This window comes from Pseudonaja textilis, chromosome 7, assembly GCF_049901715.1.
Source record: "Pseudonaja textilis isolate UNSWEBS1 chromosome 7, rPseTex1.2, whole genome shotgun sequence".
In the NCBI taxonomy this organism is placed as follows: domain Eukaryota; kingdom Metazoa; phylum Chordata; class Lepidosauria; order Squamata; family Elapidae; genus Pseudonaja; species Pseudonaja textilis.
Window position 1 is genome coordinate 56,009,553 of NC_141996.1, and position 58,983 is coordinate 56,068,535.

General features: G+C 38.9%; 1 protein-coding gene across 4 annotated transcripts; it reads left to right on the forward strand.

Moving 5' to 3' along the window:
- The first annotated feature begins 8,614 nt into the window (after positions 1-8,614).
- On the forward strand, positions 8,615-29,963 carry FUNDC1 (FUN14 domain containing 1). Of its 4 annotated transcripts, none has more exons than XM_087937695.1 (5): positions 8,615-8,955; positions 14,067-14,223; positions 15,638-15,713; positions 17,364-17,492; positions 23,971-24,985. In XM_087937695.1, the coding sequence occupies exons 1-5, from the start codon at positions 8,754-8,756 to the stop codon at positions 24,130-24,132; spliced, it is 726 nt and encodes a 241-aa protein (XP_087793821.1). In that variant the 5' UTR covers positions 8,615-8,753; the 3' UTR covers positions 24,133-24,985. The 4 variants fall into 4 exon arrangements, with proteins under 4 accessions (XP_087793821.1, XP_026569430.1, XP_087793822.1 ...); XM_026713645.2 differs by lacking the exon at positions 23,971-24,985 and adding an exon at positions 24,992-29,963 and having other exon boundaries at positions 8,777-8,955; XM_087937696.1 differs by lacking the exon at positions 8,615-8,955 and adding an exon at positions 13,207-13,683.
- The last annotated feature ends 29,020 nt before the right edge of the window (positions 29,964-58,983 follow it).

Below are 58,983 nucleotides of genomic sequence, written 5' to 3' on the forward strand. Positions count from 1 at the left end.
TTCTACAGAGGAATTATTGAGTCTATCATCTGCACCTCTATGACTGACTGGTTTGGTTCTGCAACCCAACAGGACAGACTTCAGAGGATAATTAGAACTGCAGAAAAAACAATTTCTACCATCCTGCCTTCAGTTAAGGACCTGTATACTGCACGAGTCAAAAAGAGGGCTGTGAAAATATTTACAGATTCCTCACATCCCGGACATAAACTGTTTCAACTCCTTCCCTCAAAACAACGCTATAGAGTACTGCACATCAGAACAACTAAGCACAAGAATAGTTTTTTCCCCTGAAAGCCATCATCACTCTGCTAAACAAATAATTCCCTCAACACTTTTTTACAAACTATTTACAAAGTCTGCATTACTATTACTGTTAATCTTGTCATCATTCCTTATCACCAATCCCCTCCCACTTATGACTGAATGACTGTAACTTTGTCACCTGTATCCTTACGATTTATATTGACTGTTTCCTAGTATGATTTGATTGCTTATTGTACCCTATGACTCATTAAGTGTTGTACCTTATGATTCTTGACCCTTGACAATGTATCTTTTCTTTTATGCATACTGAGAGCATTTACACCAAGACAAATTCCTTGTGTGTCCAATCACACTTGGCCAATAAAGAATTCTATTCTGTTCTTATTCCATTCCATACAAAATATTTGTTTTGCAAGAGCCAGCATGTGTAGGATGTGTAAAGAGTTGTATACAAATAGAAAATATTCCAGTTCAATTAGTTGCACAGACATAAAAGCAATTTAAACAATTTCAGTCCAAACACTCAACGAACTATGGTTACTGAGTAAATAATGATTACCTGATATTCATAACAATAAACCACTACAGTACATTGTATCAAAGTAACTGGGTTCAACAATTTGCATTATTACTTGGCCTGATAAAGGGTATTTTCCACTTAAAACCAGAATTGAGCTCAAAATTTAAGCGACAGTTAAATGAGTTTTGCCCCATTTTATGACCTTTTTTTGCCACAGTTATTAAACAAATTACTGCAGTTCCTAGTTATTAACATGGTTGTTAAGTGAATGAAAACAGTGATCATATGACTCCAGGAACCATTATGAGTCAATTGCCAAGCATCCAAATTTTGACATGTGGATGTGTGGATGCTGCGATGGACATGAGTATGAAAAATGGTCATCAATCAGTTTTTTCAGTGCCGTTGTAATTTCAAACAGTCACTAAATGAATTATTGTAAGGACTACCTGTATATAAATCAAGCTATCTCAGTTGAATCTATGGGCATCTAACCCATCATTCAGAGCTATTTTGTTATATAAAATAAGAAACCTCTCTTATAAGCTGTTCTGTGTTACTTGGAGATGAATGGTATACCACTGAAAAATATAAGAAAATAAATATTAAGCCAATTTAAAGATAATCGCAGAGGATTTTATAAAACAGATTTTATAAAACACAGTAGGGAACTTTTAATTCTCTTAACTTTGCTAAAATACAAGTTTCAGTATTCACCATTTGAAAGTGCTGACTGAGGCTCCTGACTGAGGAAATTTTCTCTACTTATTGTAAGTTCAAGAATCTACCTAGCTATTTCAGTAATGCATAAGTGAAAATACTGATTAGGCAGAAAAGAAACATTATTTAAAGAAAGCTATAGTAAACAGAGCAAAAAATAAATCAATATACATATTGGATCATAAGACTAACAAAAATGTATGTGAGAAAAAAACATTCCAGTCCATTCAGTACCAGAAGTTTAGATTTCCAGAGGATGATTATGTCATGATTCTGACCAAAATTAAGAGTCTTAAGGCATCTAGCAATAAAAATCCATTTGCACCATGTTGGCACCATCTAGATGAAGCCAGCTCTGACTTCACCCACTTTGCACCTTGCCTCTGACCCGGTTTCCCCCTCCCCCCAAAGTGTGTCATTAGTCACATTCCCCAACGAAGCAATTTCATGGGTAGAAGTCACTCCCTCCAGCCTTTGCGGATGTCCGTGGAGATAGCCTTGAATTTAGCTGGCAGACTGTGTTTAGTTTTGACTGAGCAGTAAATTTCTTGGTGCAGCTGTGAGGTGCGATTTTCCATACCCCTGCCTATGGCAACTTGGGAGCAGGTCAGGAAAACATCGTGAGTTGACAGACTACAGTAGTTGCAACGGTGCTTTTTCAAGAGACAATTGGACTTTCTTGTTTTTCTTGTTTTTCTTTTTTTGTCTTTGAAGACATTTTGCTTCTCATCCAAGAAGCTTCTTCAGCTCTAACGGGATGGTGAGGAATAGAAGGATTTATATTCCTTGCAGACAGAAGGTCATTTGCCTTCTTTTAGAGAATCACTCAGGCCACTTGGAAGTTTACTTGTGTCATCAGTAGTGCAAATCAATGTGCAGCCTTCTTGGAATTGCTGAAAGGACTATGTTGTAGAATGGAGATAGTCAAGTTGCCCAGTGGTGAGATTCAGCCAGTACTCACCACCTTTAGTTAATTGCTTATGCAGTTCGGAGAACTGGCTGAAAATAAAGTGCGAGAGAGGAGGGTTTTTTTTTCCCTTCTCTCTTTCAGTTAATAGCTCTGGGCAGACAGCCAAGAACCACTTAACAGTTGCAGCTGGAATGCAGCCAATACACCCCTTGAATAAAGTCAGTGAACAGAAACTGACAAAATTAGGGCAGGAAAACCTATCAATCACCCATCTAGAGATGGGATTAACCTCTTCCCTTCAGAAGGACAAGATTACAAACATTTTCATTATAAAGAGTATTAAGTAACACTTCTGTGATCAGCTGACACTCCCTGGAGTTCCCCAAGACTTTTATAGTGTTGCAGTGTTGGCTACTTCTTGTTTCTTCCTGTAGGAAAAGATACAGGAGGGGACAATGATGCAGCTTCATCAAACAGGCCCTGAATTTAATGCATGTGTGGTCCAGCCAGCTGTATTGCTTCTGCTGTGAAGCACTCAATTTAGAACATAGAGAACATAGAATAATACAGTTGGAAGGGTTAATGGCTTTTGAGAGCATGCCCAGGCTTTCAATTACCATAAGTGGCTGTTCTTAGTTTCCCTCTTGGCTGCTGTGTTTGCTTTAGGGTTGACTTTTTTTTGTTAAGGGGAATGGTTCTTTAAGTTTTCTGCATTGTTTTAGTGGTTCCTGGCACTGTCCTTTTGGGGTGTACTTCCCTCACTCTTTTTGAAAAGCCTCTAGTGGTGGAGCATCCACAACTTCTGAAGGCAAGCTGTTCCATTGGTTGATTGGTCTCACCCTTAGGAAATTTCTCCTTTTGCTTCTCCCTTTGGTTAGTTTCCATCCATTGTTTCTTATTGTGCCTTTTGATGCTTTGGAAAATAGATTGACTCCCTTATTTTTATAGGAGCTCCTTAAGTTTCCTGACAGTTAGAACAATTAATCAGTGGAACAACTTGCCTCCAGAAGTTGTAAATGCTCCAAACACTGGAAGTTTTGAAGAAGAGATTGGATAACCATTTGTCTGAAGTGATATAGGGTTTCCTGCCTAAGCGGGGTTTGGACTAGAACAGCCATTACCAACTGGTGGTCTGTGGACTACTGGTAGTCCGTGAGAAAATTTTGGTGGTCCACAGAAAAATTATTTGCATTTTTTATATTGCACTAAATCAGGGGTCCTCAAAACTATAATCTCTGGGCTGGATACATGTAATGAACGTTTGTGTTGCTGCAGAGTCTCCCCCTTCAGGGTCTAATTGTGTGGGGCAGAGGGGGGCAGAACATCTGCTTCAGCCTCCTGGTGCAGGGCTTTGGGGGAAGGCTGGAGAGAACTGCTGCTGGTAGCAAAAAGCCGGAGGGCCTTGTTCCGGTGGGACTGCATCATGGCCCGGAACTGGCTGACCATCTCAGCCCACTGAGCCTCCAAGCACTAGTACCTGTCCTTGCACTCCTGCAGGTCTTCCCTCTGCTTGGGAAACCTATGCTCATAGTTCTCAGTGAGGTGCTTCTGCTGAGCCTCCTTCTCAGTCAGATCCAATTTGAACTGAGCCAGCTGTTTTGCCAATTCTTTCTTGTGGTGGCTGCTTAGCTCCAACAACTGCTTCCTGTAGTGGGCAGGTGAGGAGTGGCAGGGAGGGGCGAGTAGATGCTGACAAGGTGCCCCTTAATGTGAGTGATATTGAGTTGGCCACTCCCACCCAGTCACATGACCCAGCTGGTCATTAGGCAGATTATATTAGTGGTCCGTGGGATTTAAAATTAAGAATTTAGTGGTCCCTGAGGTCCGAAGGGTTGGTGACCCCGGCCTAAGAAGACTTCCAAGATCCTTTCCAACTCTGTTGTTCTGTTCTATTCTATTCTATTCTACTCTACTCTACTCTACTCTACTCTACTCTACTCTACTCTACTCTACTCTACTCTACTCTACTCTACTCTACTCTAAATATTGGAAGAGTGCTATTTTATTGTGAGTTGGACTAAGGAGAAATTTCCTAAGGGTGAGACCAATCAAGTTGGCCATGCCCACCCAGTCATATGACCACCCAGCCACATCTACTCAGCCAGTCATTACAGCAGGATTTAAATTATTTAAAGCACCAGTATTTATATTTGCATATGCTGCTACAGTTAATCTTGGAGTTCCAGATACAATGTTATCTTACCATAGCTGCAAATTTATTACAAACTAATGCTAAGAATCCATCGATTGAATGCTTTATATTAACCAAAAATTATTTCACCAGATATCCATTTAAAACCAATCTCTTTCTTACCTTCCATTGTCTTTTGTGCCCTCAAAGACTTTTCATAGAGTTCTGGAGGGAAGGAATTTTTGAATCATACTCATTGTTGCACACATCTACAAAGGATCAATGATTTGCCCTAACTCAAGCAAAAGTAAGATTTTGCCCAGTTTTTGAAGATGTCCTTCAGGAACCAAAGGGGGCGGGGCACCAAGAGGAATTGCTGCTGCTGTACTATCCCCCACACAAGAACAATACAGTTGTTCTACCTTCCACCAGGATTCCAAACATGAAAACATCCACGTTAACATGCTATCCTCTGGTCTGAGTCAGCAGAAAAACATACTAGCACATATCACAATGTCCCCTACTGCTTCACCTTATTCCATCTCAGGAACTACTTCAGCAGGTGGTATTCTTCTTAGTTTTAATATGGAATATATTAAGAAAAACAATTTGGGAATTACCCTGGCTTAGGTTTTCCTCCCACTGAGCATCACTGGCAAAGGTAGAGCACCGACTACTCAGTCACCCTAACTTGCATTGGGGCAGAGTTGGGCAAGGGTAGTTGGTGCCTGGAATGGAGGGGTTAGCAACCTTTCACAGATCCTCTATGCCACTTATTCCGGTTATGTGGTGTCATCAGCACCAGTCTTTGAAAACAGTACTAGATACCCTGGTCAGAGTTATGGATGAGGGGTTATAAAGTTATAAAGATTTTTAGGAGTGCTCCGTCTTTGTTCATTCAATGCCCTTGCTTTTCCCCTGTGACTTATTATTCCATTGAAGAGATATGCAGTAAATGGTAATGCTTGGTGCTACAAAGAAATAACAAGATGGACACCCAGTGGTTATGGCTGGCAACATCCAGAGGTAGCTCTGAAGGCAACAAAATGATACTTTCCTGCCACATACAGTAAAAAAAGTACTGCCAGGCAAAGCATTTGTCAGGCAGAAACAGTGAAAACTTGAAATGTACCCACTGGTTGTGGAGCTAGCAACATGTAGCAATCAGCTTTCTTTCCCAGTTTAAATTGAGTTTCCATGCAGTAGAGAACTAGTTTCTTTCAAGACAGGAAGACTCTTAAAGTTTTGAGTCTAATGCAAAACTATTAAACCTGGTTGTTGTTTTTTAAAAGGTTCTAATATTGTGTCTTAATCTATATTCATAAGGTCCATCATAAGAACTGGCAAGTGTTTTGGAAAGCATTAGGGGCTGTCTCCACAGATGTCCAATGGCCATGGATGGAAGTGCCTAGTGACCTGAAAGAGGGGAGTAAGGCCAAAGCCAAAGATGACCAAGCAGAGCTGAGTAGATTCCAGATTCTCGCTGCATCATCAGCTGCTATTCCCAATGAAGCATGTTACTTGGAAAAATATGTTGGAGAAGAAAAACATTCTTTTTATTCTTGAATAGCTAACACAATGAAGTTGCCTCAGCTGTGGGCTACAGATGATTTTTTAAAATATAAAAAATAAAATATATCATGAGAGAAGGTCACTTAAAACTGTTTTCAAGGCATGTCTGTACCTCTGTTAGGGAAATATAAGAATGAGCCCTAATTTCAGTTATATGCTATTACAGATATATAGCAAGGAGTTATATGAACATTAAATTGAGAACGGTTATCACTATTTCTGCTATTAACTCTGCCTTAAAATGGATGTTCAATTTTCAAACATAATACAAATAAATTGCTACAAATTTTAAACATAGTTATCTCATATAAATTCATATTTCTTCTAAATGGATACAGATATACCATAACTCTGAGATAAACAGAGATAACAAGTTGGCTGCATTCATTATATGATTGCTTGAAAAACACCTGGCTAGAAAATAGCCAACAATATTTTAAACTGGGATATTGTGTGAAACAAAGCTGTTTGGTTACTTTTTAATGTGTGATACAAATGTAGAAAACTCTGCCAATTAAATAAATCATGATCAGTTAAGCATGGATAAATACTGTATATTGTGTAAACATAGCCAATGTTTTTCACAACATAGTTTGTGAGACTATAAATCTGAGTCTCATGCAACAGCTCACATGCACCATCAAAGGTCTCTAATGTAGTACTGTCATAAAATAATATATTTTTAAAGACATTATTTCAACAAACATTTGTGGGGAGGCCTTTTTTACCAATTGTTTCTATATTTTTGGGAGCCATAATCTCAGAAAGATTTGGTTATAGATAACTGGAAATAACTGGAAACACACATTGGTTAGAGAACTACTTATAAAACAGGATGGCAGAGAGCAATTTCATCAAGATTATTTTCTCTGTTTTGTGGCCACACCCACCATGTTTGAAACAGACAAGCTGTAGGTCTAAATCAGGGATCCCCAAACTTGGCAACTTTTAAGACTTGTGGACTTCAATTTCCAGAATTCTGCAGCCAGCATAGTTATGCTAGCTGGAGAATTCTGGGAGTTGAAGTCCACAAGTCTAAAAGTTGCCAAATTTGGAGACCTCTGGTCTGTGATACAGTACTGTGTACTTTTTCTATAATGGGCATCTCTGGAGGGAGATGGGCTGTTCAAATATGTGGGAAAAAAATCAGAATCTGATGGAAAGGGAAGGAAAAGGCGGCAAAATATTAAGGTCTTCAAAGGCACCCTATGAATTTGCTCTGATCTCACCTACACTTCATCAATGAACTATCAACTACAGATTTTACATTGGTATTTAAGCTCTTTAAAACAGATTCTTAACCTTTATGTGCAATGGAGCTTTTAAAAATATAGTTTAATGCACAAGAATATAGATATAAATTCAGGGGTGGGATCCGACAAGGTTAACTACCAGCTCGGTAATTTACGAGGTTCAGTGATTTACAACGTGCTTCCCTGCACGCTGCCGGCGCATGCCTGTAAATCGTCATCAGCATGCTGCATGCAGAGAAGCAGCCTTTCAAAAAGCCCTTTTTTCCTGCTTTTTTAACTGCAGCTGTGCCTCACACGGCAGCTGAAGATGAAAAAATCAGGAAATAAAGGTCAGGTAAGAGCCCGGGTGGGCAGGTGAGCAAAAACATCAGCAGACATAGAACCGATTCCATGTCTGCTGCTCTTCAGAGCTACTGGTTCTACAGAGGTGGACAGAACCAGTAGAAACCCACCCCTGTACAAATTGTATTTCAAGGTCTCAACACCATTGTAATCTGTCTCACATGAAAATCTGCCAAGCAATCTTCCTCTTTTTACTTCCCTCTTTCAACTCACTGTAATTTTAATCCCACATTAGTATAGCTCTAGCCACTTGGATGTATAGATGAAGTAACAAAGGAAAAAAAATAAAATGTTTCAGAAGATGTCCTACCAACTCCTGATTTTTCACCACAATGCTCTTCTACAAAGGAAACCAATAATGCTCAAATATACTTATCAAAATATTAAAATGAACAAATATGGTAATATATGAACTTCTTGATTCTATTAAACAATGAAAGCTAAATGTCAGAGATTAGTAAAAAAAAGTTGTAATTTTTTTCTTATTCAAGTTCCTGAACCCTAGGGGTTATAATTCCCAAATTAGGAATCCTTGCTATTATTTTGGAAATGGCGACTAGATGACATTTTATAGATGTGATCACCATTCTCTTTGGGATAACGTATGTTGGAAGGCACAAATAGGTTCTCTCCTTTCTGGTTGCTCGGCTGCCATTTCTCTCCCCGCGTTTGTCCCCACCATTACTATTTTGCTGAATTCCTTTCACACACATCACACTCTACTCTGTTTTTCACACCAACTTCTGGGAAAATTTCCACCAAATCTGCCAAAGTGGAATTTAACTGCACAGGTAATGTAACACTGCTGATTCTTGTGACAAAAATAAACAGATTACAATTTACGGAATGCCGTACGTAGAAATTAAATAACCTTTTATTTTCCGCAGGTTTTGAAGAGACATGGCATTCCGAGGCACATGGCATTCGGAAAGCACAGTTTATATCAATTTCTTTCCCTAATTGCGGGAAAGACTGGATTCAATAGCGCAGAGCAATAACAAAACTCTAACTCCTACAATCCTCCAGGAAGATTCTGTGATGACGTCACTCAGCGACAATCCGGGCGAGTGTACGAGCATTCTTTGTAATGCGCATGCGCCCCTGCAGGAAACCTTCGGAGTTCAGAACGATGCGGGGGGAGATAAGTTGCGACTGAGCGGACCTCCGCGGTGTCTACTTTCCTCCCGCGCTTTCCAATTGCTACTAAACATGTCGTCTCGGAGAAATCGCTCCGCCTCAGGTCAGTGAGAGCCCTATTTCTCTCAGGGCTGTCATGGCGCTATTCTTGCTTTCCCGAACGGAGCTTGCCAATGTTTCGGGAAGAGATTACAATCGCTAGTCGAGGAACTCGTGGGCCCGTTCGGCCAGAAATTACCCTCCATCCCCAGGCCTCCTCTGACCCTTGCTCTGCGCAGGAAGAGGATCCCCTCCCTCCAACCGCACCGAGGGCCGGGCGAGAGCTGAGTGGTTGAACGCGCGAGGCGGAGCTTGGCTCAACCCTTTCCTCTGACTCCCGGCTGAGAAACGGGAAGGGCAGTCGGGCGAGGCGAAGCGGCGGGCGGCCTTTCGCGGGAGCTGGAGGGGCGGGCGGGGGGGGGGGATGGCTCTGCCGGGGACTTTGCATTAACCAGGCAGAAATCCTGAGCGGGACTCGCTTTGCCTGGAAGAAAGATGTGAGATTGTGCGTCAGGAGAGCCTCGCAGGAGCAGCCCAAAAGCCAGCTCCCAAAATGGCCAGCCAGATGCCTCACGGGGACGGTCATAAGCCAGGCGATTCAGAGCTTGGGCTGCCTTAGGTCTTGGAGCAGCTTCGTGGTAGTAGCCGCGATTGGCTTTGCCAGTTCCCGTCCTTAGTTTGCCTATATGTTCGCAACGCTGCGCTCATCCACGCTGCTCTCTGCAGAAATTAAGAAAAGTTCCTCCCCTCCCTGCAATCAAGATACGACGGAAGATAGTTTATGAGCCCCGGTGTTCACGTAAACAAGTTAAAAATGCATATACCACGTTCACCTGAGAGGATGGGCTGAGGCTCATGCATAATTCAGTCCGGTCCGCGCTTGGGCAGCAATTGTGCCCTAAGAAATAAGGGCTTTTTGAATAAGATCACTGGATACATTTTGTGTATGTGTAATTACCCCCTTTCATGGCAGGTGTCATTTGAAGATAAACCAGGAAATAAACACCCTTCCAGCCTGTCCTGTAGCATTGGATATGAATTGGGATACACTCAATATATTTTTTACTCCAGTAGTTTTGTTTGGTTGTGGGTGGGTGTGTTTTATTTATCGTGGAATTTATTTTTCTGTTAACTGCTGGGACTCTGGGAGATGGTGATAGGAAGCAAAGTGTGTTCTTTTCGTGAGGGATGTTCCCATACTGATAGGAGAAGATACATAGTCCACATTTTTTTTACTGTTACTTCTTTGCTTTGGAGGGAACTCACAATTGGTGTCAAATAACTGGCATTGTTAAGCTCTAATTCAAAATAAGTTGTGGTTCTGTTCACATGAGACATTACATAAAAATAATTACTCAGCTAACCCAGTTTTATGGATTAATTCCAATATGCTCAACCAAACTAGACAAACATGTTTTGTGTGCTGATCAAGCTCAGCCTTTTTAAACTGTTAGGCCATTTAATGAGATGCCATTTTACTCCATTTTTAAATAGTTAAATTATAATTTACTGCCTTTTGACTATTCCATCACCCAACCTGGAATTTTAGTTTTGTAAAATGTTGAACTTGAGTTAGTTGCGAAGTCGTGTCCAACCCATCGCAACCCCATGGACAATGTTTCTCCAGGCCTTCCTGTCCTCTACCATCCCCCGGAGTCCAGTTAAGTTCACGCCTACTGCTTCAGTGACTCCATCCAGCCACCTCATTCTCTGTCGTCCCCTTCTTCTTTTGCCCTCAATCTTCCCCAGCATTAGGCTCTTCTCCAGTGAGTCCTTCCTTCTCATTAGGTGGCCAAAGTATTTGAGTTTCATCTTCAGGATCAGACCTTCTAAAGAGCAGTCAGGGTTGATCTCCTCTAGCACTGACCGGTTTTGATCGCCTTGCAGTCCAAGGGACTCGCAGGAGTCTTCTCCAGCACCATAGTTCAAAGGCCTCAATTTTTTGGTGCTCAGCCTTCCTTATGGTCCAGCATTCACAGCCATACATTGCAACTGGGAAAACCATAACCTTGACTATACACCCTGAACTTGAGAATAATGCCACTTAAATTTCAATTTTTTTTAAAAAAAAGTATTTATAATTCTAAATTTAATTTTTACATTTTAAAATTAGAGATGTTGAGAAAATGTCAACTGAAAATAGAACTGGAAACCATAGCTTATTCACAGTTTATTACTATAATTTCTTTTAGCTGAAGTAGATTTATAAAATTCATTTTACTTAAGTTTCTTTTCTCTAAATTGTATTTACCCGTTCAAATTATAATTTTATTTTGCATTGTCCCCTTAAAGAATTATCATTAAGGACCATTGAAAATATAATATTTTGAAAATCTGATTGCAGTAGGTATTATATATATATATCTTTCTTGCAACACATTCTAATATGTGGTGACCATATTAATTTTTCTTCATGTCTGTAATATAAGTATTTTTATTGTTCTTTCATTCCTATGGCATAAAAGCTGTGTTAATGCATGTAATTTTAAAGGAGTTATCAGATATGACGTTCAAGATCACGGACTTCTAATGGCTATAAAGTATAAGGAATTTTAGGAGTTTATCATGGATTCGGGTTATATTAGTTTCTGTTACTACTGTACAGTCTTTGATCAAGAAGAAAGAGAAATCAAACTAAAGGAAAGTTGTAAGCTGTCACCCATAAATCTTAATAATAGAATGTATTTAGTGCATCTTTGGCATAGAAACTTGCAAACCAATTACAGTTAATTAAAATTTATTTTAGTTACAATAAATATAGTGTTCTACTGATTCTTATGAAAATATGATTAGAGTGTAATTCCAGATCCATTTATATAATAATACATTCTTTCTTAACAGCTAATGGAAATTTGGTTGATTGGTTATGTAAAAACAATAGAGCCTTTTTAAAATTTTATTCTTTATTTTTTGAAGTTTACAAAATATAGACAGACTACTAAAATATACAATAAAAGCAACATTTAATTCAAGAGATAAGTATTTTTTTAAATTAAATAATTAGTGAAAACATTAAAAGAAAGACACTGTTCTAGCCAAAACCCCTAAACAAAATTTAACCAATTACAGTACTAAAGAGTTCATTGAAAATAAAAGTCTAACATATGTGAAACTCATAGTCACTAATTATCAAAAAATACCATATAATACTATACTGCTCAAAAAAATAAAGGGAACTCAAAAATAAGACATCCTGGATCTGAATGAATGAAATATTCTTATTAAATACTTTGTTCATTACATAGTTGAATGTGCTGACAACAAAATCACACAAAAATTATCAATGGAAATCAAATTTAGCAACCCATGGAGGTCTGGATTTAGAGTTACACTTAAAATTAAAGTGGAAAAAAAACACTATAGGCTGATCCAACTTCAATGTAACGTCCTTAAAACATGTCAAAATGAGGCTCAGTAGTGTGTGTGGCCTCCACGTGCCTGTATGACCTCCCTACAATGCCCGGGCATGCTCCTGATAAGGTGGCGGATGGTCTCCTGAGGGATCTCATCCTACATCCAGACTAAAGCATCCCCCAACTCCTGGACAGTCTGGTGCAACGTGGCGTTGGTGGATGGAGCGAGACATGATGTCCCAGATGTGCTCAATTGGATTCAGGTCTGGGGAATGGGCGGGCCAGTCCATAGCATCAATGCCTTCGTCTTGCAGGAACTGCTGACACACTTGAGCCACATGAGGTCAAGCATTGTCGTGCATTAGGAGGAACCCAGGGCCAACCGCACTAGCATATAGTCTCACGAGGGGGCTGAGGATCTCATCTCGGTTCCTAATGGCAGTCAGGCTACCTCTGGCGAGCACCTGGAGGGCTGTGCGGCCCCCTAAAGAAATGCCATCCCACACCATTACTGATCCACTGCCAAACTGGTCATGCTGGAGGATGTTGCAGGCAGCTGAACGTTCTCCACAGCATCTCCAGACCCTGTCACGTCTGTCACGTGTGCTCAGTGTGTACCTGCTTTCATCTGTGAAGAGCACAGGGTGCCAGTGGTGAATTTGCCAATCTTGGTGTTCTCTGGCAAATGCCAAATGTCCTGCACGGTGTTGGGCTGTAAACACAACCGCCACCTGTGGACATCGGGCCTTCATACCACCCTCATGGAGTCTGTTTCTGACCATTTGAGCAGCCATGTGCACATTTGTGGCCCGCTGGAGGTCATTTTGCAGGGGCTCTGGCAGTGCTCCTCCTGTCCCTCCTTGCACACAGGCGGAGGTAGCAGTCCTGATGATGGACTGTTGCCCTCCTACAGCCTCCTCCACATCTGATGTACTATCCTGTCTCTTGGTAGCGCCTCCATGCTCTGGATACTACGCTGACAGACACAGCAAACCTTGCCACAGTTCGCATTGATGTGCCATCCTGGATGAGCTGCACTACCTGAGCCACTTGTGTGGGTTGTAGACTCCGTCTCATGCTACCACTAGAGTGAAAGCACCGCCAGCATTCAAAAGTGACCAAACCATCAGCCAGAAAGCGTAGGAACTGAGAAGTGGTCTGTGGTCACCACCTGCAGAACCACTCCTTTATTGGGGATGTCTTGCTAACTGCCTATGCTTTCCACCTGTTGTCTATTCCATTTGCACAACAGCATGTAAAATTGATTGTCAATCAGTGTTACTACCTAAGTGGACAGTTTGATTTCACAGAAGTGTGATTGACTTGGAGTTCCATTGTGTTGTTTAAGTGTTCCCTTTATTTTTTTGAGCAGTGTATATTGGGAGTATTGATGGAGATTCCAAATCTAGATTTGTTTGGTATATTCAGTACTTTCAAAGGTAATTAAAATAACGTTTCTTTATCATTATTTTTATTACTAAGAAAATATAAGATTGGCCCCCCACTTTGACACTTTCATAAGACCCTGAAGACCTGGTTTTGTCAACAAGCGTGGGGATACCAGAGTGGGATGGAGCTCCTCAAATGATTCATTTGATTGTTGACACCACAGTGGGGATTTTTTTTCCTTTTTATAGTTTTTATATTGGATTTTTATCTTTATGAGCCACCCGGGGTCATTGAAAGTGAGTTGGGATATTATATACATTTTCATAAATAATTATTTGTATAATTTGCTATTGAAGGTAGCATATGTTTGAATACTGTAGTTTTACATCTTTTTAAAATGTAGAAAATGTTTAACTTTCAATTTCTTTTAAAGAACATGACAGTGATGATGACTCATATGAAGTATTGGATTTAACAGAATATGCAAGGCGTCACCATTGGTGGAACCGTGTATTTGGCAGAAATTCTGGACCTATTGTAGAAAAGTATTCTGTAGCCACTCAGATTGTAATGGGTGGTATAACAGGCTGGTGAGAACAAATTAATTTCACATTCTATTTGGCACATTTATTTTATATAAAGGTTGTCCTAGACTTACAACAGTTTGTTTAGTGACCATTCAAAATCACAATGGCACTGAAAAAAGTAACGTATGAGTGTTTTTCACACTTACGACCATCGGAGCATCCCTGTTGTCACATGATCAAAATTCAGATGCTTGGCAACTGACTCATATTTATGACAGTTGTGTCCTGGAGTCACATGATCACCTTTTATGACCTGACAAGCAAAGTTAATAGGGAAGCCAGATTCACTTAACAACCATTAACAACTTCAGTGATTCACTTAACAGCTGGCAAAAAAAGTTGTAAAATGGGGCAAAACTAAACAAATGTCTTTCTCACTTAGCATCAGAAATTTTGGGCTCAATTGTGGCTGTAAATTGAGGATTACCAGTATTTAATCTGCTTTTTTTTTAAAAAAAATAATTGAATGCTAAATGTATTAATTTGTTGTGTTCTGTTAAATAATTTATTGTCTGATGAATTATAACGTCTTCTATTAAGTCAATAGAAGTAAAATAATTTTTCAATTCATGTAAGTAGTTTGCTAATATTTCTTTAAAAAATTGTGATTTTCAAAAAGAAAATGAACATAAAAATATGAAGGTAGATAGGTAGGTTAGTTTTAGTTACCAGAAACTATTTTTATGTAACAATGTGCAAGAAACTTAAAAATGATCCTCCCAGAAATAAAAGCTAATGTTAGAGAATAATTTATTTTAAAAATAGAATGTAATTGGGCTGAAAGAGACTGAATAAATATCTTCATCACTGGAATACGTGGTAGAGTGATGGTAGTTTATATTTGACAGCCTCTTCATTGTATGTTTTGGGTAGCACATTCTCCTTAAATATTGTGTAAGATTCAGTGCATGTTATAGAAAGCTGTATCATATTTATTTTAAAAAGCAGATTTTGACTGCATTTTAACATGACTTAATCACTTGTCTTATTCTGCCATTACTTCCTCTGCATTGTCAGCATTCTGCCACATTTCCTGTCCTTTTCACATTTAAATATAACACCATATTTTTATTGCCCATTGTCTTATGAATGCTTATTTGAAAGTAGGTAAGTACAGTAAGTCTACACCGGGGGTGTCAAACTCAATTTCATCAGGGCTATGGTTGACCTGGGTGGGGAGGGAGGTGGTTAGGCAGGGAGAGCCAATTGAGTGGGCATAGCCAAATGGTGGGCGTGGCTAGTTTGATGCCATTCCCCAAACTACTGGCATATTTCTTCTTCACATTGGGTAGACCAGGCCAAATCCAGGCTGGCCTGATCTTTCCTTTTCACATTGGATAAACCAGAACAGCCCCTGAGTTTGACACCCCTGGTCTACACAAACTTATTGAATTTTATTTCTCTTTTTCTTTCTTAGGTGTGCAGGATTTTTGTTTCAGAAGGTTGGAAAACTTGCAGCAACTGCAGTAGGTGGTGGCTTTCTTTTGCTACAAGTAGGTAATTGTTATTATTCTGAAAATATGAATTCAAATAAATGTCAGTTAAGTGTTTTGCATATAGAAAAGGAAATGGAACCTAGAAAAAATAGGTTAAATAGAGGGATTTGAACTCATGCCTTAGGCATGAAAGCCAAGCTGGGTGACCTTGTGTTAGTCATTTTCTCTCAGCCTAACACATCTCACATAGCTATTGTGAGAAAACAGGAGGAGGAAGGACTATTAGATATGTTCACTGCTTTGAGTTATTTGTAGAAATAATAAAGGCAGTATACAAATAAATATTTAAGGAGGTTATGTAAGCAGATTTTCAGAAGTTTTAAACTATTTTTAAAATAGACAAAATAAATATATGATTAACAACCAATCACACGAACTGACTTACAGAAGTTAATCATTTTACATATTCATAATCTGCCATAGCGATCACTCTATTATTTAAAGTGTACTTGAGAAAGAAGCTAATAACTAGGAAGAGAAAATACATTCTATCTGCAAAACGATGTAGTTAGGTACATCTTAACAAATACATCTTAATAAAAACACTGCTGTGTTCATTTTTGTACAGATTTCTATTTGTACAAAAACATTATTACAGGCTTTATGTATAATCCAGATATGTACATTTTAAAACATACTGTACTCAAATAAACTTGATTGGCTTTTAGGTAAAAGTTAATGTGAGTTCATAAGGAGAACAAACCTATTTCATATTAAGGGTGTGATACATGTTATTTTGTCTAGGGAGATATGTAATGTGAAATGACAAAAATAATATCCCCTATTGCAATTATTTTCTGCCATAAATATGTAGTTTAAATCTTTAAAAAGAATGTTTCTGCCATATCCTGATGGCAGCACCAGGTGTGACATCCACATGTTGCCAGCCCTCCCAGATAAACCAGACAGGAAGCTTAATTAAATGAGCGAAATCTATTTTATTATAAGGCTACATTAACAGAATATTGTAAGAACAGACTTCCTGCTGCCACTTTTAACTATCTGAAGGTGGGTCCTTCCTAAGTTTCTTTCTCTGATTATGAAGTGACTGCAGGCTACTAAATCTCTCTTGTCCAAGACAGCAACTTTTTTCCTCATCACCCAAGGTCATCTACACATTTTTATACATGTTCAGAAATCATGCCGTCATGTGTCCGTTTAATTTGCTGTTGGTGCAGGAGAATACTGTGGTGGAAAAGCTTTTGTAGCTTATCATTTTTTTGCCTTATATGGAGCTTCCGGACTCCTTGTTCCGCAAATTTATAGTTCTGTCAATCTCATACATGACTGGATGGCTGGTACATATTTGGAGATCAAACTGGGCTAAAAAGTAATATCTTTGCACTCACCCCACTTCCCCTGCTGCAGAGGAAGTGGAGAAAGTAGAGCATGATATGAACAGAACTTTCTGTGAGTGGGCTGAGATATTTCTTGCATATATCGGGGTGGGGGTGGAGGGTTGGCCTACTTCTGTCTTGGCTGACATAGACAGCATTTCCAGAGGCCCCTCAACCAGCTCATAAGTAAGAATAGATTTGTTTATTTAATATAAGGCTCTTTATATCCAGATGATCTTTTACTTTTCCTCAATGCAGATATATTACTCCTTGTATTCTTAACATTCTTAAAACTCTTTTATGTTCCTAGATAGCTAGCCATAGTGGTTACATACAGGTTGACTGGAAAAGAGTTGAAAAAGATGTAAATAAAGCAAAAAAGCAGCTCAAAAAACGTGCAAACAAAGCAGCACCAGAAATCAACACATTAATTGAAGAGGTAAAATACAAATTATTGGTTTTACATATTGATTTTGTACAATTTCTTGGTATATGGCTGGCCCATTCAGGGGGGAAAATGTTTAATTTTCAGCATGTTGTGTCTTATGTGGCCTAGCTTTACTCTGAACTTGTCAGAAACAAGTTGCTGCGTACTGGAATATTTGACTGTTAATTGATAAAACCTTAACTGTTGTTGTTTTCTTTATTCTAATATGGTTCAGTTGGTTGTATGTGTGTGTATGTATGTTATGCTCTTTGTTATTGTACTACTTTTGCCTACCACCCAGAAGCCTACTTTTTTAGGTGAAGAATTGTATGGAATATTTAAAAACAAATTTTAGAAATGCATTGGCTTTAGACTAGAAAATCTTGTACTACAATCAATTTGATAATCTTAAACTGCCATATACCTCTACTTTTAGTGTAACAGGTTAGTAGAACTATACTTATACAGTTTTTATTTAGGAGTTATTTGAATCATTATACTAATATTAAAGCATTGTTGAATTACAAGAAGAAAAACAAGAATGTTTAAGCTTTTATTTTCTAGTTTCTTGTTCCCTTCAAGAGCTTTATAATAGCAATTGTAAATAATAATATACATTATTATTATAAATTATAAAATGCTAAAAATAAATTGAATGAATTGCTTTTTGCCAAAGCAGATTTTGCATTAATACATCTCTAACAGAGATTTGAAGAATCTGAACAATGAATAACAAATAAAAAGAAAACAAAATTGGAGTTTTGTTTTAGTGATTTAGGATGATCATAATATAAACATAATGCCCCAAATGCATGCTCTTAGAATCGTAACTTTTTCTCCAAGCTTTAAAAATATGATAAATATAAATGATTCCATTACCCACGGTTTGGCACATGCTGGGCCTTGTTATTCACAATAAATATTTTTGCATATCCACAGTTTAGGACTTGCTTTGTATTGTTTTATGTATAAATTACATTTTTCAATTAGTAGTACCACTGTTATTTATTATAACTTATATATCTCATCCAGATGATATTGATTACCATCCAAAACCCCAGGAGATGCATAAACACATTTGGATTGTCCAAATGCCTAATAGATCCAAATGGTTTTTAGAGAACACTTGGGGCATTTCCCAAAAACCCAGCCAGACAACGCTTTAATGCTTTCCTGCGCTTGGTAAATCACTAGTAATGGGAGGCAAGCCTAGAACTATCTAAAATTGCTTCTGAGTGGCTTCTTTCTGCTAGCTAATTCTAGTGGCTTCTTTGTTTTATGAGGACTTCCAGAAATTGAACCAACAGAAATAATTGCTAGAATGCTGGTAGAGGAAGTTGAAAAGTGATTCTCACCAAACATGAGTATATGCCCATGTTCAGACCTTCTCTACAATGATAAGGGAGGCAAAACATCTTCTCCACTATTATATTAATAGACTGTCATCCTGTGTGCCTGTTTAGAGTAACTGTTAGAAAAAAATTAATGCCTACGTGATTTATGTGGCCACTTTGCACAGAAAAATGCTTAGATTCCCAAGGGGAGATCACCACTTCTGGTCGTCAGTGGGTTTTCATCACCATGGTATTGTACTGGATGGCCTTATGGGATTCAGGATTGCAGATACCATCTTGCAATGCTCCACTCCTTCCTCGGAAAGCAGATCGAGACAGTGGTAATAGGAAAGGGGAAGTGAGTTAGTGATCTCTGCTCTGCAGAATTCTGTGCGTATTGCTCTTCTCTCTCTTGTTCACTATGCTCGGTGAAGTCATTTGATAGTTCAGGGTACACTATATCTTCATATCCTGGTGATGATCAATCACTACCCTGTAGGCAGGGGAAATGCTATTGATATCCTTTCTGGGTACTGAAGACCATCAGAGGTTGGAAGGCACAGAACGAAGTGTAACCATGTCCAGTCAAAGATACTGTTTGCCCTTGACATCAGTGTTCTCAGTGGAAGATGGGCACTATCCCTGAAGAAGCAGGTTCTGGATTTGAGGTTTTAGTCTTACAGCTTTTGCTAATACAGCAGGTGGGAGCTGTGATTTGAAGGGTCTTTGCACAGCAATGACTAGTGCACCAGTTACAGCATTACTTGGCCGAAGAGAACTTTGTTACAGTAACTTGCACCTTTCTTACCACCAGGTTAGATTATTGCAAAGCATTTTGTAATAGTCTAACCTCCTTTTAAATATAATTCAGGGATAGTAACTCATACAGAATCCAGTGGCCTATATAATACTGGCTTCCTGCCCAAACATATTGCACTCTTTGCTTTGGGGCTCTGCACTAGGTACCAATTAGCTTATGTACAGGGCTGCTTGTGCCAACCAAACTCAGCCTGATCAATTAGGTCATCCATGGAGAAAGTGTTTCTAGTGTCCCACTTTGGGAGATAAAAGGAGTTACTTCTTGGTAGCAAGGCCAGTTTTGTGCAACAATCTTCCTGTGAAAATCAAGCTGATCCCCTCACTAATTTTATTCAGTTAAGATACTGAAACAGAACTGTCCAGGTGGCATTCTAATTAAATTGGGTCATTTCTTTTATTTGGTGGATTATTTTATTCTTAACATTTTATTGTTATATTGTTTTGATTTTATGCTAATGTTATTTTCACTACTTTTCTTTATATCATGTTAACTGCTAAGATTATGGTAAATTATAAATGTGATAAACAAGGATGGTGTTGTCATGGAATAAATGAACAATTGATACAAAAAAATTATTTAAGGTGTTTCTAAATTGAAATGTTCATGATAAAGAAATGTTAGTGCTTTTTAAAAGTTAAGCGACTCATCTTCAACTTCAATACTAGTAAGAGTCTATTGCAGAGAGTGGGAGCCAAGATGAAAAGCTCTTAAGAGGCAGGGGTGGGATTCTGCCGGTTCGGGCCAGTTTGGGTGAACTGGATGTTAATTCTATATCCAGTTTAGCGAACCGGTAGTTCTGAAGACCAGCTGGCCCCACCCACCCTCCCCTTCCAGGAGTCCCCACGAGGCCCGCCTGGCTCCCAGGTAAGTGTTGGGTAGCCTCTTGGGAGCAAAAACGGGGCCTGGGGGTGTCCAGTGCTGTCCCCCTACACTCCATTTTTGCTCCCAGGAGGCTCCAGGGAGGTTTTCTAGGCCAAAAACAGGGTGTGGGGGTCTAGTGCTGCCCCCCACACCATGTTTTTGCTCCCAGGAAGCTCTGCGGAGGCTTGCTAGGCCGAAAAGCCCCCCCATGCCCCGTTTTTGCTCTCAGGAGGCTCTAGGAAGGTTTGTGAGGCTGAAAACAGGGTGTGGGGGGGGGTGTCTGGCATTGCCCTCCGCCCTATTTTTGCTCCCAGGAGGCTCCAAGGAGGCTTGCTAGGCTGAAAACGCCGCTCCCCCCACCCCACATTTTTGCTCCCAGGAGGCTCCAGGTGTCAAGCCTGAAATTGACATATGTGTAGCTTTAGTATATATTCTTTTTCTTACTTTCTCTGTGGCAGTCATGGGGGAAGGGTTTTGGGCTTGCCACATTCCTAAGGGGGGATGAGTGGAGATAAAGAGAGTTGTTTTGGCTAGGTGATTCTTCTTCCTGTGGGAAATGAGCTGTCCATGCTTGGGTCCCTTGAGGTGGAGATTTATGACATCAAGCAACTTTGAATTATTTCTATTGGATAATGTGACTTTTGGAGGGTTGTTTCTAACTTTTAATATTGTGGGGTAATTACGGGTTGTGTCAGATCCAGAATTACCATGGACTTTGCCAATTTGATGCTTTCTTAAATAAAAGAATTTGTCTTGGAAGATGGAGTTTGTTCTTTTCTTTTTAAATGGATTTCATCACTTGGAAACTTGACAGGTTTCTAGGCCGAAAATGCCGCCCCCCCCGATTTTGCTCCCAGGAGGCTATATACTAGCATATTTCTGTTCAAAGCCTCAAATTTCCCAGGTACCTATCAACCTCTATTTTACTGTCTTTTTTATTTTATTTTATTATGCATTATTTAAAAACATTGAACTGGTGGACTTCTTTGACATACAATTTATGTCATTACATCTTATGTTATATACTCTAAATCTTATGTACTTTTATACACACTAGGTCTTTATACATTTTAATTCCTTTCAGTTGCATTTCAGTTAAGTCATATAGTCTCTCATATCCTTCCTACAGATCGTTTGTTCTTTTTCTATTTTGCGAACTCCCTTTCAGTTCCCTCCAATGATAGCATTTATTCTATATTATATAGTATTCTGACTCATCATTATCCTTCAGTTCCAATGTCAACCTATCAATTTCAGCACATAACAAGATCTTGTCTATCACCTCGTCTTCACAAAGGATTTCTCTAGCCTTCCATTTCTGGGCAGATGTCATCCTGGCTGCTGTAATTACATGGATTATTAGATAGGTATCATCTTTATTGAATTTTTCTGACATGATTCCCAATAAAAAGTCTCGGACTTATAGTTTATTTTTAGCCCTGTCATTTGCTGTAATCACATCCAAATTTTATACCAAAAATCCTGAGCTTTTTTGCAGGACCACCATGCATTTTAGTATGTACCCTGTTTTTTCAAACATTTCCAACAATTACATAACTGGTTTCTGTACATTTTTGGCCAATCTTGCTGGTGGGAGATACCACTGGTAGAACATCTGATACAAGTTTTCCTTGTATGATGTGGCTAATGTTATCTTTTTGTTTCACTCCCATATTGATTGCCATTGGTCCAAGTATAGATTGTGCCCAAAGTCCTTGGCCCAAGTCACCATCGTTTCTTTAACCTGTTCTTCATGCATTTTATAGTCAGATAAATATCTATAAATTCTCCTTATCTGTTTATCTTCTGGCCCATGCATATTAATTCCCGAATCTTTTTTATCTTTTTCATACCTTGATTGAATTTGGAGATAAGCCCACCATTCCAGAACTACCCCTTGTTTTTTTAGATCCATGTCTCGACTTCAATTGCCCCTTGTCATTTATGATATTTTTGTAAGTAATAGCTTTTGTCTGGTTATAGAAGGTTGGGTAGACTATTGCCTCTGGCGTAGATACTCAGGCTGGCAGTTCCATATAATTTTGAAGTTTAATTTTATTCCAAATCAGAAATAAAGCATGTCAAATTTTATGCCTTAGGAAGTATTGGTGAACGGTGTTTCTGCCATATCACAGAAACGCATGCCAGCCCTGCTGTAGGTTGTGGTCTTCTAAGTGCAGTAATCTTCTGTCTTTTAAGTTTATCCAGTCCTTAATACAGGTAAGTGCTGCTGCCTGATAGTATAGTTTCAATTCTGGAAGTCCGAATCCTCCTCTTTCTTTTGCTTCTTGTAATAATTTCAATTTGATCCTGGGCCTGTTCCCTTGCCACAGAAAATTTAGCATCAATTTATTCAAATCTCCAAATATTTTTTTGTCTACTGGTAGTTTTATGGGTATGCTTTAGAACAAAAAGAGCACTTTGGGTAGAATGGTCATCTTAATTGCTGATACTCTTCCTAATAAAGAGACTTCCAAATTGCTCCATCTTTCCAGATCTTCTTTTATTTGTTTCAGCAATTGATCATAGTTATCTTCTTTAATCATGATGCAATGTGCCGAGATGTTGATTCCTAAGTATTTTATTTTTTTGCCTATCTGGCAACTTCATGGCCAAAGTTTCTGTTTATTAGTCCTGTTCTTGACTGTCGTTTTCATCTTATCTTTATTAATTTTTAAACCAGCAGCATTGCCATAATCCTAAAGTAATTCCAAAAGTTTTGGGCCTGTTTGTTCTGGGTCTTCCATAATGAACACCAGATCATCGGCAAACACTTGTAATTTGAAGTTTTCTTTTTTAACTTCTAGACCTTTTATCTGTAGTTCTTGCATATTGTCCTTGCTGATTGATACTTTCAATGTGAACATGAATAATAGCAGTGATAGTGGACATCCCTGCCTCGTTCTTTTCTGTATATTTTTTTTTTGTTGCTTCTCTGTTTATTATTATTTTGTGTTCTTGTTTTGAGTATATTGCCATGATTATATTTAATAAGTTTTTGCCTATGTCCATGTATCTAATTTGCTGTAATAAAAACAACCATTTGAGATTATCAAAAGCTTTTGGAGCATCTAAAAAGAGTAGTGTACTTGTTTTCCACTGTGTATTTCATAAAATTCAAGGATATCCAAAATTGTTCTTATGTTATGTTTGATTTGTCTTTTAGGCAAGAAACCATTTTGAATAAATTTATTTCAAAAAATTTTTTAGTCTCAGCTATAATGGTTGCGAAAATCTTATCCTCGATGTTCAAGAGAGATATCGATCTATATTTTTGATCAGTGTCTGGTCTGAGTTTTCTGTCCAAGATCTAGGGATTTTTGCCTCTTCTAAAACTGCACTGAAAACTTCCGATAAAGATTGGCCTAGAATATCTTGTTTTGAGGGAGGCCTCCTCTGTTCCTCTTTTGTGAATCCTGAAGAAGCTATGCTGCAGTAGCTCTCTTGCAGCAAACCAATGTCTTCTGCATTCCAGGGAGGTCCACAGGGGAATCATAAAAAGAAGAAAAATCAAGACTGCAAGATAGAAAAGGTAGAGCTGGGATTGCATGATGAGGCTGGGGTTTTTTTACCCTTCCTTGAAGAGATCCCTGCTTGTTTTCTACCTACCTGCCTATGTTTCTTATCTAAATTATAAACTACCTACCTCCATCACAAATGGGCACTCTATGGTATAAAAATACAATTACCACCATGCATCCTCAATTTATTTCATTCTTGAAAAACTCCAGTACTGGTCCCAAGTTGTCAATATTTGGATCTGGTGGTAGAGACTCAGTGGGACATCATTCATATTTTAAAGCAGTTCTATAAAACTGTATAGTATATCCTATTATAGATATTTTGGGATGTTACACTAACAAATTATTAGGAACAGGGCATATGCTTTATTCCAATACTTCCTAGATGAAAATAGAGATGCAGCTAACGACAGAAGCAGAATACAAAAAGTGCATTAATATATGAACAACAGCATACTGGTCATGAATCAAGATATAGAATGAAGTGTTAGTTTGCCCTGAGCTCTGAAGCTGAAAACAAGTTTCTTGTCTGCCTGTTGAAACAGAAACTTGATTGTAACTACTACCATGTTGGAAGAATCTATTATTGGTATTGTACATTTACTCATATATTATGTATTTAAAGAAGTTAATGAATCCTGCTGAATGAGTTATCTGTGTGTGCTTTCTGGATTTGATTTCTGCATTAAACTCTTAACAGGAAAAAGAAGTGTGTTAAGCCTATTAAAGCTAAGTATGTGTTTTAATGTTTTTATTTTGTGTTTAATTATTTTGAACCAGTTGCCACAACTTCATCAAATAATGTTGGATGGAAAGTTGTCCAAAAAATGGATTAGAAGATCCTCTTGGATCAGGGGTTGTCTGTCTGTCTGATATGAATAATCAAACAGCATAGCAGGATCTTTGTATATAATTGCTCATTGGTTAACATCAAGTGCATCTATACAATCTGACATAAACCTCTTTTGTTTTCAGTCAACAGAATTTCTTAAACAGAACATCGTGGTGTCTGGTGGGTTTGTCGGAGGATTTTTATTGGGTCTTGCATCTTAACGACATGACTTTCATCATCCTGCTGATCTAACCATGGTAAAGATGAATGACAGTGATGCACAGATCTTTTCTGTACTCCCTGAATCGCTTAAGAAAGAAGGATGGAGTTGTCAGATACATTGGAGCAGTTTTACGTCTTAGGCTTTACCTCCTTATGCTTACCTGAAGGAGATTTGCTGAAAATTCTGCTGTGCATTCAGTATCATTCCCAAAGAAAAAAAGGCTAATTCTCATAATGTATTCATTTTCCTTTAGAGTTCATATTGAATATATTATTTTTGTTCTGCACTTCTCATTTTATGGTTTATATTTATTATATAAAATTATCTCATACTGTGGTTAATAATGTTATACCAAACATGTAGGATATTGTACTTTAAGTGCAGGGCTAGCTGCCTTATTTTTGAAATCAGAGCATAATAATAATAATTTGTACGTGTATTTTTTTTGCAAAAATGAAATAATAAGCAACTATGAACCCATTAAAAAGTAAAATAATATTAGCAGATCTTTGCAGTTTTATATTTTCATTCTTTTCTCAACTTGGGGTTGTATTATGAATCTGCATTCAAGCAGCCTATATGGGATACAAACCATAATCTTGATTCTGGACTACAAAGTACAACTCATTCTTTCAATACTGCAGTGTCATCACTGCATAATGGTACCTTTGGGAAATTGACTTAGTAGATTAAAAAGTACATGCCATTATACTGATGAGCAAAAGAAGTTCACATTAGGAGAACAGTTTTTATTACCCATATAAGTAAATAGCATGCAAGCCTTTGAATACCAAGTATCCTTCTTCAGATACAATGGCTAAATATCCAGAAGAAAAAAGGGGTGTGGGAGATAACAGAGTTGGAAGAGACCTTGGAGACCCTGCTCAAGCAGGAGATCCTATTCCATTCAAAACAAATGGCTGTCCGGTCTCTTCTTAAAAGCCTCCAGTGATGGAGGACCCACAGCTTTTAAAGGCACGCCGTTCCACTGGTTAATTGTACCTACTATTAGAAAATTTCTCCTTAATTCTATGTTGTTTCTCTCTTTGATTAGTTTCAACCCATTGTTCCTTGTTTTGCCTTTAGGTGCTTTGGAAAATAGGTTGACCCCATCTTTGTAGCAGCCCCTCAAATACTGAAATACTGCTATCATGTCACCCCAGTCCTTCTTTTCACTAGACTAGATAAACCCAAATCCTGCAACTGTTCTTCATATGTTTTTGTCTCCAGGCCCTTAATCATCTTAGTTGCTCTTCTTTGCACTTTTTCCAAAGTCTCAACATCTTTTTTCATCATGGATCAAGGCTGTCGAATCCAACCTTGCGAAACTAGGCTTCTCCTCAGATTTAATATTCAATCAAGCAGAACAACCCTTGTGACAAAACGTAGAGGACATCGAAAGGCAAACAGACTTAGGGAAAGCTCCGTTGTTTCTGGCTCCAGACGCTATTAAATATGTTGTTATTCCTGTCAGCTATCTTAGCCAGTTGGAGTCAGCAAACCACCGGAAAGCATTTTCGCTTGCATAAGTTTCCATCGGCTGTCCTGTACGGCAAGTATAGTGGCTGCTTAAGGATAAACAGTCCACAGCTACAGTGCAAGTAGCAATAGCACTTAAGACTTATATACCGCTTTATAGTGCTTTACAGCCTTCTCTAAGTGGTTTCCAGAGTCAGCATATTTCCCCCAACAATTTGGGTCCTCATTTTACCCACCTTGGAAGGATGGAAGGCTGAGTCAACCTTGAGCCTGGTGGGACTTGAACTGCCAAATTGTAGGCAGCTGGCTGCAGAAGTAGCTTGCAGTACTGCACTCTAACCACTGTGCCACAGAGGCTCCCTAGTAGCTAGGTTCTGCGCAGCATAAACCTGGAGGTTCATCGGAAACACATGTTTAATCCACCATGGTTATGTTATATAACATATAACATTCCTTTCCCTTTTATTATTATACTGACAATGGGCCACACAGTTTATGGATTGTAATTTAAGTATAGTTAGACCATGTATAACTGATAGACTTGATTTTATCATAGATTTTAGTTGTTATTATTTTATACTAGAATTTTTAACTGTATATTTACTGAGTGTTTTTATTTGTTCTGGTCTATGACTGTAATAAACGGAATTGAAATTGAATTCAATTACTGAAATGTGGTGACCAAAACTGGATGCAGTATTCCAGGCGTGGTCTTACTATAAATATATATTTTAGCCTCTAGCCCCCTAATCATCTTTGTCATCGGGATGCAATATTCTAAGTGTGGTCTTATGGAGGCTTTATAAAGTGGTACTACCCTAATACTTTATATGATCTTGATACTGTCCTTCTGTTAATTCAACCTGGGATTGCATTGGTTTTTATGGCTACTGCCATACACTGCTGACTCATATTTAAGTGATTGGACAATCACTTAAGCGCTAGGATTCACTCTATTGAACCAGGTTTCACCTAACCTATACCTATACATTTGATTTTTCTTGTCTGAGTGTAAAACCGTACTTCTCTCACTATTGAATTTCATTTTGCTAGAAAGGGCACAGTGTTAAAGTCTGTCAAGATCCTTCTGTATCTTGAGGCTATCTTCTGGAATGTTGGCTATTCCTGCCAGTTCAATGTCATTTATAAATTTGATACATTCCCCTTCTATTCCCTCACAGCTGTTAAAACTGTCTGCACCATTTTACAGTGTTAAATAGTGTGTTAGAGTGTGGCTAGGTAATGTAAATTGGTGCCTACAAGGTATATGTTTTTAGTTGTTTCTGGGAATTTCCCTGTTTATTCCTAAAGAAGAATCTAACAAATAATCAGAGTATGCCGGATTTGGTAAGTATAAAATTCAACATTTAAAGTCAAAATTATTGCCTTCCATATTAAGATACAGATATTTGAAGGAAAAGAAATCAATTAGGTTACCCTTTCCTGTCTAGGCATCCTCCAGACATATGACTTTTAAGAGTTCTCCAACCTGCATAGCCATTACTGAGGATTTTGGAAATTGAAAACCAAGCATGTAAAGGTTACCCAGGTTATGGAAGGCTAGTGATCTTGGTTAATATTGCTAGAAATAATTTAAGAAGTATTAGAGAAGGATAAACAGGAAAATCTGTAAGGTCATTGACACACACACACACACACACACACACACCATTATTCCAGCCTTGTTACTATTCTTTCATGTCTTGACATTTCCTTTTTATTTAATTTGATCTCAACATTATTCATTCTTTAACTCTGTTAATATTTTGGTTCACCTTTCCATTGGGATTCTTCAGGACTGTTGCTGGCCAACTTCTTTTTTATTCTATCCTTGCTTTTGACAGATAATTTCTTTTGGTGCAGAATTGTTATTGGTAATGGTACCCAGTTCTATTTTTCTGTTTCTTCTCTTCCTACTACAATGTAGCTGTTTTACAGCTATTCCTCTATGGGTGGAGGAGTATCTCAAAAATATGCCTTTATTGCCTTTTTCTACAACTTCACTTTGACTTCTTTCCCTCTCTCCCTTTCTTACATAGCAGTGCCATTCAGTCTTCTCAAGTTAAAATGTACAGCTTTTATATTACTACACATTTTTTCATAGCTAAATTGTCATCTTTTCCAACATTTTTAAATTTTTTAAATCCTTTCACTGATTAAAACAAATTCCATTCATGGGTTATATAAACCTGAGAAAGGTATCTATACATAAGTAAGAGGAATAGCATGCACATGGGCCCTGCTTACACTTTCTGATTTGAATGGGAAAGTCTACAGATTACCACATTATTAGTAAGCAGGATTTTATTCTGACCCTGAAAACTTCTCTTTCCCAACTATCTTGCTACATTTTCAATAGGATGCACTATCCACTGCAAAGAGTCTAGCCATATAGCACTATACCTAGGATGTTTTTTTAACAGGTTGTGACGATGGGCCACCTACATTGCTTTCATTTTTTTTCTCTAGACTAATGGTTTGGCTTTTTTTTTGCACTAGTCTTAATGAGCTCTTGCAGGACCATTCAATCCTCTTCTTTTCAATTCTTCCAATAATGCCAGAAACTATTAATTGGAGAGCTGTTTCCATTTTTAACTACTGTAGCAGGTGACTATGAGCAGAGGTATTCATCTTGAAAAACTTTGCAGTTTTTAAAAATCCACTATTCTTCAGATTTTTTGGTTTATTATGCAAATATATATTTATTTAGTTTTAGCAAGATTTTAGTTTTCTTGGTAAACCTGTTTTATAAATTAAGGAAAAATTAGTAAGAAGTATCTAGGTTTTGGCAAGAAGCCATAACTAAGACAAACCAGTCTTGTTTCTAAATGAACTCTAGTCATCAAATCAATGGTTTCTTTTTTTGCTAATCTTGAAGTAATTCTTAGTACTGCATTTTCAGCCTAAGCCATAAGGAAAGTTCTCAAATTTGATTAAACTCAATTGAAGACAATGTGATTAGTTAGGCAAAGGTCCAAGCTTATTAATTTAATTGGGTTATGCTTTGGGTAAAACTCAGGGTTGTTGTTTTTTTTTACAATAGATAGGAAATCTATTTTATTAATGGCCATGATTTTCTTTAAAAATAATATTTTGTCCTTTTAGACTTATCTTTTAAATGATAAGTTATTGTAATTTCAATCAAGAATTTCTTTAGAACTGTGCAAACTGCAGATTTTTGGTTCATTGGATATGATTCATGTATTATAAAATGACATTGCTAAATGGAATGTAAATTAATGTCTGATACATTTTTTCTTGGGAAACAAAATGTAATGAGATCAAACTTACATGAACCCAATTTAGCTATTTATATTTAGCTATTACAGAATTTCTATTCATTGTGCAAAATTTGTTCATGTATTTAGCATGGAAGCCTTACTAAAATAAAGGGGCATTGGAATGACCAAAAACAATGTTTGATGTTTCTTATTTAAATCTGCTGCTTTACAAACCAAAAACAGTCACTCTAAAAAATGTGACTTATAGCAATTTTCCTTTAATCACTTAAAATGACAGCTATTTCCTTCCTATGATTTGGATTTAGGAAAGGAATATCACTAATGCCTAACAACAGAGGGTCATTGTTGAATCACTAGTTAAGAAATCTTAATGGTCAGGTAAATGCCAGAAAAATCCACAAGCCACTTAGGAAGGGATAGTCTACCACTCTAATTGTTGGTTTCCAACTGGAATTTCAGAAATAAGCAAGTTTTAAAGATGTAGGTCCTATTTCACAATTAAGATAAATTTTATATACACAAATTTTTCCAACCTTTTTAAACACCTTTAATGAGTGTAATATGTGCCTTATACTGTAGCTGAGAATTGAGCTTAACTTTATTTAGAGAGTTATATAGTAATGTAAGTGCACTACTAGCCAAACCTGACTGCACTATTAACCAATTGGTTGCTTTCTAGATGTGCTGAATAACAAATTATGTTTGGATAAGATTTGAATGATGAGAGTTGAAGTTTACCACAACTGGATGGCACAAAATTATAAATCTTGCTTTATTGGCTAGCATCAGATTCTCATGTTTCATACTTTCAGCGTGCCTTATCTTGAAGAATATGCATTATTAACACCCGTTTTCCATTTAAATTAGGTTAAACTAAAGACTGGGGCATCCATTGCTCTAATCCATAATATATATATTACATGCTGGACTATGTGGGCTACCTACTGGCCATATGTAAGACGTTCACAATTTATTTCTATTTTCAGCCACAGAAAACTGATTAGCTATTGTGTAATTTAATGTTAGTCCCTGTGTTGCTTTTAGGGATAATCTGACATTCTAATTGCAATATTTCCCTTAATGCCTTTTATTGAAACAGCTGAAAAAAAAGAAATGTTTAATTAAAAATGCAATGGAAAAGCTACCAAGCTTGGTAGAAGCAAAAGCTGTGAGATTCCAAGTTGACAGTTTTGTATTAAGAATGCAACTGAGCAGGTCATGCATGTCACAATTAAATTCCTTCCACAACTAGTCTTCCACACAAACTGCTGTGAGTCATTTTGCATTGACAGTGAATAGTGCTGCATCTTAATTGAATCAATTACTGATTTAATTTGAAATCAACAAGCAAATAAGCTATTTTGAATAAAACTATGTAATGGGAAATGAGGTGAGATAGGCATTCTTGTCAGTAACACTTCAGTGATTAATCTATTTTGAAAAACCTTTTCAAACAAAATAAATCAAACATATTAAAGAAATTTCAATCTTTCCTTGTGAATCTTTATGGTTTCAGAAATTAAACAATAGGTTTCAGTTCCTCAACAAGCTACTGAAGAATTGCAAGGATCTTTTGAAAATTTGCAATGCAGTTGCGGGTCCAATGCCTTTAGTGAGGGATATCTGTAAAAATCTGAAAACAGCGCCAACCCCTCCCTCTTAATTAAACTTAGCTGTTCTGGAGGGTAGCAGTTGTCTAAACAACAGGTTGAGCCAGTCACATTTTCTCAGTCCAACCCACTTCATAGGGTTGCTGTGGGGAAAATAGGAGGAAAGAGTATTATGTATGTTTGCTGCCTTGAGTTACTTATAAAATAATAAAGATAGGATAATTATCTAATAAATAACTAACAAGAACAACACAATAAATTCTGCAGTCTAAAGACAGAGGGGTAGCTTTCTTGCTTTAGCAGTGAACTGTGGCCAAGTTATCCATACATTAAATGAAATTTGTTACATATTCAACAAACTCTTAAGTAAGATAGGGTGACATAGACAGTGATGATTAGTGCAAAGTCATTCTGTCAAATTAACGTAAAAATGACAAATTGAGCTTCAAAATTCCTCACCTAAGTCTGTCACCCAAGCAGTGCAACTGAAGTTGGTCTCAGAATTGTCTATGATCAAATGAGGGAATGTTTCAATACATATGACAGCAGAATATTTGATTTGTCTCTGCATGTATGTATTATTACTTCTTCCTCCTATCAAATGTTATGGTTAGAAATAGAAATGGAATCAAGTGCAGGTATGTGGAAAATATAGTAGTTCTTTTTGTAGCTCATTGCAGATAAATGCTTGGTTACATGACTAATGTGTACACGGATCAGTCACATTTAAGCCTAATAATAATAATACTTTATTTGTGGTCATAGACCAAAACACAAGTACAACAAAAGAAGAACATGGGAAAATTAATCATGAACAATTGGTCACCAAAAACTTGACTAAGAGGAATTACAGCGTTCTCCTCTGGTGGTTACAGCTCTTAAAAAAAAATGGAAACCAAAGAAGTGATGTATGAGGAGCCATCCCCTAGACAATATAAGAACAAATTACTAACATTGGGTCTAGAAGGGTCTGTTTCAAGGAGAGACAGTAACTTAGATCTGCCTGCGTTATACATAGGGCAATATAAAAGGACATGCTCCACAGTTTCAGCCTCAGCTCTGTCACGGGCATAGTCGCTCGTTAATCGGGAGCCTCTTAAATCGCCCATCCAGTAGTGCTGAGGGCAGAACATTAAAGCAAGCTAGGGAGAAAGCTCTTCTATACTTGGGAATGGTTAGAGTGTAAAAATAGGAAGCCATCCTCAGTCCGTAATTATTAAATTGGCTGAAGATCAGAGTTTTGTTAGCTCTGGCTCATAGATATTGCAAGTCAATGTCCACAAGCCGTTGGACTACCCTACATTGGGCATCCTTAAGGCCAAAATCTCCCAGGGCATCCCCTGTAAAACCTAGCAGGTGTAATTTCTTCATCAGCTCCCTCTTCCAATGAGAAATATGATAGTCAGCAAACGCCAGGGAGAGGTAGCTACCAGGAACTTCCAGAAAGAGCACCCAAAACCACCACTTAAAGGTGTTAATCCATGCCATACATTTGACTGATTGAGTGCCCAGTTCCAGGTACATCGGAGCAAAACCAACACAAGGAGGAAGACCCAGAAGTTTTCTAAAAAAGACAGCCTGGGTTCTTTCAATGCAATCCTTGAAGCCCTGTATCCATATGGGAATTCTGCAAAGAGTTTGAGCCAAAGTATTGGCTTTGTAAATACGCAGAGAAGAAGGAATAAACTGGCCTCCTTGGGTATAAAAAAATCTTAAAATCTTCTGGTGACTACAGGAGGCCGAATTCAGCACCTGGGTTCAATGTCTAGTCCAAGCACCGGTGTTCTGAAATTGAATACCTAAATGGAAAACCTGCTTAACAGCATTACCATTGATAGCCCAGTTATACAATTTCCGGGCTCTAGAGAACATCAATACTTTGGATTTGTCGTAATTAATAGACAAGTGGTTCTCAGCACAGTAGGACCTGAATGCAAAAAGTAATCTTTTCAAACCTGGCTTTGACAATAAAAGGAGGGCCGCATCGTCAGCATAAAGGAGAAGCGGGATCTTCGTAGTTGACAACTTTGGGGTGTGGGACTCAATACGTCCAATGTGAAAGGCCAAGTCAGATAAGAATAAATTAAACCAAAGAGGAGCCAGAACACAACCCTGCCTTACTCTGTTCTTAATCAGGATAGGATTTGAAAGTTCTCCCTGCAGACCACACCGGACCTGACTAGAGGTCTGTTTGTACAAGGATCTAATTAAGAACAGAAGATGTCTATCGATAGAACTTTTGAGCGGTTTTAACCACAACAGTCCCCTAGGGACTGAGTCAAACGCTGACTTTAGGTTGATAAAAGCAGTAAAAAGTTTGCCACCTGGTATGGTAGTATATTTATCGACCAGGTGCGCTAAGACAAAGCAGTGGTCCAGTGTGGCACAGCCTGCTTTAAACCCAATCTGTTCAGCACCAATAATATTGGACTCCTCAACCCAAGTGAGGAGTCTACGTTGGAGATATTTAGCATACAGTTTCCCAATGATGGAGAGCAGGTTTATGGGGCAATAGTCGGCTGGATTGTTCCTATTTCCTCATTTAAAAACTGGAACAATAATTGCTAAGCTCCAGGAGGTAGGGATTCTGCCAGAGGTATTGATATGCATGAAGAATCTTGCTAAGAGAGTAATCCACCACTCGGCATTGGATTTTAGCAGATCAAGGGATATAGCATCAGGGCCAGGGGCTTTGTCTGACTTGAGTTCAGAGATAAGCTCGGTAATCTCAGCATGAGTCACGGGTTGCCAGTCAGGAACTGCAGGAGGCAGCTGTGGCCCAAGCACGGTCAAACTTGTTGATGCCTGGAAAATTGTCAAGAAATGGTTTTCCCAATCTCTGTTGGAAATACAGCAGAGAGAGAGTTCTTGATGACCTGGCAAGGAGCGGCAACAATTTGCCAAAATAATCGAGTGTTCTGCTGGATGGAGAGGAGAAGTAGATCCCACTTCTCTTTCTCTTTAGCTTTCTTTTTCTTAGCAATTAGTCCTTTATACTCCCGCTTCAAGCGATAGTAGTCCTCTGGTGGGCATTTATCCCCTCGATTGCGATAGAGCAGATAAACCCGATTAATCTGGTTCCTGAGCATCAGACACTCTTTGTCAACCCAAGAATTACTTCTTGAATGATATGGACCACTCGGCCTACAGACGGCTCCTAGCTCCCTTTGAACACTATTAATTAGTGATTCAAAGGCCAACATTGTCCCTGGGCCACTACTTGTTATGGCCTGATTGTATAGGCTAAGATACTCCGGAGATGATAAAAACGATTGGAATTTTCAGTATTAGAAGACCATTTGATCCTCCTTGTATATGAGGCCACATAGGGATCTAATATCTGAGGACCTCTAGGGTGGTGTATATTTGAGAAAAGCCCAATGATTGTATCCGGGGGTAGTGGTCGCTCTCCGTAAGGCAGTCCACATAAAAAGCACGGACTGCCTTTCTAAGAAGCTGGGATACCAGCACAAAATCAATAACACTACTTCCACGTGAGGAACTAAAAGTAAACTCACCAGCTAGATCACCTAAGGTACTCCCATTAAGAATTATCTTATTGTGTTGGGCTGCTAAAAGGGCTAACTGAATGCCAGCAAAATTTGTTAATTCATCCTTAGAATGTCTGGCTGAAATCAGGTGTCCTATGGCCTGGAGGGTTTCTTGAGAGTAGAGTGCCTCAATTGATGGGGGAACTTGGACTCCCACTCAGGCATTAAAGTCACCCGCTATAAGGATGTACAGTGCTGGGAATTTAGTTTCCATACAAGTGATGTAATTCTCCAGCACGCCCCATTGAGCCTGTTAGGAATAACATAGGTTACCTAACGTAGTTTGGGTAAAATAATATATATAAACTATGATAGTAAGTTTAAGTGTGTGTCACTTTAAACTGCAAAGCATGTAATTTGGGTGCGGTGTGAAACTGCCATAAGAGGGAGCAAGAGAACCTGATCATTTGCTGACGATTCCCTGACGATTGACTGGTTTGATGAATTGATGGTTTGTTAACTGCGTGTTTCCCCTACTGCTGAGTTGCTGAAGGAAGAGAGGAGTCTTCATATCTCTACTGCGAGGAGATATATTCCTGGACTGATATTTGTAAGTTTACTGACCTCTTTTTCGACACTAGAATTTGCAACTGAATAATCCCCGGACAGACTGAATTAGTGAATGATATATGGACTGTTTGACTATGCTAAAACTCTTACTGGAATAAACTTTTTAACTAGCACGGTGTATCTGTTTTACTGAGTGTAAGCTACAAAAACGTTTATCTCACATATTTTGCCTGCCTGCCTGACTGCTGTGCAGATTCTGCTAGGGTGTATCCCTAACACTGGTTATGGGCCCAGCTGCACAGTCAGACTAACCAGGATATAACAGGCTTATATAAAGTGAAAGTTAGTGTAGTTACACAATACTGTAAACAGACAGCTGTGTTTTATTAATTATAGTTTAATATCCAGAGAAAGATGGCACAAGTCAATTTACAAAGTTTGTCTCTAATATCCAAACTGGATGGAACAAACTATGTTTCATGGTCTATGAAATGCAGCCTACTTCTACGCAGAGAAGGTTTGTGGAGTATAATTCAAAACCCACCAGAGGTAGATGCTTGGGATCCAGAGGATGAAGATGATGCCCAGAAAATACAAGAATATAAACTGAAGAATGAGCAAGCTCTCTGTATAATAGGACTGACACTCTGTGACCAGCAGCTTGTCCATATTCATGGAGAAGAAACAGCTGCTAAGTGTTGGGAGAATTTAAAGAAGATTTATGTTCGAGACAGTGTAGGAGCACATATAAATCTTACACGGAAGCTGTTCAGAACACATCTTCAAAAGAATGGAGACATGTTGACTCATATAAACACTATGAAGAGGATTTTTCAGGAGCTGCATGAAAAAGAACTTATCTTCACTGAACTACATCAGGTTTATATAATTTTGTCTTCGTTAGATGAGAGCTATGACAACTATGTAACTTCACTGGAAGTACTGCCAAAAGATAACCTCACATTAACTGACATTACTGGCAGATTAATTGAAGAAGCCAGGAGAAGGCTTGAAAGGGATCAACTGAGAAGGGAACAACCACAAGAAGAGAAATTATCTTCGTCAGCCTACACAATTAGAAAATGTTTTAATTGTGGAAGAAAAGGACATTTGGCTAGATTCTGCAAGAAAGGAAAATGCCACAATGCCAGCCAGAATGCAAAAAGACATCAAAAGGATAAAAAATGCTTAGAGTTAGCCATGTGTAGCAACAAAACTGTGAACAACAATAATTTTTGGGTGGTAGATAATGGAGCATCGCACTGCATAACAAAAGATAAGAAAAGATTTATTAAGATGTCCACGAGTTCACAGCAGATATCGTTAGCTAATGGCTGGAAACTTAAAGCAAAAGCTGAAGGTACTGCATATTGTTCTTGCATACAAGAAAATGTAAAAATGTTATATGTACCACAACTTAAGTTTAATTTGCTTTCGGTTAGAGTTTTGATTAAACTAGGTTATGTAGTTACCTTTAGGGGAGAAAACTGCATAATAGAAAAGGAAGGTAAAAAGTGACTGCAACTTTAAAAGGTGAATTGTATGTGTTAAATGATAATCAATTAGAGGTGGCTAACACAGTGTATAATAACGTTAAACCTCATGATGAATGCATACATTTGTTACACAGACGTTTAGGGCATATAAATTTTAAAATGCTCAAGCAAACGGTTGAACTGTCTAAAGGTATAAAACTGAAGCCTTGCAGTATGTATTTGCACTGCAATGCTTGCAGTCAAGAAAAAAGCAAGGTAATACCAGCAAATAGAATTAATGGATTTAAAACTAAAGAGCCTCTAGAGGTCGTATTTGCTGATATTATAGGTCCTAAAAAACCAAGTGTGGGAGGTGCTCATTATATATTTATAATGGATCATTGTTCTAGATATGGTTTCTGTTATTTAATGAAGAGTAAAACAGAAACATATCAGCATTTCTTTAATTGGTTGAAGTATGCAGAAAGACAAACTAAAAGGAAACTAGTAACTCTTGTAACTGATAATGGTACGGAATTTATAAATAATAAATTCCAAAATAGACTGAAGATGGCAGGTGTAGAACATAAAAAGTCTGCACCATATAGGCCACAACATAATTCCTTTATAGAAAGATGAGGCCAAACACTACAGGCAATGGCTCTTACTATGTTGTTGGATTCAGGATTACCTGAAAATTTGTGGGGAGAAGCAATAATGTGTGGTAATCATATATTGAATAATGTTGTTAACTCAACAACAGGTGAATTACCATTCACACGGTGGCATGGTAGAAAACCTGACCTAAGCTATATGCACACATTTGGAGCACCAGCATGGGTGCATATTCCTACACAACTGAGACATAAGGGGCAGCATAGGGCTAAAAGATTATTTTTTGTAGGTTACGAATCTAACCATAAATCTTACAGGTTCTGGGAAGAAGGTACATCTAGAGTTTACTGTAGTGCTAGTGCACAATTCCTTGAACATGTAGGATGGGAAAAACTGGAGCAAGATTCAAATAAAGATGTAATTATAGAAACCTACAAAAGACCAAACCAATATATCAGTAATAAAAAGAGTCCAATTAAAGAGGAAGTGCAGGAAAAGCAAATAGGACCAGAACAAGACGAAATAAGTGAACAGGAAGAAATAGATAACCAGGAACAGGTAATACATGAAAGTCCACCTGTAAGCCCTGTAATACCTAGACGTTCAACACGTAAAACCAGACCACCTGACAGGTACCAAGCAAGTGTAGTTTGCCAAGTTAGTAAAGTTCCAACTACTGTGGAAGAACTTAAAATTGTATCCTGCAAAGGATCAAGAAAATTGGCCTAGAGCAATGGAAAAGCATTGATTGGTTGGAGGTTAATTAGACAGCAACACATAAGTATGTCCACAATGGAAGCAGAATTTTCCTGTCTATCTTTATTATGTACTGCTTTAATTCTGTATAAACAGTTGTTGTTGGATATGGGATTAACTGTTAATGATTCCATTGTAGTGTATGAGGACAATCAAGCAGCCATACGGTTGGCTACAAATATTGCTGTGAAAACGAGATCTAAGCATACAGATCTTAGATATCTGAATGTAAGACAATCTGTAAAAGATGGTTTAACAAGACTGGAATATTGTATGACTGAACAAAATATTGCTGATCAGTTCACAAAAGCCCAAGGTCCAGTCAAGCACAAAGAAAATTGTGATGACTATGGGTTAAGGTTGTAAATAGATATATATATTATTATATTACCCAAAAGGGGAGAATGTTAGGAATAACATAGGTTACCTAACGTAGTTTGGGTAAAATAATATATATAAACTATGATAGTAAGTTTAAATGTGTGTCACTTTAAACTGCAAAGCATGTAATTTGGGTGCGGTGTGAAACCGCCATAAGAGGGAGCAAGAGAACCTGATCATTTGCTGACGATTCCCTGACGATTGACTGGTTTGATGAATTGATGGTTTGTTAACTGCGTGTTTCCCCTACTGCTGAGTTGCTGAAGGAAGAGAGGAGTCTTCATATCTCTACTGCGAGGAGATATATTCCTGGACTGATATTTGTAAGTTTACTGACCTCTTTTTCGACACTAGAATTTGCAACTGAATAATCCCCGGACAGACTGAATTAGTCTGATATATGGACTGTTTGACTATGCTAAAACTCTTACTGGAATAAACTATTTAACTAGCACGGTGTATCTGTTTTACTGAGTGTAAGCTACAAAAATGTTTTTCTCACATATTTTGCCTGCCTGCCTGCCTGCCTGCCGTGCAGATTCTGCTAGGGTGTATCCCTAACAGAGCCGTAGTATCAGCTTGCCTCATTGTCAGGGGAAGATAAACGTTGAACACTAACAGTTTGCTGCATCCTCTTTTTTTTGCTGCACCCCCCCCCCCTTTTTAAGAAACTTTATTCAGTTTTTCACATTAAAAACAAAAATCTCTTTTTAGTGGACAACATATTTCCGGGTCATCACCTTTACATACAAATATGACAGCAATTATACTCATACACATAATATATGCATACTTAATTCTATTATTACCTTTTCCATTCCAAATTTTCAGAAAGGAGAGAAACAAACACATTAATTCTAGCCTCTTTCATTAATCTCAATTGAAACATCTTTTTGTTTCATTTCAATTATTTCAAATATAATCCTTTAATATTTATTTTTGAAAATAAAGATAAACAATATGTGTTTGCCTAATAATAATAATAAAGTTTAATTCTAAATTCTTTCATTAATCTCAATCTAAACATCTTTTTATTTCATTTCAATTATTTCAATATAATACTTTAATATTTATTTTAAAAATAAAAATAAACAATATATATTTGCCTAATAATAGTAATAATGAAGTTACCAAAGTCTCTCCTTGCTTTTAATAGTCTATATTAAACTTATTAATTTAGCTGGTTCTTTAGTCTGTCATATTCCCTTTCCATTACACTTTTTTTTATGAATTCTAAATTAATACAAATTTTAACACACACATAAAAAAAGAAAAAAGAACAAGTATAGGTTACCCCTCTTTTACTATTTTGAGTGTGACACCTTAATGATTAGAATATACCTTTATTCCCTCATCTTAATTCCCAATAAACCATTAATCATTACATCTTTTCAATTGGATTCCACAGCATATTTCCCCCCACCTTTAATAAGAGTTATCAGTATCTATATTACCCTATTTTCTAAATATTTTTAATTGCAGAAATATTCTTATTACCCCTTGTCACCCTGCAGAATCCCCTTTTTAATTCATCAACCATTATCTCTGAAAAAACAATTTCTTTTCGGCATTTTACTAGTTCTGTGTTTCCTTTTTTCACATGCCTATTTCTTACTGCTTCTCCTCCCCCTCTTTTCCCCATATCTTTTCTCATTCCAGTTTATATCCCTCTCTTTCTTAATATCTTCCTTTCCCCTTTTCTGCTGGGTCTTCCTGCCTTTCCTGACTTCACAGGTATTCCTTCTTTTAATTGTAAAGAAACAATTTCCTTTCAACATTTTACTATTTCTGTATTTTTTTCCTTCATATGCCTGTTTCTTGTTGCTTCTCCTCCCCCTCTTTTCCCCATATCTTTTCTCATTCCAGTTTATATCCCTCTCTTTCTTAATATCTTCCTTTCCCCTTTTCTGCTGAGTCTTCCTGCCTTTCCTGACTTCACAGGTATTCCCTCTTTTAATTGCCTTCTTAAATCTCAACTTTTTAACCTTCCTTTTTTCCCCACTTCTTTGTAGCGTTCTTTGTGTTAATTGTCTATTTAAAATTTCTCCTTTAGTCGATTCCTCCTCTTCTGAAAATCTTTCTTCTTGTTCTTCAATCGCCATTTCCATTTTTTTCTAGCATAGAGCAAAGTGATTTGCCTCTTTCCTGTAGTAATTCTCTCATATTTTTAAGTTCCATTTTTAATTCCTGAAGAGATAGCATCATTCTTATATTTTATGATCGTTAAAATCCTTCTTTCTTCTTTCAGTTTTTTAAGGTTCTCAGTTATTCCAGTCCAGGGTTTATACCAAAAACGTCAATCAGTCCCACAAACAGTCTTTCCTTGCTTTTTCCTTTATTCTGGTTCTGTTTTCACTTCCTAAAATTCTTACTTTGTTTCAATATTTCTGTAATGTTATATCCACACCAGTTCATTCAAAAACAGGATGCTTTCCCTTTTATTTGAGCCAAATTTTTATCAAAAGGCGACATTCTCCATTATACAAAGTCTTCACCTTTTTCCCCTATTTTTTTTTATTTAAGGTTTTTCGAACCTCAATATTCCAGCACAGTCCAGTCTCCAATTTGTAAACTTTGTTATTATTATTCTTTGACAATCTTAAGTCCAGCTTTAGTTTTATACTTGTTTATTCCCAAAACATTTTAGTCCAATTTTATTAAATCTTTAATTCCAGCTTCTTCCTTTCCCAGTTCAAAGCCCCATTTAGTTGTCAAAAATATTTTCTTTTTTCTCTGTCCCTTTGTAATTTCGCCGCTCACTTTTCTTTTCTTAAAAATTCTATGTTATCTTAATCCCGGGGTACTTTTGTTTAGTTAAATTGCTCAGTTGTCCCGGTTCAGATGTTATCCACTTCTTTCTTCCCTCCTGCACAAATCTTAGTCCAGCTGAGTCGTCCTTTTCAGGGTGGCCATTTTAGACCATTGCTGCAGTCGTCTTTGGGAGGAAAAAAAAACAAGCCCGGAGGGGGGATGCGGCTCCCCACAATCAGGCTTGCTGCTTCCTCTTACTCTGCTGCCCCTCCAAGTCAGTTTCAGCCCCTAATCAAAATGATTGGGGCTCTCCGACGAAAGAGCACAGATAATAGCCGCAGAGAGTTGCGATCTACCATCCGTTGGTGAGGAGGCTCCGCCTTCAAAGTGCCTGCGTCCTCCCTTAATTAGGAGCACCATAGCTAAAGAGCCATAGGGGGGCAGCTCCACTGTCTCCATTTTCAAAGTAGTAGAGACCAAGCAAGCTAGACCACCCTTAGGCCTTCCTGTCGTAGATTGTCTGGTGGCGGCCAGGGAAATGACCGTAAACCCTGTAAGTGATATCTTATTGCATGCCCAGGTTTCCTGAAGCAGGACCACATCAAATGACTGAATATAGTTAGCGAATTCTGTGGTACCACACCATCTCCCCCAACCTGCTATGTTCCACGAAAGGCACTTAAGTGTGCAGGAGGGGTTTGCCAGATTTAATAGTCATTCTGTGTGATTAATTTTTCCCAGAGCGCCCTTCAGATCCGAAAAGATACACCCATTGTTAAGTGGCAGGGTCATCCTCTTAGGAGGCAAAGGCAGGGAAGGAGGGAGGGATGGCAAGCCTTGTTTATGGGGCTGTAGGGCTCTAAGTGCACTCCAGTTTGTACTTGTGGCATTAATTGGTTGCTTAGTTGGCAAGTATTCAGCAGCATCAACGGACAGAGTTTGAAGTAGCCTTAGATCTTCAAATTTATGAATTAGACATTCTGGAGAGAGCACCAAGGGAGCTTCCGTTGTTAAATCAGTATAGACTCCCTAGAGTCGAAGGGAATCCTTATCAGGTAGTGAAAGACTCCAGATTTGGATTTAACTGCATCCAGACACTTTAAGCCTAATGGGTACTGTGAACCTTGCCTTTGTGGTTTTTTGACAATTATGGCAGCATGTGCTCCAAAACTAGAAAATTGAGCTGAGTAAACTATCAATATATTAACAAAGTGAAATAAATCATGTTAGTGCAATTAAAAAGTAATTGATTCTCTCTCTCCTTTTTTCACTCATGGCACGGTCATGAAGGATTATTGAATATACACTATCTTTAACACCATTAGTATTTTGCCCCATGCATGTATTTTCTTGGCAATGCTCTAGTGTAATCGTATAGAATGATTTATTTTACCACATAAATATTTCCAGCTAAATTTATTATGTTGTATCATCATCACCACCATCATCAAAATTCTTATATGCAAAAAGCAATAAGGGAAGCTCAGAAAAAAATATTGAAAGAAGTAATTATTTTGTCATCATTCTCCATTTTGTATTTTAAAAAATGCATGGCTTTTAAATAAAGTCTACAAAATGTTATCTAGAAGGATGATCTCTCTTTTTTGTGTGCATAACATTTTAAAACAGAAAAACATGGATCTACTACCTAAAATCAACACTGACTGAAACAGAAGCAAGAAAGCTTCTGTTAAAATAACATCTTATTTTAATGTTATACTGTACAGTGGAGATATGATTACCAGATCTGGGCTGCAAAATCCAGATGGTCACTAGACGGCAGGAAAATGATACGGAGAAAAGTTTATTTTCTCAAGATCTTTGCTGTCCAGATCTGGCAGCCTTTGGATGCATCTGGCAAAGATACTGGGAGGCCTTATTTATTGGTTTACTTTTTAAATATATTTAGATCTTCAGAATAGATTAGAAATATATGTACCATGCCAGAAAATAAGCCCTACCCTGCGTTTTATATATTATAATTTATATTAGATGTGCGCCTAATATAAACCCTACCCCCAAAATAAGCCCTAGTGGAAATCGTCATTGGCCTGGGTGTGTGTGTGTGTGTGGACATGGCCAGCACAGGAGGCAGTGAGCGCGTGGGGTCTGACAGTGTCAGGCAGCCACTGTGGGCAAGCAGAGAGATGGGATGGAGTGGGCAGGCATGATGGATGTGTAAATCACCCAAACATAGGGTGATTCTAAGGGCAGAAAATAAAACACTGCAAAAAAAAAGTAACTAAAGAGAGGGTGTTTTAATTTGCTTCTGGATATAGTGATTCAGAAGCCCACAGAAATTGAAGGCCTGAGTTATAGCTGTAAAATCCCCCTGGCCGAGGAGAGGGTAATGAAGCTAGAGGAGAAAACTTATTAACTCCCCCTCCCTGCCCTCCCTGCCCTCCCAGCCAGGAACAGACCTCTTGTTCTGTCTCTCCAGGAGCCTGGATGTGTTTCCGACCAACTCTTGCCAGCCCCAACCCTGCCCTCAGGGCCAGGCAACTGAATTGGTGAGAGTCCCTCTCTTCCACAGCTCACCTTATGGCTCTGGAGCAGGCGGCAACCATATTTTACACTCCATCAGGCCTGGTGTTGAGGTCTTGCTCAGGCTGCTGCTATGGCATCGGTGCCCTGGTTCTTCAGTCACAGCAATGCTGCCCCCAGGCCTGCCTGTCCTGACAATGTCCTGACAACATGCTGCCGGCTTTCCTCCACTTTCCTCTCATGCTATGGGGGAAGAGGGCCCTTGTCCTTGTAGTCTCCCTCTTGGCAGGCGACTGCCTACCCACTCTGGGCTGATCCTGCCTGGAGCAGGATGAGTCGGCTCAGATCTATGACTTCTGGAGCACCCCACTCCAGCCCACTGCTGGCCTGCCAGGGCCCCTTCACCAGTGGCTGCCAATGGAGCCACATTATCTGTGCTGCCTTTCCCACCACTGCCTTTTAGGATGCTGAGCGCCAGCCTCCATGCCTACTCGGTGCTGCAGAGCTATGCTACAGGCTGAGCCCCACCTTGGTGGGCACTGCAACTCTTGTGCCGACTGTGCAAGGTAAGTTCCTGGCTGCCTTCAGTCTGTACCTCCCTATGACTGCTCTGCCACCAGCTACTGCTATCGCTTCACCTTCCACCTGGTCTGGACCATCCAAAGGGCCAGTGCCACCACCACAAGGTGAGGTGAGGCAGATGGTGGTGGAGCTGCCTCTCTCTCCCTGTCAGCTGAAGCCACACAATGCAGGGAAGGAATGCACTGCCTGACCTGCAGGGTGCAAGGGGCAGCTCCAGCAGGAAGTAATAGAGGCTGCTGGGTAGCAGCCGGGCTTGGTGGTGGACCAGGTGGAAGGCAGCAGCTGGTAGCAGAGAAATCACAGGTGAGGTAGAGGCTGAAGGCAGTCAGGAGCAGCCCCATACCCACCTTGCACAATGAACATGAGAACTGCAGCACATACCAGGGCCTGGGCCCGAAAAGCACCAAGCTCAGCTCATAGCCAAGTGCCTGCAGTACAAAGTAGATGTGCAGGTCAGTGCTCAGCAGCCCAAAAGTGATGGCAGGCAAGGCAGCACAGATAGTGTGGTTATACCAGCTCGCTGCAGGCAAAGGGCCCTTGCAGGCTGGTGGTGGTAGACCCTCCAGAGGTTGCTGACTCACCCTGTGCCAGGCAGGAGCAGCCCAGCAGGGCAGCTGAAAGCAGCATGGCCAGGAGGGTGAAGAGCCCCCACGAGGCCAGCAGAAATATGGGCAGCCACTCGGCAACCAGCACAGTGCCCACCACAGACAACAAGTGTCCCAGGAGGAGCAGGGCCAGCAGGCAGGGCAGGCAGAGGCCGGGGCATGCTAAGATATTGGTCTGTTGCTGTGGGCAAGCAGTGGGACAAAGACAACCAGCCTGGCAGTAGCAGCGCTCCCACTCCTGTTGGCCCCCACACTCACAGCCTCCTCTTTGTGACAAAACCTAAGACATACCCTGAAAATAAGATCTAATGGGTTTTTTAGAGCAAAAATAAATATAAGTAGGTCTTATTTTCAGGAATCACAGATCCTTAACTAGCTATAGACACACCTAAAAAATAATGTCAGCCTTTAAGATAGAGCTGGTCAAGAAACAGGCACAGCAGAGAAGGAATTAATTTGTGTGGTTTCACAGATGTTTTTCATATTGCAAGCAGTGGTAGTATGCTACCAGTTCTGTCCGGTTCTGCCTGGTTCTGCCGAGCCGGTAGCGGCAATGAGCAGTGGTGACCGAACTGGTTCTCTCCACCAGTCTGCTGTTGGGCCACCCACCCTCCCCGGCTCCCATACTCACCTTCATCATCTGCTTTTGAAGCGCAGCTGCTTTGTGCAGCACAGAAGAGTGCTGTGAGGCAGCTGCTGAAGCAACCAAGAGAGTGCAAGCTTGCAGGAGTTGAGTTGGAACACTTCTGCACCTGTGCAAACACCTCTGCACCTGCGCAAAGTGTGTGTTTGGCGCACATGTGCACACAAAGTGTGTACACATGTGAAAAGCACACCCACCAAGCCACACCCCGAACCAGTGGAAAAAGTTTTGAATCCCACCACTGATTGCAAGAATGTAGATATGGTCTTTGAAATGGGGAAGGAATGAAATAACTGTTAAAGAGGAAGTTTCATTAAAAATTACTTGGTTCTGAAAAGGAGGAAAGTGTGAGAAAGAAACTCAAAATAGCCTTATCTTGCACCCCTTTGCTTTGGAAATGTTTTGTGCGTTCTCACCTTTAGCTTCCTCTTCCTCTTTTTATGGTTTATCAATAACTTTAATATTTTGTAAAGCTGCTAGGACTGGGTGGGGAATGCTTGAGAAGTGTTCAATTAATATAGATGCTGATTTTTGTCCTTTTGCAGATCAATCTCTAAACTGTATTAAAAATATTTAAAATTAAGGACATTAAAACAATATATTTAGAAGATTTGAGGTTGTACTGAAGATATCATGATGAGGTGAGTAAACCTGTGTCTTATAGATATTGTGAAACATATCCTTTATCATTTGCCATCCATACTGTCTGTAACTAATGGACATTCTTGTTGAAAACCTGTCCTTATTCCAGTTCCAACTGATTTTTTTTTAGAAATAGGCATTATTAAGAGCCACAGTGGCACAATAGTTAGAGTGCAGTACTGCAAACTACTTCTGCTGACAGCCAGCTGCCTGCAATTTGGCAGATTGAATCCCACTAGGTTCAAGGTTGACTCAGCCTTCCATCCTTCTGAGGTGGGTAAAATGAGGACCCAGACTGTTGGGGGCAATATGCTGACTCTGTAAACCACTTTGAGAGGACTGTAAAGCACTATAAAGTGGTATATAAGTGCTATTGCTATTGCTATATAACTCTAAAATTAGTTTCGAGTCATTGCAAACTAGCTGAGTTCTGGTTTAGCATTTAGACTCAAATATATATATAACCTTAGCCTTTTAAGCCACATAAAATTATTCAACTATAAAAAATCCTTCAGCATGTTTATATCTATCTATAAGCCCTGTGGATTTCTCATGAAATTCCTCTGATCATAATGACTTGAAGCCCAATTTTATGCACATTTACTCCAATGAAAATCCTACAGTGTTTAATAAGATTAACTCGTGTATTCAGAAGTCCAGTCACGAAAGCTGAAAATTATGGCAATTACTACAATAAACAATTATTCAATAATGTTTTGTCACGTTTTAACATTCCCTATCCAAATGCCATGCCCTTTTCTCCCCAGTTTTAAGACAATTTTTACAATAATTTGTATGTCATACAGAGCACTTAATATACTATACCTGTTTCATTTAACAATTGAAATCAAGTATGCATTAACATGTTTCATTTAACAGGAATAATTAGCCTGAAGGATCCTCTGCTGTTTAAATGTATTGCATAGCGAAAACAATTAGCATAGAATCTAAAGCTATGGGTTTTAAAGAAATAACCCCCAAAACAGGCAACAGAGAGAAAGCAGAACTGCTTAACTCATTCTTTGCATCTGTCTTCACACAAAAAGAAACTGTAGCTCAACCCACCAAAAACATAACTATAAAAGACAGACCAGAAATAAAAGTTAAAATAAGCAAAAAAAATAGTAAGAGAACACCTGTCTGATCTTGATGAAAACAAATCACCGGGCCCTGATGGATTACATCCCAGAGTTTTAAAGGAGCTGGCAGAGGTCATCTCAGAACCACTCCACCATATCTTTCAAAAATCCTGGAGCATCGGGGAAATACCAGAGGACTGGAAAAGAGCTGATGTGGTTCCCATCTTCAAAAAAGGAAAAAAAAACAGACCCAGGAAACTATAGACCAATCAGCCTAACATCAATACCCGCGAAGATACTGGAAAAGATAAAAAACAGACCTGCCAACATCTAGAAACAAGTAAAGTAATAAATAGCAGTCAGCACGGGTTTGTTAAGAATAGATCATGCCAAACCAATCTTATTTCATTCTTCAACATAGTGACTAAATTAGTAGACCAGCAAATTACTGTGGACATAATATATTTAGATTTCAGCAAGGCATTCGACAAAGTAGACCACAACCTACTTCTTAGTAAGCTAGAAAAATGTGGAATAGATAGCATCACCACGAGATGGACTCGCAACTGGCTGGCAAACAGTACTCAACCAGTAGTCCTTAATGGGTCCTTAATGGGTCTACATGGAGGGAAGTAAGCAGTGGGGTGCCACAAGGTTCCATCTTAGGCCCAGTACGCTTCAATATCTTCATTAACGGCTTAGATAAGGTAATAGAAGGGGAACTTACCAAATTTGCAGATGATATTAAGCTGGCAGGAATAGCTAACACCCAAGAAGATAGGCTCAAGATCCAGATGGATCTTGACAGACTAGGACATTGGGCCATATCTAACAAAATGAAATTCAATGTAGAGAAAAGTAAATTCCTACCCTTAGGCAAGAAAAACCAAAAGTACACATATAGACTGGGTGAAACCTGGCTCAATAGCAGTAACTGTGAAAGGGATCTTGGAGTCTTAGTGGACAACCAGCTAAATATGAGCCAGCAGTGTGCAGCAGCAGCCAAAAAAGGTAATGCAATCCTAAACTGTATTAATAGAGGGATACAATCAAGATCAAGGGAAGTACTAATACCACTCTATAAAGCCTTAGTAAGACCACACCTAGAGTACTGCATCCAGTTTTGTTCACCACATTATAAAAAAGATGTTGAAACTTTAGAAAAAGTACAGAGAAGAGCAACCAGGATGATTAGGGGCCTGGAGGCTAAAACATACATTGAATGGTTGCAGGGACTGGGCTTGGCTAGTCTAGTAAAGAGAAGGACCAGGGGAGACATGACAGCGGTCTTCCAATATTTGAGGGGCTGCCTCAGGGAGGAAGGGGTCAAGCTATTTAATAAAGCTCGTGTAGGCCAGACAAGAAATAATGGATGGAAACTGAACAAGGAGAGATTTAACCTGGAAATAAGGAAAAACTTTCTGACAGTGAGAACAATCAACCAATGGAACAGCTTGCCCTCAGAAGTTGTGGGAGTGCCATCACTTGAGACTTTCAGTAAGAGATTGAAATGGTGTAGGGTCTCCCACTTGGGCGGCGGATTGGACTAGATGACCTACAAGGTCCCTACCAACTCTGATTATCTGTTTGATCTGTTTGATGAAAATACCAGTCTAGCTGTCAACAATAGAGGCATTTACATATCCATAGGTTTTTAAAAGGGAACACATTATTAGATATGAAGAAATTTTAAATGAAAAGGGTGAACTCAAAACAAAGCAAGAACTAGAGTTACAAGGAATAAATATAGGTTGGTATTCATATTTGCAAATACATACAAGGTATGAAAAAGACATTAAGATTGCTGGGATTTACAAAGAATTGACTAAATTAGATAAAATCTTAACAGGCACTGAAGAGAAGTTGGTTAAAAATTGTATGGTTATTTATTAGGAGTGAATCTAGAGGAAGAGCAAGTAAAAGAAACAATGATTGCATGAGCAAAATTTTGGGGATATGGGATAGATTTGGGCAAGTGGCAGATACTATGGACTAGAAATTATAAGTTAACTATGTCAACGGCCTATAAAGAGAATTTGTAGAAGATGTTTTACAAGTGGCACTTACCCGCAGTGAGAATTGCAAAGATAAATCGGTGAAGTTTTGGAAATGTCATCAAATACCTGGATCATACTAGCATAAGTGCATTGATGGTAAAAAATATTGGACTAGAATACATATGTGGTTGGAAAAAATGATAAAACAACACATAGACTTAAAACCAGAGACATTTTTATTGGGAATTTTGCCTGAAGGTTACAATAAAGCGATAATGTATTTGATTATCAATGTATTAACAGCATCTAGAATTGTATTTGTACAAAATTGGAAAAATGAGAAAAATCAGATGAAAGAGGAAATAATTAAGAAAATAATTGAATGTGCAGAAATGAATAGATATAATGTTAATGATAATACAATAGTTGATAAATGTGATAAAAATATTGATTAGAATGGTTATAACTATAAACAAGTAAGAAATGTATGGTAATATTATTATATGCACAAGATATATGTACCCAACCGACACACCGCTAAACAGAAAGATGGTTTTATTTGTTTTTGTTTTTGTTATAAAATAAAAAAATAAAAAAAAATAGGGTGATGAGTGGAAGACTGCTTTTAACATCCCGCTGGGTGCTACCAATTTAAGGTACTTTTGGATTATAAGGAGCCCCTGCTGTATTTATGCAACTAATTAACAAGGTACTCCATGAACATTTATACAAAGGGGTCCTAGTTTATTTTGATGACATTTTAATTTACACCGAAAGAAAAGCAGAGCACATAAAACTAGTCTGAGCAGTTCTCATGAAACTCCAAGCCACCAAACTCTATGCAAAACTCTCTAAATGTGATTTCCACCCAGAAAAAATTGACTACCTGGGATATAGAATATCCCATGAGGGAAAAGAGATGGACCCACAAAAAGTAAAAGCCGTCATCAATTGGGAACCGCCCCAAACCCGCAAAACAGCTACACAATTTCTTGGGTTTTGCAAACTTTATCATCAGTTCATTTCAGATTTTGCGAATATCACCCTCCCCATTACGAATTTGTTAAAAACAAAAGGGGAGAAACTGAAACCAAGGCAACCCCTTAAATAGACCATGGAATGCTAAATGGCATTTGAAAACTTAAACAATTATTCTCAGCTGAACCTATCCTAAAACACCTAGACCCAGAGCAACCATTTATCATCCAAGCAGACACCAGCAACATGGCAGTAGGAGCAGTCCTATGCCAAAAGAATGAACATGGACAATTGCAACCATGTGCATACATTTCCAAGAAATTGACAGAAACCGAGCAAAGATGAGCCATATGGGAGAAAGAGGCATATGCCATGTGATGGGCGCTCCTCACATGAAGACATTTCCTAGAAGGGAACAAAATCTCCTTCGAAGTCTGGACTGATCATAAAAATTTAGAAGCCCTGAAAACTTCATGGAAATTGTCCCCCAAACAAGTATGTTGGGTGCAATATTTAAATGCTTTAATTTCACTCTCCCAAGAGGGAAAAATTTCTTGGCCAATGCCCTGTCCAGCAAACCCCAGTACAACAGCAAAAAGACTGAGATTGTTAAACCCATACTCCAAACACCTCAACTAGCTGCCAAAATGATCACCCAAGCACAAGCAAAAAAAGAACCACTTGCTGACAATGCAACAGTTTCCAACTTTAAGGAGGTACTACTTAAGGATGACTGGCTCCAAGCTCACAAAAATATTGGCTTACTAAAAGACAGTTTAGCCCGGGTAGAGAGCAAACTTTACGTTCCTGCCAGCCAAAGACTGGACCTCATGAAATGATGCCATGACTCCAAAATAGCTGGACATTTTGGATTTCTAAAAACTCTGCACCTCATCAAAAGACAATTCTGGTGGCCATCCCTTAAAAAAGACATTGAGAGCTACGTTGCTAACTACCCCACCTGCGCAGCTGCAAAAAGACAACAAAGAAAATCTCCAGGACTTCTACAAACTGTAGCAGAACTTTCAGCACTTGGAGAGAGATTTCTATGGATTTTATAGTGGAGTTTAGTTTAGTTTATTGTCATTGCACCTTGTACAACAAAATTAAATACCATCTTCAGTGTACATTATGACTGAAAATAAACACACACATCTTTCACATTCTATACATTGAATTTAAAAACCCTGATATTGCATTAATATTGCACTATACAGTAGAATTCAATATAGTTACTGCCCTGGAACAGAAGCTGTTTTTCAGCCTCTTTGTCCTTGTTTTTATTATCCTATACATCTGCCAGGTGGTAATTGTTAAAAAAAAAGGGTGCCCAGGATGAGCTGGATATTTGAGAATGTTTTGAATTGTCTTAAGGCAGTGGGAGCTCTAAAGCTCTTCCAAAGAGGGGAAAGGGATGCCTGAAAAACATAGTCATTTGGGTTGTAATGGACCTCTTTTCAAAATAGGTTCATTTTATAACCTACCAGAAGACCCCGACAGCCAAGGCATTAGCAAAAATGTTTTTAGTACACATTTATGGAGTGTACTATGGAGTTTCCCAACAGATTATCTCAGACAGGGGTGTTCAATTCCTCTCCAAATTTTGGTGGGCTTTTAAAAACCTATTAGGCTCTGCCAGGGGTTGATCTCTCCACATCAGCACCAGACAAATGGGTGGTGGTGGTGGTGGAGAGATCCAATGGAATATTAGAACAATATTTAAGATGTTTCATTAACTACCAATAGGACAATTGGACTGACCTTTTGCCTTTTGCTGAGGTAGCTTATAATAACTCTGTACACAGTAGCACTGGTTTCACCCCATTCCAGGTAGCTACAGGACAAGAATTCAACCTCATGCCAGAGCTACCCACCAAGAAACCTGACACCCTCTCTCTTAAGGAGTGGATAAACACTTTACAAACCACTTGTCCAGTGATCAGACTAGCCCTGCAAGAGGCTAGATCAGCTTTTAAAGCTCAAGCTGACAAAAAATGCAGTGAACCCGGAGACTTCTGGTTTGAAGGGCTTCAGCGACAGACAGAAATCTGCGATCGTGTACGGTTTCTGTCTGGGGTCGCCGCTGGAGCGCCCCAAGCTGGCTGGTTTCAGGGCTAAGCCACCCTGTAGAGGTGGTGAAGAGGGGGGAGACTGCCAGCAGGGTTGAGGAGAGCTGCATCTCTCCTCCTCAGCTGGCCATTACTCCCTTTCCCGAAGGCGGTTACAGCGGTGGTCAGAAATGGCCACCACAAAGGAGAACTCGATCGGAAAAGAATGTGCAGGAGGAAGATAAGAAGTGAAAGTTTGGGCTGACCGGGTTAAATTGTAAAAGCAACAACTAAGGTACCCTGGAATTTAAACTTACAAAAAATAACATCGCTCCCAAAGAAGAGTTGGAAGCAGCGAAGGAAAGTGAAAAGGGAAAGATTTGGCTTTTTTCTTCTTCTCTCTCCTTCCCTACACTGACAACTAAGAGACTTAAATAAGAAATCGAAAAAATCCGCTTTGACATCAATAGGCAATTAAGCTGAAAATAAAACAAAATGCCAAAGAGATAATAAAGATTTCTGGACATTAAAATTTTTCTTTTTCATAAGCAGGAAGGGAAAGAAAAAGAATAAGGGCAGGATCTGGAAGAGGGAGGAGACTGCCTGGAATTAAAAAGAATCTACAGTAAAACTTCAACAAGACATCTTAAAGATACATTTTAACTGAAACTTTGCAACTAAATAGTAACCCCAGGAAGAGAAAGTGAAAAAAAAAGAGCAAAAAGAAACAGCTTGCGTGTATTTGGATTATTTGGTGATCTTTGGATTCTTGGTTATTATATTTGAATGACTAAAATCAATCGGGTGGTTGTTTAAAAATTTATACAACGGCACCACTTCTGGATGAATTGAAAATGGAACTTAAAAAGTACAAAGAAGATGCACAAGAAGGGAAGGGTTCTTTTGGCTTCGTTTTTCAATTCTTAGAAATGGAGATTTGGAACTATGAGAAACAACAAGAAAAGACTGCAAAACAAGAAGACTGGGACAAAGAAGAAGTCATCTTTAATGAACAAGCAATTTTATGTAGGGAAGAAAAAGGAAAGGGGGGAAAGAGAATGGAGAATTTAAGATTTAAAAAAACAACCAAAGAAAAGAAAAATAATTTGAAAAATAAGTATAATACTGGAAAGCAACAGAAAAGGGGAATACAGAAGAGAGAACTAGAGGTAGAGAGACAAGGGGGTAAAAAGGGGAGAGAGAAGAAGAGAGGGAAGAAGGAAAGGAAAAGAAGTTACAAAGGACCGGAGCAAGATATAGAGAAACAGGACCTATTTAGAGATAATGGGTGAAAATCTAACTGAAAAAGGGATTCTGTAAAGGTACATAAGATTGTATTGTTATATTAGTAATAGAAATAACTTTAGAAAATTGGAAACAACGTATCATTAAAATGAGGGATAAAACAGTTAGTGTAATTTAGTGAAATGTTTGTGAATAAAATAAGTGAATAATTAGTTAATGTTTTATAAAATATAAGTGAAGGGGGGGTTAATTATGGAAAGTTTATAATTGTTCCCATAGAAGTATGATATTTAATTGAAAAGTAATGTTACAGATGTTAAGACTTTAATGAATATTAATATTAATGATAGAATTTAATTGGAATGGAATGTTGTTTTAATTACATACATTTATATTTTTTTCTTTTTTTAGGAATACAGTGTGTATTTTAAGAATGTACCAAGCAGAATCCGAATGGAAGTTATATATTATATTGAATGTTACAACTTTAGGGAAAAGATATAAAGGCGTCATACTCCAATCAGTAACTACAGGAGAAATTTTGTTTAATGAGAAAAGATAATAGATAATTGAAACAGGACAGACCAAAAATATAAATACAATGATTTGAATTGAGATGAGATAATTAAAATAAGATTGAGAAAATTAAAAGAGGGGAGAAGCTATGCAGAAAATGTAAAATAGTAATAAGATATGGAATAGAATATAAAAATGAGCATGAACCTGAATTTGTGTCTGTACGAAGAAATGTAACCCGGGATTACGGTACTTTCAAAAAAGATGTTTTATTTGTTTTTTTTTCTCTTTGTGAAAACTCAAATAAAATTTACAAAAAAAAAAATGCAGTGAACCCAAACTGTTCAAGGTTGGGGACTTCGTATATTTATCTACAAAATTCCTATAATCATTATAACCTTCTAAGAAACTGGGACCAAAATTCATTGGCCGATTTCCCATCACCAGAATCATTAACCCTGTCACTGTAGAACTCCTGCGGTCTTCTAGGATCCCAAAGATTTGCCAGAATAAACAAGCCGACTCTCACAATTCAGATGGTTAAAGCTTGTTTATTCACAAACATCAATCTCCTCCTCTGGCAAGAACAGCAGGAAGTCAATCAAGGTTAGTGCTGGGAGCATCTATTTCCAAGTGCTGTTTATAGTAGCATCTACCTCCTAAAATCTGCCTGACTCTAATTACCACACACGCTTCACTCCTGAACTTTAATCTTGAGCTACCATTCCATCCCTATTCCAACGCCACCTATAGACCCTTTCTTTCCCCATACCTCTACCCATTTTGTGCTCCCCCCTTATATCTATCACCCGGTGTCATTGTGCCTCGGTGACTCCCCAGCACCCAGAAGTTCGCAGCTGATCTTCAAAGCTTCATGTCAGGTTGCTGAGGCCTGGACGCTGAACGCCGACTCTCAAATTAGTGCCGACCGTTGCCTTAGCAACATCCTCAGCAGCAGGGAGGCTTGCCCTGGGATTCCCCACAGCTGCATTCTCCAATCAAGCCAGGTTAGTGCTGGCTGTCACCTCAGCAACATCATCGGCAGCAGAGAAGCTTGCACCGGGATTCCCCAGAGCCACATTCTCCATTCAAGTCCCTTCAGAGCTGATGGGCTCTGATATAAACAGTACAATGCTTAGAGCCTGACAGGCTGCCCCCTCTATCACAGGTCCACCTGGAAAACAAGAAAGTAAAGGTGAGTTCATGGCCCTAGCAGCATCCATATCCCCCTGCTCTTGTAGGATACTTTAAGTGGAACTCTCGGCATAGTCATGGAGCATGCACATCTGTGTGGGCAACCCACGACACTTCTGCAACAGGATATCCCTTCCACTTTACTAAATACTGTAAAATATCTCTATGCCTGCAGGAATCTACAATTTTTTCTATTTCATAGTGGTCATCCCTTACAGGGCCAGGGAGGAGGGGTAGGGATGAGATTTAATTCCTTCAGTATTGGTAAGTTTGATAAGACTAATATGGAAGACTGGATGCACCTGCCTGAACTGAGATGGTAACTTTAGTTGTATGGTAACAGGATTGATCACACGAACCACAGGAAACAGTCCTATGTACTTTGGATTCAGTTTCTTACATGGCACTCCCAAGTTCAGGTATTTAGTGAATAGGTATACTAGATCCCCTATGTTGAAAGATCTATGGTAAGCTCCTTTCTTATTGGCTTGCTTTTTATATGCTGTAAAAGCATCCTGTAATGCTTTGTGTACTGTCTTCCACGTATCTCTTATTTTTGCAGACCATGTAGTAGCTGTTGTGGGCTTTTGTGCTACCTGTGGCCACTCAGGAATCTGTATGAAATCCACTCCATCTACGACATTAAAGGGGGTATGCCACATGCTGCTATGTACCACATTGTTATAAGCCACTCAGCGAAGGGTAACACCTCGGACCAGTTGGTTTGTTGATAAGAGACATAGCAGCGTAGGTACCATTCTATTGCTTCATTCACTCGTTCAGCAGCTCCATTTGTGCTTGGATGATATGCAGTGCTCAGCGCTTATGATGACTTTATTAGTTGTACAAATTAATGCCAAAACTGCACCCCCTGGTCTGAAATGATACGCCATGGCACACAAAATGCACTTGTTTCAAGAATAAATTCATTACCATCCAGATTACAGTATACCCATGGTCGTTTGGCAGGTCCACAAAAAAATCCATGGCTATGTGTCATGCCCCTGGTGGAGCCTGACTCTGAGGGAGAGGAGGAACAGCCAACAGGGAGTGGAAGTGTGGCTCCAGAGGTTGTGGAGGAGGCTGGGGAAGGGCAGAGGCCGGCTGAGCAATCAGAGGAGGACCCAGGCCCATCCCCTCTCCATCCTAGGAAATGCAGGGAGGAGAAGATAAGGGAGAGAGATGGTCTATTTGGGAGAACAGGGCTTTGATCCTCTTCATGGGCTGCAGCTGTGACAACTGAATAAGAGAACGGACACGCGTACAGGCGAGCACTGGAAACGAAGCGTGGAAATATCTCTAGTTTATGGTTCCTCTCTGAGATTGGCGTCCTTCCCAGTGTGTGTTCTGTTATCTGTGGATGTCCTCAAGCTCTTATCTTGCCTGGTTTGTGTTGCTTTTTTCCTCCTTCTTGTAACTGTTTGTGTAGGAGTTTTTTGTCTTCTGTCAAGGATATTCGGAGCTTGGAAGCAAAGTGAAGGAATAAAGGGGGCTTCACCTGTTTTCTGTGATTGTGTTTGTTTTGTATCCTACCCTGGATCATCACAGCTATGGCTTGCCATGGTCTGTCAGGATCAGAGATTGTCTACAATAACCCCAATGGTTTTTTGGAGAGGATTTAGTGGTAGCACAGATTGGGCAGCCTTTAATGTAGCATTCTATTTCAGACCTTATCGATGGCTACCAGAATTGTCATTTAGCCAAATGTAATGTCTTCAAGAAACCATAATGTTCAGCCTGTTTGATGTCATGGCACCGATGCAATACAATGTCCCTCAATGTTGTAAATATATAGAGTCTCGTTCCCTGCCATGCTATGCCATCACAGATGTCACATAGGGTATGGTTCTCTGCCAACCATGGGTCATCTTTTATAGCAGCTGGCAGGTTGGTCAACATTATCTGGGACTGTAGGGATTGTATGGTCTCTTGTCCTTGGATGATTGGTTGTACAACCACATCTCTCTGACTCTCGTACTGTGGTAGGCACGATAAGGCATCCACCCAAAAAATATTTCCTGCTGGTACATATTTTAATACAAAATTGAACCATCAGAAGTACTGTGCCCAATGCACTAGTTAGGATGATAATTTCTTGGCATCTGAAGGGCCTTTATGGTCCGTTCACACCTTGAATGGATGTTGGCCCCCCTTTAAGAAATGTCTCCACGTTAACAACACCCAACGGACTGCGAAAATTTTCTTTTCACAGATAGCCCAATTCCTCTCAGTTTGGCTTAGCTTCCTAGAGGTATAGGCACATGGTTGTAAGACTCTGTTTTGGTTTTTCCATAAAAGTCCCACTGCTACATCACTGGCATCCCCTTGAATTACAAAAGGGAACTCTGGATCAGGATGTTTCAACACTGGCTTCCGGGCAAACAACTGTTTTAGGGAGTCAAAAGCATGTTGACATGTGTCTGACTGTACTAATGGCTGTCCGGACCTGGGTTTTGTTTGTTGTAATTGTTTTGTTTTTAACAGGTCGATTAAGGGAAGTGCAATGGTAGCAAATGACAGTATAAACTGTTGATAGAAATTTGTGAAACCCAGGAAACTGCTGGTTTTTTTGCGAGTGGTAGGAGCTTGCCATTTTAATGCACCCTGTACTTTAAGGCAGTGGTCACCAACCAGTGGGCCGGGGACCACTGGTGGTCCACAAGAAAATTTTGGTGATCCACAGAGAAATGTCACCCCCAAAGCAATTAATCCAGGCTGCATGGGAACACAAGGCTGCACCGCCCACATGGCCCATGGGAGCACAAGGCTTGCATCGTTTGCATTGGAAACAACACAAGGTGGGGAGGGGGGAAAGGGAGGAGGGGGAACTTGTCCCACTAGCCCCACGCACCTGGCCTGGCCACCAGGCTGCTTCTTTCTGCTTCTTTCTGCTTCTTTCTTCTTCTGCTTTTGGCTGCACGCAAGGAAAGCAGAAAAAGTCTTTCTTTCTCTTCCCCCAAATCCACCAAAAATGAGTCTTTGGGACCCTCCAAGGCATCCTGCTCCAAGAGGCTGAACCAGTGTGACAAGCCTCACAAAAGACTCATTTCTGGCGGAGTTTGGGGGAGAGAAAGAAAGAAAGACTTCTGCTGCTTCTGCTGCTTTCCTTGTATGAAGCCAAAAGTCTCTCTCTCTCTCTCCCCCTGAAAATGGAGCTGGAGATGGTATCCTGCGATCCCAAATAAAGAATGATCGATCGGTAGGAAAACAGGATGGGGAATTTTTCTGCAGACTTTTTTGGGGGGTTTCCCAGGGTCTCTGGTCCGTGGGATTTAAAATTTTGAGTTTGGTGGTCCCTGAGGTCCAAAAGGTTGGTGACCCCTGCTTTAAGGGGATCCATTTTTATTCCCTCGCTTAATATTTGATAGCCCAAGTAGTCCAATTGAGTGAGATGAAATTCGCATTTAAAAAGTTTTACATATAACTGAGCCGCTAATAATTTACCCACATCTCCAACCTCCATTATTGTAGAAGGAGAACATCATTTTGAAATTAAAGATATCTTTGACTCACACACTTACACACAATG

Bases quoted from the DNA above. Each gene is read 5' to 3' on its own strand.
- FUNDC1 (XM_087937695.1), top strand. From the start codon at position 8,754: ATGACGTCACTCAGCGACAATCCGGGCGAGTGTACGAGCATTCTTTGT. The intron at 8,956-14,066 runs GTCAGTGAGAGC...TTTCTTTTAAAG, and splicing joins GAGAAATCGCTCCGCCTCAG to AACATGACAGTGATGATGAC. The intron at 15,714-17,363 runs GTAGGTAATTGT...TTATGTTCCTAG, and splicing joins GTGGCTTTCTTTTGCTACAA to ATAGCTAGCCATAGTGGTTA.